We start from the raw sequence: 72,089 nt of genomic DNA on the forward strand, positions 1-72,089 counted from the left end.
GGATTCCTTGATACAGCCCGAAAGGGCGAAACGTAGTCTACGTCGGAGTGCGTACCCCCACCCGCGTAGCTAAAAGATAAGTTATATGCTTTCTAATAGAATATAAATTTAAAACAAAATTACTTTAAAAATGACTAAAATTACATAGGACCAATGACGATCAGGGGTCCTACATGCTTAAAGTATAATAGCATGCAGTGGCACTACTGAGGTCCATGAGATAAGAACTAATGTTTAGCTGAAGAAGCCTATATTGAAAAGTTTGGTGACCTTCTGCATTTGTTGTTTGCTGTATGTGAATTTGGAAGGTTCTAAGAATACTGTAGCCACAGCAAATTTGGGTTTTTGAAAAGCCATCCGGAACCCTGGACATGTCCCGAAAAGGAGGACATGTCCGTGAAAATCCGGACATCTTGGTAACCCTAGTAAAAGGGCCCCATCAATAAAGACTAAGAAGCTGACATGGCCTGAACTGATCCCTGCTGAGATTTTGCACATCTGTGATTTGCAAAGCTGAACATGTTGAAAGGAAGAGAGCAGGAAGCATATGGCAATGACAAAGCCAGGGCTGAGATGTGGTTGCAATTAAAAAGGCATAGTGATATGTCTAGACAATGGAGCAAAGTGAATTTTCTATTGGTTTTAGACACGCGAGCAACCCTTGAGAGACTGCCATAACTGCACAGCAGGTAAATATCACAATTGTTACTGAGTGAGCTTGTGTGAGTTTAGTGGTTAGAGCAGTGTGTCGCAAACTTTCCGGCCAGCGGCACACTAACGGCCTTTTTTACAAAGAGATTTAAAGGGCTTCGGGGCTGTTGCCGCGTGGCAGCCACCAGCGCAGCTTTGTAAAAGAGGCTGTAAATGCAGTACCTTGCGCGGAGGCCCATCTGGCCGCTTCGGTGGAGGGATCTGGGAGGAGGGGAGGCTGCGAGAGGCACGTCCTGAAGGCAGTCAGCCGGCGCGGATGACTCTCCTCCTCACCAGTGTGTCACGGCACGCCTGAAATCTCAGGAGGTACACTGGTGTGCCACGGCACACAATTTCGATTCACTGGCTTAGAGGGAGCAGTGGTCACTTATGAAGATAGCACGGGTGCTCTTGTCACCTTCTCAAGGCATCTGCACTAATTACAAACAGGCATAATGCACAGTAAAGACTATTTCAGTATGGTAGCTGCAGAAGACATGTTGGGAATGCCCCCAAATGTTAGTGTACAGTTTTTGCACTTACCATGCATTAATTTTTGTTGTTAAAGCAGAATTAGTGCAAACACTTAACTGCACTTTAGTGAAAAGGCCCTTCAGGCCAAGAATGGTTCATACTAATGACATATCAAAAAAAAAAACCACAATAATATCATTATTGTAAATCATTTCCATAATTTAGATCTACAGTTTCATCAGTTTCTTGTCCAAAACTCTTTCACAGAGGAGGCCCCTGGAACATTTGATCACTTGGAGCAAATTCTTTGAGCAATGGCTTTGGACAGTTTCGGTAATGTTATATCAAAGTGTCACAGACCTATGGTAATTAAAATATTCCTTCCCTCATCTGTCAGTGGAATTTAGAGCTGTAGCTGAAACTGGCCCTGAGAATTGGACACCAACCTGGAAGTTGGCCCATAAAATATCTTTACCTAGTCAGAGAAGGGAATTATGTTTAGACTATTACACTGTACCTGCAGTTCCCTTTATTATTTGGTAGTTTTGTTATTTGAACCGTTTGTATGGGGGGATGGACATAAAAACACAAGACTTGCCATAATGGGACAGATGGAAGGTCCATCAACCCCAGCATCCTGTTTCCAGCAGTGGCCAATCCAGGTCACAAATACCTGGCAAGATCCCAGACAGATCTTTTATTCAGACAAAACTGTATATATATAAAGGATTTTTGGTCCTATTGAAGGCTATTCATCCATATTCTTATTTTAAATCTTTATTATATCAGCAAAGTCTTGTCGAGCTCTCTAGCAGCCCATTTGTGGGGGCCCAGGGGGAGGAGGGAGACACACCCTCACCCTGTAGGAGAACTCAGGATTCAATTCCCACTTCACTGCAGTAAGGGGCTCATTTTCAAAAACAGAAAAAAATGTCCAAATGTGGCATAAAGGTGCAGATGGGACATTTTTTCTTGCCAAACCCTTGCAATTTGCTATTTTGAAGACAGATTTCTATGGTGAAGGGTAAAGGGGATGGAACTCCGTACAGTGGGAATGGAACTCACAACCTCAGAGGGCTGAGGCAGTTGCTCTAACCTCTAGGCCACTCCTTCACTCTTACCTGTTATGTGTCTAAATTTCAAGGGGGTACGGTGTGAGGGATGAAGGCATGACTCCCACACACTCCTCCAATGGTCAACGACCCCCTCCTACCTCCCAAAGATGTGAATGAAAGAGTACATACTTGCCTATATGATAGTTTCAGATGTCCTAGCAGAGCAGCAAACAGGTTCTTAGAGTAGCCTAGTGGATGATGTTGTCAGCCATAGAGATGGGGGCAAGCCAAGATCCCACTCTTACACTTATGTGGAAATATGTGAGCCTTCCAAAATCCACCCAAATCCTACTATACCTAAATATAGGTGGCACCTGCAGGCATAAGGGCTATTAGTGTGTTATACATTTGGGTATAGTAAGTTTTGGGTGGGTTTTGGAGGGCTCACCATACTCTATAAGGGGATTATGGTGAGATGTATACCTGGGCATTTTTATGTGATATTCACTACAGTGGATCCTAAAGTTCTCCACTGCTCTGTTATGTGGTCAGTCTATTGTGTGGTCAATCTACTAAAAAGGCTGACACCCTCCCCCTTCTACATCCCCATGGCTTGTTTTGTGCGTTTTTGTGTTGGACGTGTGCTTTTTGAAAATGGTTCAAAAAGATCTGTAGACACTGAGGACAAGTATATCTGAGAAATTATCTTTTTTTTTTTAAACAAAAATATAGACTTTTTTCTGTTTCAAAAATAGTCATGTTTGCTACTGAATTTTTGTGCGTGTTTCACCAAACATCCAAACTTGGATTCGGATGTCATATCGAAAATACCCCCTACACATCAACTGCCCTCTCCCATCTGTTCCTCCTCTCCCTTTGCATGTAAAATCTTACCTTTGCTGGTGGGGATGCTCAAGCCCTGCTAGATGAAGAGATTTGCTGTCCAAAACACACCTCCCCCCCCCCCCAACACACACATCCAGTGCTACCTCAGCAATGAGGAAGTTGGAGGCATGTTTTCCAGCAACCAACCACCTGCATTCCCCAAGCATGCTCAATTGATGCCGAAAGAGTGCTGGTGAAGGCAGCTCAGAGCACACTACTGATTATTGTAACTGGTAGGTTAAAAATAACTAAGATTTACAGGGAGTGAGTTGTAGAGTTTGGCTGGAGTGGTGTGGTTTAATGTTAAGATAAGTAAGATTTACAGGGAGTAAGTTGTAGAGTTTGGCTGGGCTGGTGTGGTTTAATGTTAAGATAAGTGTAGAGAGGGCTCATTCAAAAGTAAAGGTTCTAGACTTTTAAAAAACTAACTTTGTTTAGATGAGGGATTACATCAAAGAATTGTTGTCTGGATGGAACCATCTGCAAGAAGTAGGAAAACAGTGGACAAAACTAAAATGAGCTATTGTAAGGGCAATAGGAAAAGGAAAAGAAGGCTGCTTTGCTTCTCAAAAGTAGTTGTAAAGATAATGAAAAAGAGGCTAGCTTTCATAAACTAGAAAAGATCACAGGATAGGAAGACTGACTAGAATATCTGGAAAAGTTAAGAGAGGCTAGTTGAGTAGTCAGGAAAGCAAAGATGTACATGGAAGAATAAATAGCCAACACAGTAAAACAGAGGGCCAAGACATTTAGATATATTAGTGATAGGAAGAAGTGTATAAGTGGCATTGTGAAATTCAAAGATAAAGGGGAGAAATATGTAGAAGCAGATAAAGATAAGGCTGAATTGCTTAACAAATATCTCTGTTCTGTGTTCACAGCTGAAGCACCAGGAGTGGGACTGCAGAAGAAAAATGCAAGTAGGGAAGGAGGTGGGGGTGGACCATGATCGACTGTCAGTGAATTGTGTTCGTAAGGGGCTAGCTAAACTAAAGGTGGAAAAAGTGATGGGGCTGGATGGTGTACATCCAAGGGTAATGAAGGAACTTAGGGAATTTCTGGAAGCTCCAACTGACATTTTCAATGCTTCTCTAGAATCGGGAGTGATACCGGAGGACTGGAGAAGGGCAGATGTGGTCCCTCTCCACAAAAGTGGAAGTAAGAAAGAAGTAGGGAACTACAGGCCAGTAAATTTGACTTCTGTGGTAAGTAAATTAATGGAAACACTTTTAAAAAACAAAGAATAGTGACGTTTCTGGAATCCTGTAGATTACGGGACCCAAGGCAACATGGATTCACTAGAGGCAATTTCTTTGACTGGGTGGCGAGAGAATTGGATAAAGGGAGTGCACTAGATGTGGTGCATTTAGATTTTAGCAACGCCTTTGACCATGTTCCATACAGGCATCTAATAAATAAACTGAGTGCCCTCGGGATGGGCTCCAAAGTGACGGACTGGGTCAGGAACTGGTTGAGTGGAACGCAACTGAGGGTAGTGAATATTGGAGGTTTCGAGTCTGAAGAAAAGGATGTTACCAATGGTGTACCTCAAGGTTCAGTTCTTGGGCCTGTTTTTTGTACATTTTTATAAGTAATAATGCTGAAGGACCGTCAGGTAATTTTTGCCTCTTTGCAGATGATACAAAAATCTGTTGGAGAATAGACACCCCCTGGTGATATAAATAATATGAGGAAGGATGTAGCGAAGCTTGGTCTGAAATTTGGCAGCTGAGATTTAATGCTGAGAAATACAAAGTCATGAATTTGGGCTACAAAAAACCAAGAGAATGGTACAGTTTAGGAGGTGAAGAACTTTTGAGCACAAAAGAGGAGCGGTACATGGGTGTGAGTATATGATGATCTAAAGGTGGCAAAATAAGTTGGAAAGGTGATGGCGAAAGTTAGAAGGATTCTAGGGTGCATTGGGAGAGATATGGCCAATAGGAAAAAAGAGATTGATGCCCCTGTTTAAGACTGGTGAGACCTTATTTAGAATATTGTATACCATTCTGGAGACCGCACCTCAAACAGGATAGAGTTGGTTCAGAGGAAGGCTATTAAAATGGTCGGTGGTCTTCATCATAAGACATATGGGAACAGACTTAAAGATCTCAATATGTATACTTTGGAGGAAAGGCGGAAGACGGGAGATATGATGGAGATGTTTAAATACCTACGTAGTACGCATGAGGCGAGTCTCTTTCATTTGAAAGAAAGCTCTGGAATGAGAGGGCATAGGATGAAGTTAAGAGGTGATAGGCTCAGGAGTAATCTAACTAAGGAAATTCTTTTTTACGGTAGAGGTAGTGGAAACAAAGACTGTGTTTGAGTTCAAGGAATTGGGGATAGGCACATGGGATGTCATAGGGAAAGAGGAGATAGCTGATGCTGTGGATGGGCAGACTGGATGGGCCATTTGGCCTTTATTTGCCTTCGTGTTTATATGCTAAATTGCAAATGAACTGATTTATCATAAATTTACTGAACAGCTTTGAAAATGAAAAGTAAAGCTTACAAAAACCGCAGACAGCATGTGCTTGTTTGCATTCACAGTTTAGCACTATGACCTCATAGACTTTTAGAAGAAATTCTAGCCCTGGAGTCAATGTTCAATGCCTTTTGTCCGTGATTCATAATGGTACATTGAAAATTAGCCAGGTCAAATATATACGCCAGCTTCCGCATATCATACTTTCAAACAGTCTGATGTGAGGCATTTGGCAAGATATTGAGATGGGGTGGGGTTACTAGCTGTCCAGATTTCCTCAGACATGGCCTCCTTTTTGAGGACATGTCCAGGGGTCTGGATGGCTTTTCCAAAACCTTCTCATCAAAATCGCATCGGGAAGGGGCATTGTATCGCGTCTGTGTCATTGTGTCGCGTCCGCGGATGCCATCTGGGGAGTGGGGCTGGGGCAGAATGGGGTGTGACACAGGTGGAATGGGGCAGAACGGAGCGGGCCTGGGGATGTGGCCATGGGTCCGGATTTTTTCCTTCGGGAAAATCTGGTAACCCTAGGACAAGGGGGAGGGCAGAGGAACATAGTGGAGGGGTCCTTTCCTGCTATGTTCAGAAATGCTGACTTAGGTATTGCCACCCCAAGGACTGAAACTTGCCGTGCTACACTCTATCCCACCCTGCCCTAGCCCCTCCTCAGCCTCGCCCCACATTAGGTTCCCCAGATATCCGAGTCAATGACCTCCTATGCTCAGAGGGCTTTAGCTCAAGAACAACATAAGCATCAGAGATGGCTGAAAATTGTATTTAAGTGTAGTCAAACATATGTTAATGTCATACCCCCAATTTTATGAAGCCGCGCTAGGCTTTTTTATTGCCAGCCACGACAGTATCAGCTCCGACACTCATAGAATTCCTAATACTGCCACGACTGGCGATAAAGAGCCTAACGCGGCTTCATAAAAGGGTGTGGGGGACAGTTTGTTCTATCTTACCAGTGCTCGAAGAACAGCGCACAAACAAACCCTGCTCTTACTGCTTGAGAAATAACGCCAGCTTGGAGCTGATGGTGGAAGGTTTGAGGAGAGGATTTCTTTTGATTTCCAGTTTAAAATCTGATGGTTTTGATTTCTTTCAGAAGCAAAAAAGAAAGGCCCTCTAAGCCTGTAGGCTCCGGTACTGACAAATAAATGTGCACAAGTCCAAGCAAATCCGAAAGGGAAATCACACATTGACCCCTATTTTCTGTGCTTCAACAAAAGCCTTTCAAGTACAAAAAAAAAAATGGAAAAGCTTATATTTAAAGGCACATAGAAAAGGCGCCGATGTGTGCTTCTTGTTGGGTTTGCTTGGCTTATGTGCCCAAAAGCTGCTCTTAACGTGAAACTCTTCTGTGTATGCACCAAGCACATTCCTCTGCCTTGCTTTCAATTTTACAAGCACATGTATAATTTAAAAATCTTTTTTCTTTTGAGCACTGGAGAGCTATTTTTCTGCATGGTTCTGGTAGTATGGGATCCGCACTGTTGTCTTTATTGCGGGAGTTCTGCTAATAAGGAGTTCTGCTAATAAGGAGTCTGCTAATAAGGCAGGCAATCATTAATCTTCTTTCAAAGCGATCCCCCCCTTCATGTACTATCTTGTCCCCTTCTCCCAGTTTAATGTTGTTGTTTTTTTTAATCTCGATGCATTTTTCACTACCTAATGTTCTTTCCCTTCTGTCCAGTTAAATCCCCCTACTATAGCAAATCTTAATTATCTGCATGTGGATTTTATTACATGTTTTTATTCATTAATGATTGTAAACCGTCTAGATAACTGTTCTTCAACCGCCGGTCCGCGGACCGGTACCAGTCCGCAGGAAATTTCTGCTGGTCTGCGGAGGGCCAGCAAGATTGCTGCTGCTGCTGCTAAACCCGACAGGAAATCTTCTTTGCGACGTCAATTCTGACGTCGGAGAGGACGTTCTGTGCCAGCCGATCGCTTCCTGGCTGGCCCAGAACGTCCTCTCCGACACCAGAATTGACGTCGGAAAGAAGATTTCCTGTCGGGTTTAGAAGCAGAAGCAGCAGCAGGGCAGTAAGAGCAGGGGAAAGGAAGGAGGGAGACTTTTTTTTTGCCGGCAAGGAGGGAAGGAGGTAGTCAGGCAAGCAGGCTGGCTTTGGCCAGGGAGGGAGAGAGAGAGGTAGACAGGCAGGCAGGCAGGCTGGCTTCGGGGGTGGGGGTAGGACAAAGTGTGGAAGGCAGTGAGAGGGACATATGAAGGAGGCACTGGGGACACTAAAGACAGGAAGGGACACTAAGGACATGGGAAGGAGGCACTGGGGGCACTAAGGACATGGGAATGAGGCACTGGGGGCACTAAGGACATGGGAAGGAGGCACTGGGGGCACTAAAGGCATGGGAAGGAGGCACTGGGGGCACTAAAGACATAGGAAGGGTCACTAAGAACATGGGAATGAGGCACAGGGGCACTAAGGACATGGGAATGAGGCACTGGGGACACTAAGGACATGGGAAGGAGGCACTGGGGACACTAAGGACTTGGGAAGGAGGCACTGGGGGCACTTAAGACATAGGAAGGAAAGAGGGAGGGAATAGAAAGGGACAATTGTTGGGCCTGAGTGCAGAAAGAAAGAAATGAAAAGATACACAGACAGAAGGAAATGTAACCAGAGACTCATGAAATCACCAGACAGCAAAGGTAGGGAAAATTATTTTATTTTCAATTTAGTGATCAAAACGTGTCAGTTTAGAGAATTTATATCTGCTGTCTATATTTTGCACTATATTTGTCTATTTTTCTATAGTTACTGAGGTGACCGAGCTCGCGGAGATGGGGCGGAAAAAGGGCTTTTTAAATTTTAGTCCTAGTAGTGTGCCGATCCACAAAATAATTATTTTATTTCTTCCGGTCCACCGGTGTAAAAAGGTTGAAAAACACTGGTCTAGATAATTATTGATAGACGGCATATCAAATGCAAAATATACTTGGGAACTTGGATTAATCTGCTACCTTACAAAAGAGGCCTAAGCAGACAGAAGACAGGAGACCAGACCTTTCTCTCCTGGGCAAACTATATTGGAGCAGCAGCATCAGTTGATTTAACCTGCTCATTTTGTTTTAACTAGAGTTACCAGATTTTCCGTTTGGAAAATCTGGACCCCCCCTAGGCCCGCCCACTTCCTCCCATCCCCACTGCCTGCTCTCATCTGGCAGGAGGGCATCCATGCATGCGCAGATGCCCTCCTGCCTGACAGTGATTTCTCCCAAGCTATTCAAAACCCGGACAAAGTGCCGGGTTTTGAATGGATTTTTTTGACTTGATTAAAGGGGTACACTTTTCAAAAGCCAGTCAGAAAAGCATTCAGTCTAATATGAGGGTGGTTTGAAAAGTTTGGTGGGGAAAAAAAAGCAAGTTAAACAGCGTAGCCTCCATCAGTTCAGCCAGTTTGTAGTTTATTCGTATTGTAGGAAAAATAGCCTATGAAAAAATTGGAAACTCACTGGACTAAGTGTATAGCCCTCGATGGAGACTACCTTGTTTAACTTGCTTTTTTACCAAACTTTGCAAGGCATATCATCTAAAGATTGTTTATTTTTATGTGTTCAGACTACTACTAATGTTCTTACATGCCCTGGCCAGCTGGCTAAATGATATAAGCTCTGCACTGTACAACCCAATCCAAAGTACAGGTTAGTTTTTCGGGTTTTCCTGTTAGGAATGTTGCTTCAGATTCAACCCCTTTTAGCATTAATGTGGGTCTAATTTCCTTAGATCACGAAGAAGCTTTTAACTGGGTAGACCGTGTGTTCCTGGTTTTAATACTTTGTCATTGGGGAACATGTGCCTCTGTGAAATTTAGATATATAATACCTTCAGTGTTCATGGAGTTATATGGTGCAGTTTTTCAGTTAGACAGGGTTACACCCTGTCTGATGCATGTCTCACTCCTGAAACCCAGCTTTACATCCTTGGGGAACATTTAGATGTGTAACTTTTCCCAGCTTTCCACCCTCGGTCTTAGGTTCAGGTGTGTTTACTGCAGCGCCATGGGAGATGAAAGTGAACAAGAGCTTTTCTGAAAGCTTCTGTATCTGTGCTAGAGAAATTAATAGCAGCCATTTTGACTGAAAGGATTATTTTAGAGCTGCTGGGGCTTTGTTTGAGGACTAAAAGGATGTAGAAGATGAAAGAGTGAGGCAAACTGGAAACAACCACAGCAACCACACACCTCACTGCTTCAGGTTCAATTACATAAATGTCCAGCTTTGGCTCGTCTAATTGCCTCCTGGTTAAAGGTATGGAGAACTTGGAATACGAGGAACGACATAAGAGACTGGGATTGTTCTCCCTTGGGAAGAGGAGGCTACGAGGGGATATGATCATGACTTTCAAAATACTGAAAGGAATCGACAAAATAAAGCAGGAAAATAAGTTATTTACAATGTCCAATGTGACACGGACAAGAGGACATGGACTGAAGCTGGGGAGGGACAAATTCAGGACAAATAACAGGAAGTTCTGCTTCACGCAACGAGTGGTGGACACCTGGAATGCTTTCCCAGAGGAGGTTATTGCGGAATCCACCGTCCTAGGATTCAAAAGCAAACTAGATGAACTTCTCCTTACGAGAGGCATAGAGGGATACGGGTGACTAAAATTACGCCAGGTGTCCACCTGGCTGGGTCTCCGCGTGGGCGGATCGCCGGACTTGATGGACCGAAGGTCTGATCCGGAGATGGCGGTTCTTATGTTCTCCTTTTTAAATGTAGCTTGTTTGCTTACTGCTGTGTTTCTTTCTGTTATTATTCAAGAATAAAGACTAAACAGCACATGTTTCATTTTTACTTATCCTTTTAATGCAGTATCTCTAGCATGCCCCGACGGGACCCGTTTCACCCTTGAAAAAGCCCTTTTGGGCGAAACGGGTCCCATCGGGGCATGCTGATTCATCCTGCTCTGTATGCAGTAGAGTGTAATACAATATTACTTCAGTTGGACCTTGAACATATATAAGTCTCAGTACTCCTCAGAATGTGAGGTGCCATAACTGATGCTTATTCTAAAACATTTGGGGGAAAATTCATAGTCTGCATTTGAGGCAGACATGGGAAAACCTATTGCAGTCCCTGGGATTGGTACCATGGAATCTGGCTATTTTTATGGATTCTACCAGGTACTTGTGACCTGGATTGGCCACTGTTGGAAACACGATAGACCATTAGTCCGATCCAATATGGCTGTTCTTATATAAATGATAGATTCAGAGCCATTGTTTAGAAAATATCTTAAAGGATACTGATTTGCCCAAGCATTTGCACCTGTTACGTAGAGTATTTAAAAAGGATTCCTACCTCATATGGTTTAAAGCTTTGATCTTTGGATGCACAGCTATTTGTTTATGAATTTTCAGTATGGTTTGTTTTTTTCCCCCTTTTATTTTTGTTATTTGCTGATTGTGTGCATTTAATTGTCAATTTTTGTCATCCTGCAGAATTTAAGAAAATTTATTACCTCCTCCCCCTTTTTTTACAAAACCGCGCAAGAGGTTTTTAACGCTAGGTGGCACACTGAATGCTCCGTGCTGCTCTGACGGTCAAAGAGTTCCTATGAGCTTCAGAGCAGCGCAGAGCATTCAGCACCCCGGCTGAGATATGCAACATCCACGTGAGTGAGAGCATCAAAGAAGTCTGGTCATGACAATATACAGTATTTCATACCATTGAAACAAAAAGTGTCAAAATTGTGGAATGGCTTGTAAGTTTCATGGCTCCACATCATTCTCTTCTTGGTAGGGCTGAGAACTTTTCAGTAGCCCCTTGTATATACAGATATATCCTCTATAATAAAACCCTAAGTGCGCATGCGCACTTAGGGTTTTGTGATCGCTGCACTGTGCTGTGTCCCTCCATACCGGATTCCATTTTGGAACACGGAGGCAGAGAACACGCCGGCGACTCCCCCCCTCCCGCCCTCACTCACCAATCGCTGCCACCGCTGCTGCTCCTCTTCATAGCAGCCTGCTGAGGTTCGCCGGAACCTCGCAGGCTGCTCTCCACTTCGGTAGCACGTTCCCTCTGATTCGATCGCGTCAGAGGGAACATGCTACCGAGGTGGAGAGCGGCCTGCGAGGTTCGCTACAGCCAGCCGGAGAACCTCAACAGGCTGCTATGTTGAAGAGGAGCAGCAGCGGCAGCAGTGGTTTGTGCCAGTGGGCCAGAAGACACCAGGAACCATGGATGGAGGGAGGGTAATAACGTGAGGGGGGGAAACAGAAGGGGGCCATGGAGCAGGCAGGCATGGCACAACAGGGGACCAGGGGAGAGGGAAAGGGGGCTGCTTTGGGGGGAGGGGTGTGCTGGGGGCAGACAGCAATCATGCTTTGCTCTTGGAGGAGGGAACAGAAAGGGGCCATGGAGCAAGCAGGCATGGCACAAGAGGGGGCAGGGGGAGAGGGAAAGGGGGCTGCTTTGGGGGGAGGGGTATGCTGGGGGCAGACAGCAATCATGTGTCCCATGCTGGTAAGAAGTGGAGGGGGAAAGGGAAAGGGGGCTACTTTGGGGGGAGGGGTGTGCTGGGGGGGCAGACAGCAATCATGCTTTGCTCTGGGAGGGGGGAAACAGAAGGGGGCCACGGAGAGACAGGCAGGCATGGCACGGCAGGGGGCCAGGGAGATAGAAAGACAAACAGACAAGGGGGCCAGGGAGAGACACAGACAGAAAGAATGACAGACAGACAGACAGCATCCAAGGAGAGAGAGACAAAGAAAAAAAAACCCAGACAGACATCTACTCTAGCATCCATTAATGTAACGGGCTTAAACACTAGGATATATATATTAGGGCTGCACATTTAGAGTATTTTTAAACACAATTAACTCATGTTAATAATTTTAACATGTTAATTACATTCTCTCTCCCCCAGCGGCCCTATGAACTTGCCTGGAAACCCCTACCCTGCTGTTGTCACAACCCCCACCCCCTCACGAATCCAACACCTTTTCCTTCATCCTCCTCAGCCTCTTTCATCTCACCTCCAGCTTTGAAAACCCTGTTCGTTGCTAGTAACAACAGCGGTAGTGTTAACTAGCTGCCCAGACCGATCCGGAGCCTTTCTTCAGCCAGGCCCCTTCCCTTTGATACAACTTCCTGTTTATTGCAGGAGGGGAATATAGCAAACTACAGAAGGGGAGAGAGAGCTGCTAGATTGTGAGGGATGCAGGGAAGATAATTTAATTAATTTTTAATGATTGAAATATGTCAGTTTTGAGAATTTACTTCTGTTATCTATATATTGCACTGTACAGAAGGAAATGTAAGGGGGCATTTTATGTGATTAATTGTGCAATTAAATTTTTTAGTTGCAATTAATGTGATTAAAATTTTTAATCAATGTACAGTCCTAACACACCCACACACACATAAAACGAACATATACAAATATGTATTGCAGATGGATTATTTGATCTAGTAGAATGAAGTATAATATCTCAAGTGACATTATTTATAAGTAGTAAGGGTCTGATTCTGTATAGGCCACCAATCATGTGTCAATCATGCATTGGCGTCCGATTCAGGATCATGTTTACACTCCTCGACAGACACCTTAAATGTAGGCCAGCATTTTGCAGGCCTACATTTAAGGCATCTGTCTTGCATCTACGGAGACACGTACCAACACCTAAGCCCACCCAAGGCTACATCCGGGCGAAACCAAGCCCACACGCCACCTTGGGCGTGCTTAAGCATGTGTATGCATCTCCGTAGATGCACTACAGAGGCCTACAATGTATGTGTCCTGCCTCGGACACCTTTTTCTTTTTTTTTTAAACGTGCATCCCGATTGGCTGCCACCTACCACTGCCTGCAATTGGGATGCACGTTTCAAGAATCAGGTCCTAAGTGTCCTGCAGTTGTGCCTGAAGGTGATCTTCCAGAGACTCAAACCATGTATGCTGTTTTAGTAGCCTGCCTTTGATTAATGTTGAGCTTTGAGTTCAGTCAAATCATTGCAATTTTCTTGTTTTCCTTTTTATTTTATCCTTAAATGCTTTCCTAAGTTTGGTTCACCCACTTCAAATTGTGGACTTTAAAATTAGTACGTTTGGGTTACTGATTTACTGATAATATTTTTATAATCTTATTTCTATTTTATTATTTTGATTGCTTTATTTCCAATGAAATATTATGTGTTTGGAGTTGCATAAATATAAAATTTTAAATATATACAAATCGGAGCAAAAACTGGTGACCTACATTTTTACTGCAGCACGTATGGCCGTGGCTGCGAGGTGGAAATATCATTCGCTGCCAGAGCTGACATTTTTTTTGCACTAAATTGGATTACCTACAAATCATGTTCAAACTGACTGTGTTGTGGCATAATACCTTGACAGCATATCACAAAGTATGGGACATATATATTAATTGTAGAGCAGGGAAGTAAATGAGGGTTAGACTTTTAGCTCTTAAATTGTGTAGCTTATTCAAGATCTCTGGGGCAGTGGGTTGGGATGGGGGCATTGGAGTCACTTGTTTTGTAGGGCTGAGATATTTGGTTTATTGTTCTGCTTTTCTGTATTATCACCATTGTGACTATTGTGTATGTTTTCTTTTTTATCTCTGTGAAATCTACAATAAAAAAGGTATAAATATATATACAAAGAGATATAAATAATCACAAGCTGAGCTTCTCTGACTCAGGAATGCAACAGTGTCTTCCTTTTTCCCTAAATGAACCAGGATGCTGATGTATTTGCATACTTTACAAAATTAGATAAATGCTTTACCATGGGCTTCTAATTAGAGAATGACACGGTGACAAAATTCATCACCGTTCCCGTCCCTGCGGATAACCGCAGGAAACCATCTTCATGTCATTCTTTAAGGAGAGAGGGAAGAATCAGAGTATGAATGGCCACAACCACTGACCCGCAAGCTTTGCTTTGAAGAATGCTGATGTAGAAGGACTGAGGTTGAGATAGACACTACAGAATGACAGTCTCTGGTATCCAGAGCAGATATTGTGATGTCATAATGCCTCATTCCACCAGTGCCTAAGAGCCAATCACATCAGTGATGTCACAATGGCTTCATTATCCTTGGCTCACATAAGAATCAGAGTATGAATGGCCTCAACCACTGACCCGCAAGCTTTGCTTTGAAGAATGCTGGTGTAGAAGGACCGAGGTTGAGATAGACACTAAAGAATGACAGTCTCTGGTATCCAGAGCAGATATTGTGATGTCATAATGCCTCATTCTACCAGTGCCTAAGAGCCAATCACATCAGTGATGTCACAATGGCTTCATTATCCTTGGCTCACATAAGAATCAGAGTATGAATGGCCTCAACCACTGACCCGCAAGCTTTGCTTTGAAGAATGCTGGTGTAGAAGGACCGAGGTTGAGATAGACACTAAAGAATGACAGTCTCTGGTATCCAGAGCAGATACTGTGATGTCATAATGCCTCATTCTACCAGTGCCTAAGAGCCAATCACATCAGTGATGTCACAATGGCTTCATTATCCTTGGCTCACATAAGAATCAGAGTATGAATGGCCACAACCACTGACCCACAAGCTTTGCTTTGAAGAATGCTGGTGTAGAAGGACTGAGGTTGAAATAGACACTACAGAATGACAGTCTCTGGTAGCCAGAGCAGATATTGTGATGTCATAATGCCTCATTCCACCAGTGCCTAAGAGCCAATCACATCAGTGATGTCACAATGGCTTCATTATCCTTGGCTCACATAAGAATCAGAGTATGAATGGCCACAACAACTGACCCGCAAGCTTTGCTTTGAAGAATGCTGATGTAGAAGGACTGAGGTTGAGATAGACACTACAGAATGACAGTCTCTGGTAGCCAGAGCAGATATTGTGATGTCATAATGCCTCAGAGCCAATCACATCAGTGATGTCACAATGGCTTCATTATCCTTGGCTCACATAAGAATCAGAGTATGAATGGCCACAACAACTGATCCGCAAGCTTTGCTTTGAAGAATGCTGATGTACAAGGACTGAGATTGAAATAGACACTAGAAAATGACATGGGATTATTTCCCGCGGTTATCCGCGGGGACGGGAACAGTGATGATTTTTGTCACCGTTTCATTCTCTAGTTCTAATCTAACTTTCACAGTTAACATACAGCAATTTAAACAGGCAACAAAGTTCCCACATTCAGCTGATCTGATCCTCCATAGTACCGACCATAGCCTATGGGTTTTAATTTGCCGTTCTGTTAGCTTTCCAGTCACTGACTCAGGTCTTGGCTTGAATGCAAGAAAATTCCCAGCCTGTCTAACTTTCCGTAGTTGACACTTCCTGCCCACATATTTCAATTTATTAAGTGGATGCTTTACCATTCTTTCTAATTGGGACTTTCCACTGCCAAGTCAAAGCCTTCTGCCCAATTGCATCCAGGGTACATTTACACCAAACAGCAAAGTTCTCTCTCTCAGCTGATCTGAACAAACACTATCAGAACCAGCTGTGGTTCTATGCATCCCTCCAACAGGCCCAATGCATGTGGATTATTACCTGTATCTGAAACTGTGAAATCTTAAAAACAAACAAACAAAAAAAAACAACAATCTAAAAACTGCCTTGTGAAGCTCAGCACAGTTTTGCAAAAGAACACAAAACTATAATACATACAATTTTTGCATATTTAATCAAAGTATATCAGTCATATGGCAATACTTATGTATTCCAATGTATATTTGTTTTAATTTTTCATAATTTTTGTTTAGAAGTCATATCAAAATATATTAAGAAATGCTGATTACTGATGTAATTATAAGAAAATATCTTGATAATGTGGACCCCCTGGTAGTGGAGTGGTGCAATTACCTCTAAATATGGATATAAACTGGTGAACGTGTCACGATACCTAGTAGGATTCCCAAATAACTCCACACAACCAAGGGATTCAACAAGAAAAAGAATTATAAAATTTATTAAATAGAGGTAGAAGAAGAGCATCAGGTAAGCTCTTCAAATAGGTACCTTGAGGAGAGTGTGGTGCAGTGGTTAAAGCTACAGCCTCAGCACCCCGGGGTTGTGGTTTCAAACCCACGCTGCTCCTTGTGACCCTGGGCAAGTCACTTAATCCCTCCATTGCCCCAGTACATTAGATAGATTGTGAGCCTGCCAGGACAGACAGAGAAAAATGCATGAGTATCTAAATAAACTCATGTAAACCATTCTGAGCTCTCCTGGGAGAACGGTATAGAAAATTGAATAAACATTTTGTACCACTAGATAGCACTAAGCAGGAGTTACAATAAGCTGATACATTAGGGCAGGGGTGCCCAAAAGGTCGATTGTGATCAACCAGTAGATCGCAAGGGCAACGCGAGTCAATCGTAGAGCCCATCCCGATCTCCACAATAGACTCTGGTTGCCTTTGCGTTCTCCCTGCTTCCCCGACACTGCAAAAGCCAGGCCCGCACCGGGCCCACAAGCCCACCCACCCCACCCCCCGACGTCAATTCTGATGTCGGAGAGGAAGTTCCAGGCCAGCCATTCGCTGGCTGGCTGGCCTGTAACTTCCTCTCTGAAGTCAGAATTGACATTGGGGGGGAAGGCTTGTGGGCCTGGCGCAGCCCTGGGTTTTGCGGTGTCGAGGAAGCAGGGAAAAATCAGTAGCAGTGGCTTGGGGGGATAGGGAGAGAGAAAGAAAGGGACAGGGAGAGAGAAAGAAAGACAGAAAGAAATAACGGGGGCAGGAAGAGAAAGAAAGAAAGACAGAAAGGGGGTAGGGAGAAAGAAAGAAAGAAAGGGAGGCAGGGAGAGAGAAAGAAAGAAAATCAGAAAGAAAAGGTGCAGGGAGAAAGAAAGAAAAAAAGAAAGGGGGTAGGGGGAGAGAGAGAAAGAAAGAAAGAAAGAAAAAAGGGGAAGTGGCAGGGAGAGAGGAAGAAAAAAGTTGGATTCAGGAGGGACAGAGAGAGAGAGATGTTGGTTGGGGAATGGAATGATGTCTGGAGGATAGGAAGCATGCAGGAGGGAGGAAGGAAGAAAGAAAGAAATATTGGATGCACAGTCAGAAGGAAGTGCAACCATAGACTAATGAAATCACCAAACAAAGGTAGGAGAATTGATTTTATTTTCAATTTAGTGATCAAAATGTGTCCATTTTGAGAATTTATATTTGCTGTCTATATTTTGCACTATGGTCCCCTTTTACAAAAATAGACAAATATACCCCCTCCCCTTTTACTAAACTGCAATAGCGGTTTTTAGCGCAGGGAGCCTATGAGCGTCGGGAGCAGCGCAGGGTATGTAGCGCAGCTCCCTGCACTAAAAACCACTGTTGCAGTTTAGTAAAAGGGGAGGGGGTATATTTGTCTATTTTTGTATAGTTGTTACTGACCTCTTTGAAAAAAACCCGAATATAAATGATAATTAACATTTTCTCTGTGTACAGTGTGCTTTGTGTTTTTTAAAATTTTATTGTTGGTAGATCATTTTGACTTGGTCATTTTAAAAGTAGCTCGCAAGCCCAAAAAGTGTGAGTACCCCTGATTTAGGATATTACAAATGAAATAGGATGTTATAATTTCCCTCCTAAAGTTGGCAAAGGTTCAATATTCAATTCAGATTCTATAATCTACAGCATGATATGTTTACACCCAAAACTTGGTTATGTTTCCATTATCCTCAGTAATTGAGCAACCAGAACTCAACTCTGCTACTACTAACTTTATAGAACATAACATCAGATGAGCACAAAACTATTCCTCTTCACTTATATAATTTCAATTTTCTCCACTATGATTTTTTTTGTCCTTAAATTTTTCTATGTTTTCCTTATGGGTGTCAACAGATTCACATTTAACCAGGATCCCTTCAGGTAAGTATACTACAATACGCATGTACCAATAATTTAAATACTCAAATCTGAGGTGTGATTCATTGGAATTAATCTGGCCTATTATCAGTCTAAGAAAATCTTTGTAAAAGTTGCAGTTGTCTGGGTCCAGGACTCCACAGGCTGTTGGAATCAGCTCGCCAACTCAGGAACTCCGGGGTACCTAATAACCTAACTGACATCAGCCATTCAGGAAGTGGTGCAGGGCCAGGCTGGAGTGCGAAAAGCTTGCTCCTGCCTTGTGCGCCAATGGCTGAGATAATGATGAGGCAGCCGTCCAGCAAGGGAGGGGCAGGAGCACAGAAAGCTCACTTCTGCAGATACACTGCTGGACCACCAGAATTTAAAGGTACTGTGGAAGGGGGATTAAATTTGTTCCAAGTGTGTCTTATGGAGCAAAAAATACAGTATATAATCCTTGCTGAGTATTAGAGGTTGTTTCTTCAAATCTGCTCTTGGTTGAATATTTTTTGAGCCAGGGGGTCTTAGAGAGAAGACGTAACAACGGCTATTAGATCAAACCTGGACGGGAGGATGGCTTTGGTACTTGCATGCTTTATTTTCATCACAATATCACAATTTATACATGTATTGCTAAAGGAACACATGGGCAAGGCAAATCTCAATATTATATCTACAGGTAAAACAGAGTTTTACCCACAGAAATGGGAGCAACAAAAACCACTCATTCTGGATAAAATCCCCAAAATGTCAACAACACAGCTTTTCAACAAAGAAAAATAGGAAGAAGTTGCATTGCATAGGAGGAGCTAGGGTTTGAACCAGCTCCAGCCTAGGACCCTGGGGACTACAGGGCAGGTGCTCTGACTGCTGAGCCATGACAGGGGTTGGATTTTTAAAGAACAAAACAAAAACTGCAGACAAATATGTACAAGATGCAAACAATGTTTATTATACTAATATTTGAATGCAGTAAAAATACCACCTTATTATCAACCAAGGGACCCGACACGGTCTGTATTTCGGATAACACGCCTTCCTCAGGGGTCCACGGTCCATTGTCATTGCGACGCATACTCGGTTTAAAGATTTGGCTTACACAGGCGCTTGTTTTATACCTTTTTACTGCGGTTTGTTTCATACCTTATCCACCATGGACCCCTGAAGAAGGCGTGTTATCCGAAACACGGACCGTGGTTGGTAATAAGGTGGTATTTTTACTGCATTCAAATATTGGTTTTAATAGACATTGACTGCATCTTATATATATTTGTCTGCAGTTTTTGTTTTGTTGTTTGCTTGCTGTTTGCTGTCTGCAGACTTTGTTGGACTTTTCTTTTTTGCATTGTCCTAGGGTTTGGATTTTTACCACTGTATTTTTTATCATTGTACTTTTTTCATTGAATTTTCATGTTTTTATATGTCAGTATATAATAAATTATCCCCAGAACATCTGTATCCACAGTTTTTTGTTTTCAACAACACAGCTTATTTCATCTGACTTTAAAGAGGTGCTAGGTATGCACAGGGCATTAGCTGCTTAGGCATTTGTGCCTGCTCTGAAGGCGGACCACACGAATAGGAAAGAAAAATTTTTTTGAAAAGTCCCCCTCAAAGAGCTGCATAACATCCAAAAGAAGAAGAGACACAAAATTGTCTTGAAGCTATATTAAGCAAAGCATATTATGAATGCCAAACAGTGCTCAGAAACTGGTATTATTTCAGACCAGAAAACGCTGGGAAAACCCAGTTGTTTTGGAAGCTGTCATGCAAGGTTTCTATCATTGCACTGGTATTCATTTTGTGTTTGGAGTGCTCCATCTGCATTTTTGAAAATGTTCAGCATAAGAGAGACAGGTACGTCCCGCTGCTGCTGCTGCGAGCATGTGTTTAATGTTTGTCGCTGTAATGATTTAGAGCAGGGGGTCTCCAAAGTCCCTCCTGGAGGGCCGAATCCAGTCAGGTTTTCGGGATTTCCCCAATGAATATGCATGAGATCTATGTGCATGTACTGCTTTCAATGTATATTCATTGGGGAAATCCCAAAAACCTGACTGGATTCGGCCCTCGAGGAGGGACTTTGGAGACCCCTGATTTAGTGTCAGATTGTAATTACCCGTTTTTTTGTTTTTGTTATGTTTTGTAGACCTTTTTTTTAGACTAAGCCTAAGGGTCTTCAGCAGCGGCTATCGCGAAACGCGTCAGGACCCAGAGTCTATACAAATCTTTTCAAGCAAATAAGATAGGTCTTGCTATTATATTCTTTGGAGCTGTTGCCTAAAATGAATACCAGTGCAATGATAGAAACCTTGCATGATAGCTTCTAAAACAACCAGGTTTTCCCGGCGTTTTTTGGTCTGAAATAATACCAGTTTCTGAGCACTGTTTGGTATTCATAATATGCTTTGCTTAATATAGCTTTAAGACAATTTTGTGCCTCTTCTGCTTTTGGATGTTATGTATGCTCTGAAGGAGGTACATATTACATCTGGCCAGATTTCTTAGGAAAACCTGACAGCTTTTTAAAACAAATATTGTTCCCTGAGGGCCTGATTCACCAAGGCTATTCTCCTGTTCTGTTTTTAGGGTAAAAGGCCCTGATGCAGTGGGGCTCTAAGCAGTAGAATGAAAGAATTAACCAAAAAGTGAAGAGAAAGAATATCTGTCTTCCTCTCCCTCTCTTGCGCTCCCTCTGTCTTCCTAAACAAAAGATTCTGCGTATGAGAGCAGCTGTTTGTGTAGGTGAAGCAGGATTTGAGGAGGCACAGTGGATTAGAAACATGTGCTTTGGTGGTGAGTTTTTATGTATGTATTGTGTGCATGTTTATGTGAAACAGGATGTTCAGACTACCAAAGGTTGCAAGGAGCAAAAAGAGAGAGAGGGAGAGAAAAGAAACATGGAAAATAAAACTACAAAACTGTGCTTGTGTATAGAGGCCCTAAACCCTGTAAACTTCCAGATTTGAACCAAACGCATTCCATAAACAAATAACTTGCACTTATGATAAGCCCTGTAGCTCTGACTTTCACAATGAATAGGCCTAAAACATTATTTGCATACACTTGAGATTTAATACAGGCAAGTATCTTCAAACATAAACTGAAAACCAAACTGGGTGGAGAGCTCTTGAGTGCTGGGTTGAGAAACAATAAACAAGATATGCAGAAATAGTATAAGCATCTATTCCATGAATGGCACACTCTTGCACCAACCTGCCATGATCTTAAAACCCTAAGAAAAGCCAAAAGTCGAATGCACTCAAGAAGGAGAAAGACTGGCGAGATCTGAAACCTAGTAAAGACTAGGAGAAACGGACCACTTTGTAAATGTTAAGCTTCAAGAGGCAGAGATCTGGCATGTAGAGTAAAGTGAAATCCAAACTGTGGAACAGCAAGTCTGAATGCAGAATCTCTACTGAGCTCCACCCACTCAGTTCTTCCTGAGGAGCAAGCTGGGACTAATAACATGCTTTATTTTGAGATGGGGGAAAATGAAATTAAAGGCACTACAGCTGGTCCAAAATGTGGCAGCCATTATGATCATGCTTCCCCATAGTTGAGACAGCGTCACAGGCTGACAATGGATTTTCATCTAATATAATAAAACGCTAGGCCGCGCATGTGCACTCCCATCGCGTGCGTCCGTTTTCCGTGAGCTGTAGTGACCTGCAGGTAGGACTGCACATGTGCGGCTTACGGTTCAGTTTTTCTGTCTGCCCTGCTCCCTGCTGCTCCTTGCCGTATTGTATTTTTTAGTTGAAAGACGCAGCGGTGGCTCCTCTCACGATCCCCGCCTGCGTCGGACTTGTCATCAGGGACGCAGCAGAGGAAATTAGGCCAGTAGAAGACCCGAAGCAGCGTTTAGTGTGCCTGGGACGCAGCTGCTCCTGCCGGGTTTGTCAGCCTTGTAGCGGGAGAGGGTCAACGGGGGTTTCAGTTGTGTCGGGTAAGGTCGTCGGGGGGAGGAGTCGGGCAGGGGGAGTCAGGCAGGCATCGGAGGGGGGGGAGGTTCAGTGGAAGGGGAATGGGAGGCAGGCAGGCTGGCATCGGAGGAGGGGTGGGGGGGTTCAATGGAAGGCAGACAGGCAAGATGGCATGGGGGGGTTCCATGAAAACATGCTGCTCAGGGGGATGGGAGGCAAGCAAGCAGGCAGGCATGGGGGTGGGGGGGTTCAGTGGAAGGGGAATGGGAGGCAGGCAGGCTGGCATCGGAAGGGGGGTTGGGGGGTTCAATGGAAGGCAGACAGCCAGGATGGCATCAGGGGGAGGGGTTCCATGGAAACATGCTACTCAGGGGGATGGGAGGCAGGCAGGCAGACTGGCTTGGGGGGGGTTTCGCTGAAAGGGGGATGGGAGGCAGGCAGGCTGGCATTGGAGGGGGGTGGGGGGTTCAATGGAAGGCAGGCACGCAGGATGGCATCGGGAGGGGGTTCCATGAAAATATGCTGCTCAGGGGGATGGGAGGCAGGCAGGCTGGCATGGGGGTTTCAATGGAAGGGGGATGGGAGGCAACGGAGGGGGTGGGGGGTTTTCAATGGAAGGCAGGCTGGCATTGGAGGGGGGGAGGAAGGAAGCACTGGGGGCACTAAGAACATAGAAAGGGGCACTATGGACATAGGAAGGGGCACTAAGGACATAGGAAGGAGGCACAGGGACATTCACAGACAGAAAAAATGACAGACAGGCAGCATGCAAGGAGAGAGAGACAAATAAAAAAAATACCCAGACAGATATGAAGGGAAGGGGGGGCCGACAAAGAAGAGGACTCGAGCCGCATGGAAGAAGCTGGGCCTGCCTGCCTGTGGGGAACGCTATAAGGGAAGGGGGGGGGGCCATGGAGCAGGCTAAACCACTGGAAGGGAAGGGAGAGGAGCCGAACGGAGCAGCCAGATCGCAGCAGGACACAACGCGGGGGAGGGGCCGAACGAAGCAGGCCAGATCGCGGTAAGAGAAGGGAAGGGGTGGGGGAAATGCTGCAACTGCTGCACAGGTACCTGGAGGGGAAGCCAAATACCGCTACTGCTGTACAGGGAAGTCGGGGGGGGGGGGGGGAAATGCTGTTGCTGTTGCTGCTCCACAGGGAAGTGGGATGGAAATGCTGCTGCACAGGGAAATGGAGGCAAAGAATGACTGACAGACAGCAGGAGGGAGGAAGACAGACAGAAAGGAAGAAAGACACAGGGGCAGGGAGAGGGACAGAAAGACAGACAGAAAAAGGGAGCCAAGGAGAGAGAGAGAGAGAGACAGCGGGAGAGAGAGAGAGAAAGAAAGACAGATGGACATATATTCTAGCACCCGTTAATGAAACGGGCTTAAAGACTAGTAGACAATATAAAGTTCTTGTTCAAATTTATCAATGCCTATTTGTGTCGGCCCCTGACTCTTTGTGATATCTAATCCAGGTTCATAGGCCAGTGTGTATTTGATCAGCGGCACCAGACCTCTGTAGGGTGCATTATGTGGAGACAGCATCCTGTGCTTTTTCAATTGCAGGCCTGCATTTGTGGAATAGTCTGTCAGGGTACATACATTTTAATGCATCCTTGCAGCAATTTAAGAAAGTACTAAAGACTTATGCTTTCCCTTGTGCCCTCGTACTTTGATCTGGGCTTCCAGGATGGTAATTTTGGATACCATCCATGCCTGATGTAAATTTTTGACCTTTGTAGCTGCTCTTCTCTAAGTTTCTTTTTAACCATTCTCCTCATATTATCAAAGTCTCCTTTTTTAAGTTAAATATTATTGGATAGGATTTCCTGTGTGAACTTATTTGAGGGATTATATCAAAACTGATCATGCTATGATCACTGTTATCAAGTGGCCTCCTGCACCAAGTAAAAAGGAGCCCAAGCTATAGCTACGTGATGCATGGGTTTCACATTAGGAGTCATTGCCCAGGAAAAGTATGTAAGTACTAAGGATACATTGAAACCCTCAGCTCAATGTGTGACGGCAGTTAAAGAATGCAAATAAAATGGAAAGCAAAGATGAAAATGTTATAATGCTCTTGTATCACTCCATGGTACGGCCACACCTCAAATACTATGTGCAATTATGGTCACAGTATCTCAAAAAAGATATAGCAGAATTAGAAAAGGTACAGAGAAGGACAACAAAAATGATAAAAGGGATGGGATGACTTCCCTATGAGGAAAGGCTAAAGCGGCTGGGGCTCTTCAGCTTGGAGAAGAGATGGCTCAGGGGTGATATGATAGAGGTCTATAAAATACTGAGTGACGTGGAAAGGGTAGATGTGAATTGCTGTTTCTTTTTTCTTTTTTAATCTTTATTAAATTTTCAAACTACAATTTAGCCAATGGCTCCCAAACATCCAGAAATTTCCTGTAACTTCCCTGCTGTATAGCCAAATGTTCAATTTTAAAAAGTATAACAAAGAGATTCCCAACAGAAAGTGTAATTTAACCTATCCCAGTTCTTCCAATTCTTCAATATAAGTTGTATGGCAACCCCTGCCATTATAAAGAGGTTTGTTATTCCTAGCAGATATTTGGGGCTCTTTTTATCAAGCCGCGCTAGCGGGGTTAACGCGCGTGACTTTTCATCACGTGTTAACCCCTGCGTTGGCCAAAAACTACCGCCTGCTCAAGAGGAGGCGGTAGCAGCTAGCGCGGCCGGCGGTTTAGCGCGCGTTAAACCGCTAGCATGGCTTGATAAAAGGAGCCCTTGGCTTTTAGCTCTCATTAACATACCAAATAGGATGGTATCGTACGTCAATGCCACTGGATTGTCCAATATTTTGTTCACCTGATCCCATATGGATCTCCAAAATTTAAGTATCAAGGGACATTGCTGTTTCCAAAAATACTAGGACTAGGGGGCATGCAATGAAGCCACTAAGTAGTAGATTTAAAACAAACCGAAGAAAATATTTCTTCACGCAATCTGGAATTTGTTGCACATAATGGCTCATCACAGTCTTTTTCCTTGCTTCATAGCAGCCTCCGACTCAGCTAGGCAAATTTAGTTTAATGAGGTCATTAATATTAAAATGAGCACTCTGGGTGATGCTCTGACATCGCCTGCTGATGCACAAACTGAAGCACTGACTTTGAATACTCTAAAATTATGTGCTGGTTCGGGGGTGCTGGTACTGTTACACATCTCAGTCACATGTGTCTGGAGCTGAAGCCGATGAATGCATGACATAGAAATTTGAAAAATAAAAAAATTCCAAAACCTGGCAGATGTCACCATCATTATTTCAGATACAAATTGTAATACTAATGGGGGGAAAAAAATATCTCAAAAATAGCAAATGTAAAAGCAAGCAAACTATGTCTGGAGTCATGTATTGATGCATTCATTGGGGTTGGGGTGCCATATACGTATATGCGTGTGTTAAAACCGCATCTCGAGCATGTATATTAAAGGTGCATTTTAGGCAAATCCGTTGAAAGCTGACAATTGTACGGTTTGTTGGTAGTTCTTCTTCTTCCCACCTCCCTTCCCCTCCATCCAATAGCATCAATAATAAGGCATGCCTATGATGTGTGCGTAAAATGTAGCATTTCCTGGCGCATGCGCACATTTATGCCGTTATCCATGGACTATTCTGCGCATGTGTCAGTTGCTTTCTCCAAGAACTGATCGGATGGGATTTCCGTGGACCTCCAGGAACCTCATTTGCATGCAGGATTCTTTAGGCATCATTCTCCATTTTGAAATCATTAAATTTACCAGCACTGCAGTGATCTACGGGATTTTAACAGTGATTTTAGAGCATCAGGGCCTAGATCATACAATCGATGTTTGAGCAAAAGTAGTGGGTTTTTTTAGGTGCTTTGAAGCAGTTTGTTCTACTAATTGACTTCCTACCAATTTTCATCCTATCAATTGTTTTTCTTCAGTAATCATTCTGCCAATTGTCATAGATCCTCAGGCTGGGGCCCGCTTGAGCTTTCTCACTAAATGTGAGCCTCCCCCAAGTCCCTGGACACATCGCCCTCTCTCCCTCCCCTTTCCCCCAGCCTGAGGCCAAAAGGCAATTACCCCCCCCCCAAACACCCCCACCTCTCAGTAGTTCAAGTACGCTCCCTAGTGTTGGTCACTGGGGGCAAGAGAAGATCTTCACTCCTGCCCTTCGTGGTTGCCAGCCTAAAATGGCTGCTGTAACATCTCATGGCAGCTTGAGGCTCTGCTACTGCCCACAACGATAACCACTGGACCACCAGAGATCAAAGTAAGCATGGGGGAGGCCTACCTGGGTAGAGGAGCATTTCAGGGGGAGGGGAGGAGCAGGGGACGTGGAACTGCTTGTAACTTTTTCAGAAGCGATTTCTGACAGCCCAGATAGACTTTATTGCAGTAGTCTAATTGAGACACTAAGGGCTCCTTTTACGAAGGTGCGCTAGGGTTTTTAGCGCACGCACAAAATTACCGCGCGCTATAGTGTGTGGTAGCTGAAAATCTAACGCCTCCTAAAAAGGAGGCGGTAGTGGCTAGCGTGCTTGGGAATTTAACGCACGCTATTGAGCGCATTAAGACCCTAGCGCACCTTTGTAAAAGGAGCCCTAAAAGACTTTGAATGCAGCATGCATTCTCCAGCGCCAGTAGCATAATGCTCTCGCATACACAGTACTCTGAATGCTTTCCTGCATACTAAGTTTTGTGGTTTCATCACATAGGACCCCAGAAGAAGATCTTTTCTGACCGAAACACAGACCGTATTGGGCCCACGCCACGGCATCCTTACTGTGTGTTATTGGATTGTTTTATTGATCTGCACCCTTTGTTGTGAAAACTTTTTAATAAACTACCGTTTCAAGATCATCAATTCCACAGTTTTTGTCCTTTGTGTTGGTTTTCCCCGTCTTCCTGTGGAATGTTTGGTGAATTTCTTTGTCTTGCTTCATACCTTTATCTGCAGCAATAAGGAGCTTGCATATGAGCTGAAGGAATGCAAAAGTGGCTGTTCTCTCTGGCCCTACATAATGCCCAGACCAGATGGGCACCATTAATGTCCAATGTATTCTGCGCAAGTTGGTCTCTTTTTTATTGCTTTGTACATTTGCTTTTTACCGTCATTTATGTCATTTCTCTTTTTAATATATGAGGGAATGTCCATTGTTATCTGGAAGGGCTTTGATCCCAGCTAATCGGCATAAAAGATGTTCCATGGCATACAAATAGGAATATGCATGACATATATGCATAATATGAGTCATTGAGCCTGATTGATTTGCATGGTTTGCTTATCCAAAAAATCAAACCTCTGTTGGGCACCTGAGAATAGGAGCTGGGAACACCCACATTTGGGCCCTAAAACTTTAGGTTTATTTTGCTTTACTTGCGTCCTGTTGCATTGTAAAAAAAAAAAAAAAAAAAAAGAAGGGGAGAGTGTGGCATAGTGTTTAAAGCTACAGCCTCAGCACCCTGAGGTTGTGGGTTCAAATCCATGCTGCTCCTTGTGACTCTAGGTAAGTCACTTAATCCCCCAGTGCCCCAGGTACATTAGATAGATTGTAAGCCCACTTGGGCAAAGAAATAACTCATGCACCTGAATATGCAACACGCCTTGAGCTTGGATTTGAAAGAGAGGGAGAAATATACTGAGTAAATGCTGGGAATAAAATTTGTGCTCTAAACTATGAATATACCTGTTGCTTTTCCCTGATTCTCTTAGGATATGGAGAAGCCAGAAGTAAAGGATTTTTATGCTGTAGTGAAAGACCTCAAACACTTACCATTTGGAATAACTACCAGCTCGCAGGTTCTGAAACATTTCAGCATCAAAGACAACACTATTTCCCTCTTCCGGCAGGTAGGAGAGTGATTGCCCTGGCATTGAAGGGCTCCCGCTAGGGGTGTTTTATACCTGTTTCATTAAGAAAAAACATTTGCAGGGCATACAGTATATCACAAGTGATGCTCAGGGAGGTTCTGATTTGCTGAGAGTTACACTGATTGCTCAGACCACATTAAGTGTGAGGGTGACCTAGTGGTTAGAGCTCCAGCCTCAGCACCCTGAGTTTGTGGGTTCAAACCCCATGCTGCTCCTTGTGATCCTGGACAAGTCACTTAATCCTCCACTGCCCCAGGTACATTAGATAGAGTGTGAACCCACCGGGACAGATAGAGAAAATGCCTAAGTACCTGATTGTATCCTGTTCTGAGCTCCTTTGCACACAAGTTAATTCCATGTGTACTTATAAGAACATAAGAATTGCCGCTGCTGGGTCAGACCATTGGTCCAGCAGTCCGCTCATGCGGCGGCCCCTAGGTCAAAGACCAGTGCTTCAACCGAGACCATCCCTACTTGACTTGCTATCAGCAGTTTACCCAATAAGATCACACTGAATTAAATAATAACAGTTTATAATAATAATAACAGTTTATATACCGCAATACCGTTAAGTTCTATGCGGTTTACAATAGATTAAGGGAGGTACAAATTGATTGAATTTAAGAGGGGGGAAGAGGAGAGTTAATAGGACTGGAAATGCGTTGTTGAGGAGAAAGAGATTAATAGGACAGAGGAATCACTATGGAGGAGAAAGAAGATTACCAGTGAACCTAAGCACACTGATCTAGCACTACATACAAATCACTGCTTGGTGGAATACAGAAAAAAGGGTGCAGTGGCTTGATAATATCAACATACCCTGATTTTTTAAGGCTAAAATTATTCTGCCTTTTTTTTTTTTTTTTAAATTCAACACGTGTGTCAAGTTAGCTTCCTTTTTAATGTGTTGACTCTTTTACCAGGTGGATAAGAGGCGAGAAGATTTGGAGATCAAAGATTTAGATGCAGGCAAACTCAGTCGGTTTCTACAGATAAAAGAGCTACACCTTGTCACAGAATACAACCCCTTGGTAAGGAAATAATTTCACCTTGACCCTTTCTTTCCATAACAGAGGCAAAGTATGTACATTGTTTGTTATTGCAGAATGTGTTTGGATTATGGGGCATGATGGGGTAATTTACCACTAGCTCATGCTATTTTAGGACAGGTTCCATTTTATGCAATGAGACCTAGTTATTAATAACTAGGGTAACAGTATAATAAACTATCTTAGACCACGTTGATAACTTCTCCCTTATATGTCATTCAACTTTTGTAACATGCTCCGAACGTCTGCAGTAAGATGTGTAAAAAGAGATTTATTATTATCATTATTATTCTCCGAGGACAAGCAGGTATAATCCACAGAACCTGGTACAGACAGATATCAAGTGCATTATCACTTTAAATTTTAAGGCACTGCCTGTACCATACTAGTCCTGGTGCCTTCCCGCCCAGCGTTGGCTCACGGGACCTACAGTTCTTCGTTTTCCACAGAGCTGAGAAGCCCTATGCTTTCACATGCAGAAGAGGTCGCTGAAAGCCTGTAAAATTCAATTCAAGAAGTACTTCGGTCCTGCATCAGCAACATCGAGCATGGCTGGGGATTTCGAACACGATGCCCCTTATATCGACACAGTGTTTACTCCTTCTATGTCTACATCAGCATCACATATGGGTCATAGAGCATCAGAGTCGACTCGGTGCAGAGGTTCTACCTCTTCATCATTGATACATGTCTCCCCAGCTAAGCATGCCTTGGGTCCTCCCTGGCCTCTTCATCATCAATGTAGTCTAAGCATCAATGTGGGGATGACTTCTCACCTTCGTTCCAACTGGTGTCTCTGCACAGGCATACTTAAACGCCTCGACAGCTGGTACTGCAGATTGCTTTGACACCTTTACCTCTATTGGTACTGGCTCTGATGCTCCAAGAACAGATTATACACTGCTCCAACAAAAGCTTAGAGGGCTACTGCAGATGCAGCCTACCCAGGCTCCTGGAGCCTATGCACCAGCCTCAGACCAGCTGGAGGATAAGTCGGCGTGTTATTCCAGACCACACTCCAGGACTCCCACTAGAAGTTGAGCATCAGCAACCAGGAGACGCTCGACACATGTGTCATCCTTGATGGAAAATGATTCACCTGTTTCACCTTGATGCTCCTCGACATACTCTCAACGCTCACCTAGACATTCTTTTTCTGAGATTTCCAAAAGGGAGTACTTCGATGAATCCAACTTGGACTTCTCTATACACTCCAGTGAGGACCTGCCAGACTATGCAAATCAATCAGGCTTAATGACTTATACATATTCCTATTTGTATGCTATGGTACATCTTTTATGCCGAATAGTTGGGATCAAGGCTTTTCCAGATAACAATGGACATTCCCTCACTCGTATTAAAAAAAGAAATGACAAAAATTACAGTAAAAAGCATACCTCTTTATTAAGAACAAAGCAATAAAAAAGGGATCAACATGTACAAAATTCCATGGGCATTAAGAGGAGGTGTTAAAAAGTTCTCAGCCCAATCAAGAAGAAAATGACGTGGCTGTGGTTCAATCAATGATCTCAAACAATGTCAAAACATGGAATTTTGTTGCTGCAAATTGGCAGGTAACGAAATAAGATAACACTCTTTTCAGCTACAGTGGCAAAATAATGCTCAGAATTTAGGAGGTTGGTTGGGCTGAGAACTTTTCATCACCCCATTGTAATGGTGCCCATCTGGTGTGGGCATTATGTAGGATCAGAGAAAACAGCCAATTTGAATTCCTTCAGTATAGAAAACCTAAAAAATAAAAATCTCAATGTAACAAATGAATTTCATCTTTCAGAGCATCCTTTTGTGTTAAACAACCTCAGCAAATGGGAAAAGCAAGACTTTAATGTGTCCATTTCCAGAAGGATTTGCATGGCTATTTCATCTATATGTATTGGCTGTGGTAAACAGCCACCAATTTCCTTGAAGGTGCATTCCACCAGAGGCATGACCTCATTATGAGCAGAATCCTGGGCAGTTCTACAGAGTGGAGATGGTGACACAATTGGACACCATCTTTGGGTCCTCAGTGCTCATAGCCGGCTCATCTGCCCACCCTAGACTCAGAGGACTGCTTTGGTTTATCCCACTTGTCAAGCCCTTTGCACTAGAAGGGAAGATTAGGTTCTTACCTCAATAATCTTTCTTCCAGTAGAAGGGTACATTAGGCTTCATGGCCCACCCTGTCGGATGTTAAGTTAACTTGCTTTCTACCTCAGACACATATGGGTGTCTCCAGATGTTTGTCTGTAAACGATCAGGAAAGAAGGAAGATACATAATGTACTTCCATTAAACAAGTACGAAGACGTATCTATTAGCTCTATAGAGAAACCTTTGGGAGAGACTATAGGGGCTATAGTAGCTACATAAATGTTAGTTCTTCTTGCACTCAGGTAAGTGGCTTGTTTGGTTCCACCTTATTTATGCTATGTTTTCATTGTTTCAAGTATTGGTTTTGTTACAGAGCAGAAAAGATTTGAATTGTCTAGAAGTTCTCGTGCCCTCCTTAGGGCCTAAATTCTGTAGCAATAACTCATTCATTTATGTCTGCCATGGAAAAAGGACAGAACTTCTTGACTTCCACTCTGAGGGAAGGAGTATAAGTGAAAGAGAAAGCCTCTCCAAGCCTTCAGTTGGGGTGCAAGATGGGGTGTTGAGGAAAGAGAATGGAAAGGGTTAAGAAGAAAATTCATTCTTACCCTCTAGTTTGAAAAGAGTGGTGGAGATATAAAAGGGGCCTCAAGTAAGAAAATGCAGGTGAGCTATGGTGGGGGTATGGACTCCTCTGACTTGCAAGATTAAAAAAAAAAGTTTTATATTTAATGTTAGTGGATTTCTGGGCGGGGGGCTCTACACTCTACACCAGGGATTTCAAAGTCAAGTTTTGGTTGGGATTTATGCTTCTTTCCAAAGTTGGAAGAATTTAAAAACAGTGTTAAAAGAAAAGCCATTTCAAAATTCTAAAAATCTATATACGACACCCAAATTTGAGCACGCTGCCAAGAAGTGCATGCAAATTAATTGGGTAACAAGCTCCTATTGGTGTTAATTAACACTCATTAGAATTTTCATGCTATTCTATAAGGGAAGGTGCCTGACTCCCATAGTGCATATCCCAAAAGCGCCTCAGGTCAGTAACTACTCGGACAATTCCCACTGGACATTTCCCACCTGAACCATCTAGGGCAGGCCATTTCTCACATGTGAATTTTCCTTCCCAGACTGTTCCCCTCCCCATACCCCTGGTATTACCATTTTTTAAAAAAAACTCCTGTCTGCTCCATACTGCTTCTGTGCTTCTTCTGGATACATCAGGAAATTCTTGGCATGTGATCATGCTGTTCCGTACACATACGTGTGCATCCCCATAGGGTTAGGGGGAGACCCTGAATATGTGCAGCCCTGTTAGATCCCTAAGGGAGAGAAAGGGATAGTAGATGGCATGGTTAGGCAGTTTAGATAGGCCACATGGTCTTTATTTGCCTTCATTTTTCTAGGTTTCTATGTTAACCCTGAGTCAGCTTTGGAAAGCACCTAAGAATCTCTCATTGATTCCTGTGTATGTGTTATTCTTGGGCAGAGTGCAGTGGGCCTCCTTGACAGCACCATCAAAGTCCATCTGCTCCTGTTCCTGGACAAGACATCAGAGGGACACCAAGAAACACTAAAAATATTTCGGGAAGCTGCAAATCAGCTGCTTGGCCAGGTCTGTTTGGAGAAACTGCCTTGTCCTGCTGTTGTTCTTTTGTCTTTCTTCCACCCTTCCATCTGGCCCATCTCTCATGTTCTTCCTTTCCAATGGTCACTGGTTCTCACTCATTTAATTTTCACATTTGTTCATTTATGTATTTTAAAAATTTATATGCCGCCTTCCTAGGGTTACCAGACATTAGGATTTCCCGGAACATGTCCTCCTTTTCGAGGACATGTCCAGGGTCCGGACGGCTTTTCAAAACCTGGCGGATGCAACGTGGTGACGATGAGCAAACAGGTTGAGGGGCAGGGCTGGGGGGCCGGAATGGGGTCTCACTCGGGCAGAGTGTAGCATGGCCGGGCAGAACGAAGCGGGGCCGGGCAGAATGGGGCAGGGCTTACCAAACTAAGCAGTTTACAATCAACATACAAAATTATTTAAAAGACAGTACATTTTATATCTATCAAAAACTACTACTATCCACATTGCTGACTAAAATCATATTTACCATGTGATACCATCATTAACAGAATAATTCCGCTGATCTTAACCCGTATCACTGCTCCTGTATAGCTAACAGTCGTACAAAGACTTTTCACATCAACAAATAATTAAGTTTGCAAAAACCTTTTGAAAATATCTCTAGATCTACACAGTCACAACTGACTTGGCAATTTGTTCCACAAGTTCACACCTGCAACAGAAAACATTATAAATCTCTTTCTTCCTTAGTTGTGTCTTCTTTTTTTGCTTCTTTGTATGTACTATAGTATAGAGGTAATTTTACAACTGAGCACATCCATGTTGGTACCACAATGTCTCACAGTGAGATCCTATTCTCTAATGGCACCTGGGCACCCAGGTTTTGTTATAAAATACCTGTCAGAGGAAGTAGATGGTAAAGGGAGGATCACCTTCTCAAAGAGTGCAGTTTAGCTGCCACAGCAAGCCTAAAGTCAGAGGAGTGAGGCTCAGATGGAATGAAGCTTAAATGCCCTGAGGGTATAGAACCAGTAAGACCCAGAGGCAAGCGGTATCTGGAAAGGGAGGTCCTGAGGGTAAAGATCCTCCCAGTATGTCTTGTTGGCTGCAGTACCTGGGGAAGTGGAGTGGCCTTTCATAGACATTGCTACAGTTTGTGTGTGAAGAAGTTCCAGGAAGGTGGAAGTTCCTTGAAACCTAAGTTAAGAGACTCTGAGAAGTGACTGTTTAATCTGTAAAAGCTGTGTCTGGGACAAGCCACAAGGATCCCTGCCTGATTCACGAGGGAAAAGTAGCATAGAATGAAGTGTGGAACCTGTCGGGGACAGAGTACAAAGAACTGGGAAACTTTATTGAGAGGGCAGAATATGTGAAGAAACAAGTCTGTTTATGTTCCCTTTGTGCAGAAATAAAAAAGCTTTTCTTGTGACCTTTTCTTTTCGGTCATTCACATGATCACAATCAGGTATTGGCATGCCTACATACTCACCTGGAGTAACTGCAATCAGTGGCGTAGTAAGGAAGGGGGCGGGGCAATGGACCGCCCCCAGGTGCTGTCTTGGTGGGGACACCAGAGAATTCAGACCTTAGAATACATCTTACCTGACACAAAAACTGTAGAGAAAAATAGGTAACAAAATGTTCAAAATTTAGCTTTTATGGCAAAACTTAAAAAAATTTCTTCTGAGTGCTGAAACCAGCTACTGCATTCTAAACAAAATCTTTCAAAACTAATAAACCCTTTTGTTTCAATTATGTGAAGTTTCCATCACAAAATACCACTTAATATTGGAGATGAGCATATCGTAACATACTGAATGATCTGATCAAAGGACCTCCTATGATCTATACAATGGAACCTCGGTTTGCGAATAACCCGGTTTGCGAGTGTTTTGCAAGACGAGCAAAACACTCAGCAAACTTTTGACTCGCAAACCGAGCACTGCCCCGATAAACGAGCACTTACAGCCTAGGACGCACCGCTTTGGGGGATTCCTCTTCCGTCTTCAAGCCAGCCTTCCACGTCGGGTGCCTTCCGCAGGTTGGAGGACCTCTGTCTGGGCCTGCGCGGCCTGGTGCTGTCCTGCCTGTGTGTTACGTGTGACGCGCACAGCGTCAATCATCGGCGTTGTGCGTGTCATGCGCGGCGTGCGGGTGGGGCGGCGCTCGGCCGCATAGGCTCGGGTGGGGTCTCTCCAGCATGCGGGGGGCATCTGATGTGGAGGGCTGGCCGGCGGATGGAGGAGGCATCCCTCTGAAGTGGCACTGCGAGGTTCTCCGGCGGCTGGCGGACATTAGAGGCATCCCTCCGAAGCAGCACTGTGGGGTTCTTCTTCAGATGACAGACGAGGAGGCGGACGGAGAAGAAGGCGCTGCAGCACCCGGCACCCGACAGGTACAGACCCCAGGTTCTGCAACGAATCGTCGGTGTTGACATTATTTTCTATGGGAAACTTTGCTTTGATAAACGAACATTTTGGATTACGAGCATGCTCCTGGAATGGATTATGCTCGTAATCCAAGGTACCACTGTATATCATTCCAGGTTCACATTCTGAATGAAATATTATAATCATTTATGCTCAAACCCTCCTACCATCCTCTCAAATAAATTATCCACAAGTGTTGAAACTTATTACCAAAAAATTGGTGGGGCGCCGGCACCTCCCCCCCCCCAACACCACGCTCGTGCCCTCCCTTCCCCCCATACCTCTTAAAATCATCACCAGCATGAGCAACTGCTCTGATATGCTGCTCAAGCCGAAATGGCTCTCTCTGAAATCACTTCCGGGTTGCAGGGCCTGAAAGTGACATCAGAGAGAAAGCCAATGCTGGCACGAGCAACATGCCAGAGAAGCTTCTCACCCTAATGAAGATTTAAAGAGGTATGGGAGGCATGGAAGGAGGGGGGGGGGGGCGGAGGCACCACCTGGGTGCCTCCTGCCCTCATTACACCACTGACTGTAGTCATCTAAATGCATTAGGAGCATGTCTAATTTACTGTATTCTGTAAGTTACATGCAGGGGTGGACTGACAGAGATCTGTGGCCCCCGGGCACTAAGGGTCATGGGCCCCTAACCACCAATTAAATATGATTAAACTAAACAGAATATAAGGGAGCAAGGCCCCCTTACTGCTATGGGCCTTTGGCACTGCCCTATTGTCTCTGTGATCAGTCTGTCCCTGGTTATGTGCATAACTGGGAACCCCACCCATTTCCCGTTGGCCTCCCTAAATGCTGTGCCACGTACAGAGTACTGCTTAGGCCTCCTGCTGGCAGATTCATAGGTGTGTACATAAGTGTTATTGTAAGGGGTGTGTAAATACAGGCACCCAGTTATAAAATTGCCCTTCACGGGACTATTTTCTCTGTCTTTCAGTGTTTAATTTCCTACTGACAGCTGGATTCATCGAGATAATTTTCCATAGACCCAGGTCATCTGATTCATAAGAATAGTCATACTGGGTCAGACCAGTGGGCCATTTAACCCAGTATCCTGTTCCCAACAGTGGCAAATTGAGGTGACAAGTACCGATCCCGAGGCAAGTAGTGTCTTCCCCAAGTCTGTCTCAATAGCAGACCACGGTCTTTGGTTCCAGGAGTTTGTCCAAACCTTTTTAAACCCAGCTACGCTAACCGCTGTTACCACATCCTTTGGCAACGAGTTACAGAGTTTAACTATTTAGCGAATGAAAAAACATTTCTTCCTGTTTGTTTTAAAGGTATTTCCTTGTAACTTCATTGAGTGTCCCCTAGTCTTTGTAATCTTTGAAAGAGTAAAACATCGATTCACTTTCACCCATTCTGCACCACTCAGGATTTTATAGCCTTCGGTCATAATCCCCATCACCCAGCCGTCTCTTTTACAAGCTGAGGAGCCCTAACCTCTTTACCCGTTCCTCATATGAGAGGAGTTCCTTCCCTTTTATCATTTTGGTCGCTCTTCTTTGAATCTTTTCTAATTCCGCTATATCTTTTTTGAGACACGACGACCAGAATTGTACACAATACTCAAGATGAGGTCACACCATGGAGCAATACAGAGGCATTATAATATTCATGATCTTATTTATCATCCCATTCCTAATAATCTATCTAATCTAATGTATCAGATTTATCCAGTACAGGTTTCAAAGCGATGTATAAGTAAAGAGGCCCATACAATATTATGGGGAATTGGATCTCTATGGGAGAGGAAGAGATAGTAGATGGCATGATTAGGCAGACTAGATAGGCCATATGGTCTTTATCTGCCTTCATTTTTCTAGGTTTCTGCAGCCATTTTGATGATGGCTCTGCACAGGGCAGGAGCATAGGACGATCGATCCTGCCCCGTGTCGCCGCTAGACCACCAGGTAAAGTCTGGGGAAGGTCAGGGAAGCAGGAGGGAGCCAGGGGTGGGTCAGAGCCAACCCTGAAAGTTATCCGCGATATTTCAATATTCGTGGGCCGGCTTCCCCTAACCCCCGCGAACATTGAGGGTCTGCTGTAATTATTTTCTTTTCACCCCTCATCCTTCTTTATTTTGCAGGTTCTGTTTGTCCTGGTGGACACCAGTTTGAAGACCAGTGATCAGGTGAGATCGTTCTTCCAACTGAAGAGAAGCGATCTCCCTGCCATTACCATTTACAACACAGAGAATGACAAAAACAACAGAATGCCTCCTGGAGAAATCTCCACACAACACATACAGAATTTCTGCAATAACTTTTTACTGGGCAAACAAACTGTGAGTTCATTATACCAGAAAACAAAGATAACTCTGTTCCTCCCCACCCACCATACCCTATTCCCCTTGTTGTCTGCAGCCAAGATGCAGCCAGGCTTTCTGTTGCTGTTTGTTTGTTTGTATGTAAGCTATACCCCAAATTCTATAAAAAGCACTAAAAATTGTGCGCACAAATATGGATGTGCAATTTAATAGAATAACAAGCCAATTATTGCCAATACTTGGGATTTTAATGAGCAATTATTGGCGCTAATTGTTTTAAACTAAAATTTACGCACAACGCGGCTAGAACTAATGCCAGCTCAATGCTGGCGTTAGTGTCTAGCGTGCGCTATTCCACATGTTAATGCCCTAACGCAGCTTAGTAAAAGGAGTAATTTCATTGAGTTAAAGACTTGACTCAATGGAAATTACATTGAAATATTTTTTAAACAAATAAGAAGAAATATTATTTTTACTCAAAGAATGGTTAAGCTCTAGAACTTATTTCCAGAGGATGTGATTACAAGTTAGCATAGCTGGATTAAAAAAAAAAAAAAAAAGGTTTGAACACGTTCCTGGAGGAAAAGTGCTTAGTTTGCTATTAAGCTATGGGGGAAGCCACTGCTTGCCCTGGATAAGTAACATGGAATGTTGCTACTATTTGGGTTTCTGCCAGGCATTGTGACCTATTAGATTGGCTGCTGTTGAAAACAGGAGGCTGGGCTACAATACATGGACCATTGGTCTGATCCCATATGGCTATTCTTATGTTTTTAAATTATTTCAAATTGAAAACAAACCTAATAATTAGAGGAGCTGGCTACTTTGAGGAATATGGTCTCTGGAGCATCTAATATCAGACAGTAAAGTGTGATCTTTCATAGACCTACAGAATGTGTGTAATTTGCCAACAGCTCTGTTTTTCAGATGGCTTCAACTCAAACATTTGATCATGCATAGCAGTCTTCTGCTAACAGACAAATTAGATAATAAATGGGATTTGGAAACTGCTCTCTGTAAACTCGTAGTTTCATTGCCAAGAGTAGGTTTCAGATTTTATTTAAAAAAAAAAACATTCATGCAAGTACAATTAAGTGAATCATAGGGATGGAAAAAATATGGGCGCATGAATTAGGGAGTCCTTTAGATACGGTATACTGGACTAAACTCTGGCATTCAGTTTTTAAGGCATCTCTGTTCATTTCTATGACTCGAGATACATTTTCCTAATTCATAGGGCACATTGGCTCCCACGCACCAATGAGATGGCTTTCTGGGTGTATAAAGTTTATACTGGACATGCAAAACTGAGATAGGCACTCTATCCCATGTAATTTATGAATGCTGTTATTGGCAAGCGTTCCAGTGGAATGTTTCTGCTCAAATTCCAGTGCTGTTAGATGTATATAAATCCCTTCACTTATAAAATACTATACATTATGAATGGAAAATGCACATCTCATAAACTTCCTATTAAAATTGTTATATCTACGAGCTTCTTAGCATTTAGTGCATGTTAATTTTTGGTAAAAAGGCCCCATTGTTACTAACTGGAAGAACATTTTAGTGGTATCATTGGAAGTGACGTCAGAGGGCAAGCTTCAGGAACAGGGAAGAAACCCTGCTCACATGTGCTGCCCGATTAAAGGAAAAAAATGTTCGATTTGATTTGGCCTATTGAATCAATTTTTCAATTCGATTAGCTTTTCCTGCCTAAAAAGGTAGGGTTTTTTTATCAAATGGCCAGGCGGGTTAATTTTGTAGCCTTTCCATCCACCCCACCCCCTTTGTCCTCTCCAACCCCACACCAGCGCTGTGGTGTAAACAAAATAAACAAAAAAGACTTCCTTTCTCTGTTAAGTCCTAGCTCATGCTCGCTGTCTAACACCATCTTTGGCAGGATATACATTTCAAATCTGACATATTGTAATCACAAAATAGAAAATAAAATTATTTTTTCTACCTTCCACTGCCATATCCAACATTTGTTTCGGTCCCTCTGTCTGTCATCTCTCTCTCTCCCTGCCTTGTGCCCTGGGTCAAACCTCTCAATTCTCCTCCGTGTTGCATCTTTCTCTTCTTCCCCTCTATTATCATGTGCAACATTTCTTTCTCTCTCTTCATGTGCCATCTCTCCCTACCCTCCACCCGAGGTCCAACATTTCTCCCTCTCTCTTCTCCATGCATGTTGCCCTCCCCTCCACCATAAGCAGAATTTCTCCCTCTCAACCCTTTCCACTTCTTTGTTTCATCTCTCCCTTCCTTCCTCTCCTCCCCCCAAACAATTCTTCCTCTTTCCTCCATGTACTGCATCTTTCTTCCTTTTCCATCCCCCAGAGCAGCAGCTTTCCTCCCCTCCCACCCATTCCCCTGTGCAGCAACACCCTACCGACCTTCCCACTGTGAGACCTGACATACCTCCAGGCCTCCCAAAGCAGCAGCAGCAGCAGTGGCCGGCCTTGAAGAGGCAGCGCTGTGGCTGATTGCGCCTTGCCCTGCCAGGCCTTCCCTCTGCAGGATCATCAGTGATGTCGCTGATGATGCAGCAGAGAGAAGGCCCCAGCGGGGTAGGCCGCGATGAGCCTGTTCACAGCGCTGCCTATTCAAGGCCGGCCACTGCCACCGCTGCTGCTGCTTTGGGAGGCCCAGAGGTGTGTCGGGTCTCACCAGGAGAGGGTTGGTCGCTGAATCAGTGATCCACTGGATTCCAGAAACGTCACTATTTTCTGTTTTAAAAGCGTTTCCATTCATTTACTTACCAGAGACAACAAAGGTATTAACTTTTTTTTTAATGCATTCTATTTTTAGTTTGTGGTTACGTATGATATTCTGAGTGAGGGTGTATCTGTGAAAAAGACATGGTTTTCTGTTGGCATTGACTCTGCAGGATTGATCTATATTAGTAATATGTCTGGTATAGTTTTACAATTGTTGTATTGGTGTTCTACTGCTCACTGTTGTTTTTCTGACCATTTGTTTCATTTCATGGTTATTACTAAAAATAATTTTTTTTATATAGAGGAAGGGGTGGAGGTGTTAAAAATGATCGGCCCCGGGTAACAAATGCACTAGATATGCCACTGAATTTAGGTGCCCTGCTGGCACTTATATGAGTAAGGGGCAGTATTTTGTACATTTAGGCCCACAAGGGACATGTAAAACATAGGCACCCAGTTATAGAATTGCTTTTCACATGTGCAACCTAACTTGTTTTGCATAAACCCCACAATAACATAATGAAGGCTCATTCCAAATTTTAAAAAAAATTCTAACATACTAAACATATCCACTTTTTTGTTTTCAGTTCACACTGCCAGATTTCGTACCACTTTTATTATTATTTATATACAGTATAGTTTATTATTATTTGTAGTTTTTACTCAGTCTTCAAATAATATGGTTTTCCCCAGTGGAAGGAGATTTTTGTGCATTCACAAATGTAAAGGTTACGATGCAAACCTGACAGAAGTATGGAATACTTGTTTTTCATGCTTGGTCCTCTATTCATTTCTATGACTTGAGACAAATTTTCTTAATTCATAGGGCACAGTGGTCAAACCAGCTTTTTTATGCTTTTATGTATGTTCTTTTTTAGAGAGAAGATTCAATCCCAGAACATCCAAAGGCTGAGGAAAAGACCTTGAAAACTGAACTATGACTCGCAATCATCCTGTGCTCTCCTGACCCACCCCACCTCCCCTTCCCACAGATTTACAACTTAGGGCTATAAGATTCTACCTGTTTTCACTTTATGAGGTTATTTGTTTTGTTTTGTTTTTTTAGTTCATATAGTTTATTGAATTTTATATTAATAATCAGTACCAACATTGACGGTGCTTCCAAAAGGAGGCGCAAAAGGATAACAAGTATAAACACAAGTCTAGTACAATTGATTGCGAGGAATTGTATGAGATACATATGCATCAAGAAACTGTAAATACAATAAAATAAAGAGAAACTTTACGTACAGCGAATTGAAGAGTATAGCAGTGAATATCTCGTACAACGAATTAAAGAGTATAGCAGTGTACATCTGATAACATTAAATATGGACTGTAGAGGTCATCTTAGAAAACTTGTATTTCTTTTCTAGATGTAAATAGTGGCATTTAATACATATAAATGACCAATGTGTAAAGAGCTTTAGAAAGCCACTATTGTTACATGAACAGTAATGTGAAAAGGTTTTTACTCCCCCTCCGGATTTCCCCTGAATGCTTTCTGATCTCTAAAGAAAATGTGTTATTAGACAAAGGGAACAGGAGTGAACCCATAACAGTGTTTAAATATTCATTTATTTAAGGAACAAAGTAATTCAACACCCATCTTACTATTTGAAAAAGTAAATGCCCCCTTAGTTAATCAACTAACTGACCGCTTTTAATTGATATTTAGATTCAGTTGAATGAACACAGTCAAGCTCAATTACAGCCAGCTCTACTGAATCTAATCTATTGGGCCCCCGGTTTCACATAAATGCTGCCTTAGGGGAACTTGTACAACTTTCACAATCAGGAGATTGTGGGAAGATTCAAGTCAAAATGTTGAAGGTGATTGTTATAAGAAGCTAAGTATTTTCTGGTTGATATTCAAAGCATTTTTACCAGGAAGAGAAGCCTCCATTTAAATCACGCAGGCCTTACTACTATTGCTATTGTGTTTCCTCGAAAATAAGACCTACCCTGAAAATAAGCCCTAGTCCCAGGATTCGCCGGCAGTTTCCTTTCCCTCCCTCCCATCCCTTGTGCAACAGAATCCTTGAACAAACACCTCCCCCCGAGAACCCGCCCTCGCCACGCAGCTGAACCCCTATCATTCCCTCCCTCCCATCCAAACCCTGCCGACCGCGAGCAAGCTCTACATGCGGTACCTCCCTAAGCAGCGTCAGGCCAGCAGCACTCTAAACATAAGAACATAAGAATTGCTGCTGCTGGGTCAGACCAGTGGTCCATCGTGCCCAGCAGTCCGCTCCTATGGCAGCCCCTTGGTCAAAGACAAGTGCCCTAACCGAGACCAGCCCTACCTGCGTACGTTCTGTTTCAGCAGGAACTTGTCTAACTTTGTCTTGAATCCCTGGAAGGTGTTTTCTCCTATGATAGCCTCTGGAAGAGCATTCCAGTTTTCCACCACTCTCTGGGTGAAGAAGAACTTCCTTGCATTTGTATGGAATCTATCTCCTTTTAATATATTCTATAACCCTCCTTTCTTTTCCTTTTCAAGCTGGAATAGAGAAAGGAAAGTAGTCAGCTGGTAGGGCTCAAAGAAAACATATTTTTGCGAATTATAATGCAAAGCTAACGAAGATAAAAGATTGCTCCAAGAGCTATAATTCCTGGTTTTAACATAAGAAATTCTTTTCTTCGCCTCTGTGTATCCCTAGCCAAGTCGGGGAACATTTGTATCTTAAACCCTAAGATTTCTTTAACTCTATTTTTAAAGAAAAGTCTCAAAATCTAGTTTTTATCCAACGTTAAGGTTAAAGTTGCCACCAATGTTGCCGAAGTAGCCATTTCTCTATCTGATAATGCCAATAAAGCTGATACATCTATTGGTCTTTAGCTTTTTTCCTGTTGATTTTGATTTTTCTTGGGTAAATAATAAACCTGTGTAAATGGAGGTAATGAATCTTCAGGCACTTCCAAAATTTCCATCAGATATCGTTTTAACATTTCACGAGGAGTAATTGTTGTAATTCGTAGGAAGTTCATCAGTCTGATATTGTTACTTCTTGAAAAATTTTCAGATGTCTCAATCTTCCTTCTTAAATTCACATTATCTTTCATTAAAGTTTCTTGAAATTGTTTGGAAGAGTTTAATTCATTTTTGATACTGTCTAAAGATATCTTACAGTCACCAATATCTTGTTTTATCTGAATAATTTCCTTTTCTTGATCTTTTATTTTCCCCTCCACTTGCACTTGTTGGATATTTACTGTTTTCACTAAATTGGTCACCAGATCCCACAAAAAGTCTAAGGTAACTTCTTGGGGCTTAACTATGATAGGACATTGCAAGTGTATATGTAAAGAACTTTGCTCACCAGCCGACAACTCTCCTCCACTTCCATTAGCCTGGGTAGGTCCAAGTTCTGCTGTTACTGCAACCTCGTCCATACTCAGGCTCTCCTGCTGAGCCTGTGAGCCTGAGTTGGCTTTCTCCACACAGCTCCGTATAGCCTCCGAGGGAGAACACATCCCGACTTTCGGTAGGTTCTCAACCTCTGGGGAGCTGGTAGCTCAAGGATGCAAGGGAGGAGGTCTAACGTCGGGACTCGGCGTGGTCTCTAAACTTCGCTGAGACACCTCCATTGCCTGGGGTGTCTCAAACGACTGTGTCCCCGATGGCGTCATGATGCCCTGCATTCGCCTAAGCAGTTCTTCAATGTTGCGGGTGGTTGCTGTTCTGGAGCGCCGTGAAGCTCCAACGGCGCTCCTGCCCCTTCTTTTTGGCATATCAAGGTAAATAGGACCAAATAGTTGCTGCGATATGAATTGTCAGGAAGAATCTGCTCCAGCATCTGCTCAGTAGCACGCATCAGCGGCCATCTTGGATCTCTCCTTTTAACTGTAGAGAGTTCCCTCTCATTCTCCCTACCTTGGAGAGGGTGAACAACCTGTCTTCAGCCTTGTCCGCCCGTGAATTCACTCTGCCACATTAATGATGATGTCATCAGTAACATGACAGAGTGAATTCATGGGCAGACAAGGCCGAAGCAGCCTGTTTAGAGGGCTGCCGGCCCAACACTGCTTAGGGAGGTATGTAGGGCTCGCTCATGGTCGGCGAGGTTCGGATGGGAGTGACGGAAGGATGGGAGTTCAGCTGCATAGCAGGTGCAGGTGCAGGTACTCGGGGGAGTGCTCGCTCAAGGGTTCTGCTGCACAAGGGATGGGAGGGAGGGAAGCTGGGCGAGGTCCTGCTGCATGAGGGATAGGAGGGAGGAAAGGGAAGCTGGGCAAGGGTCCTGCTGCATGAGGGATGGGAGGGAGGGAAGGACAGAATCTGGGCAAGGGTCCTGCTGCATGAGGGAGGGGAGGAAAGATGCTGCACATGTGGGGGGAGAGAAAGGAAAGAAGAATTGGGGTGAAGGAGAGGAAGAGAGAGATGATCATGTATATACCCCGAAAATAAGACCTAGTTCATTTTTTGGGTCTAAAATTAATATGATACTGTCTTATTTTCGGGGAAACACGATAGTACTATAAGCCTACCACTAGAGGTTGCAGCAGCCATTATTGCTTAGGTGAAGCAGGAACAAGTGGGGTTCACTCTACTTTGAAGACTACTGGACCACTAGGGCAGTAAATATAGTAAATAGACCCAAAGGGGCCTTCTGGGACTCGAAAGGAGGGACAGGAACGGAGATTGGATAAAGGGCAGAAGAGAGGGTATGCTCTGAAAGGGGTGTGGTGGGGGGGGTCAGATATGTTCTGGGGTGTGGTTTTGGGTTACCATATGGCTCCAGAAAAAAGAAGACGGATTGAGATATCCATGTTTTACTTCCATTGAAAGCAATGGAAGTAAAACCCTTTTTCTGGTGCCCCTATGTGGTTTGGAAGTGCTTGGAGAGCAAAAGAGGGATCAGATGTGCTCTAGGAAGGGGGGAGGGAAGTAGGATGGGTGATCAGATGCACTCCAGGGGACAGGAAGGGATTTGAAACATGTGGGTCTTAGCTGATATTCAGCTGGGACCTATATACCGGTAAGTATCTTATGCAGGTCTCAGCTAAATATCAGCCAGGACCCACATATGTTTTGGAAGTCAGCAGCAGTCCTGTCAGGCCCAGAAATTCAATGCTGGTCCCTGCACATGTCCCATCATTGAATATCTGAGACTATTATAGTGACAGTCAGCATTTAAAAGAAATGCTGACCACTGCCAGCTGAATATTATCTGGTTTGTATTTTTTGAGAAAAGTATTGTGTATGTATATTTGTATTGAATAGTAAGAGAGAAGGATTTTCTCTCTCATGAATTTTGTTAATGAGGTCTTCCTATAAGTGATAAAGAGACAATTTTAATGGAGATAACAGCAGAATGCTTTTGACTAGTAATTGAGACATTACCAGCCCAGAATGGGAGACTGTTGGAGGACTTGATGGTAATTTTTTTTCCTAAAATATTTTCTCCTGTAGCCCTGATTGGCTCAAATGCCTAAGGCCCCTCCCTGGGTTTTTTTCGGTTGGTATTTGCAGTCCACTTATGGCACTGCAAATGTTAGATTAGATAATAATAAGTTTGCTAATGATGAGTTGCACTAAGGGATATATCGTGAAAATAATTATTATCAGATGGCAAGCCTCAAGACCAGAAAACAGGCTTCACAATAAATCACTATTGGGATCAGAAGCCCAGCTCATATCAATGGCTTCCTCTTAACAGTCGGAAAAACCAAGAGTTTTTTTACTGTTCTGTTTTTCCTGACTGTTAAGAGCAAGCCAGCAATATGAGCTGGGCTTCTGATCTCAATAGTGATCTATTTTGAAGCCTGTTTTCTGGTTTTGAGGTTTTCCATTTGATAATAATTACTTTCTCGGTTTATCCCTTAGTGCAACTCATCATTAGCAAACTTATTAGTAATTATCTAATGCAACTTTGTTGGAAGCATTAAGTTTGCTCCCTTATATATTATTACGTGAGTACTGTAAATGTTAGGCCATTGATCAGATTGCTCGTTTTAATATTAATGGACTCATTTTAATAGCAATGAGGTTGTTTGCATGCCAGAGTCAGACTTGTACGACCGCATGAAAATCCATGTAACATAGTAACATAGTAGATGACGGCAGATAAAGACCCAAATGGTCCATCCAGTCTGCCCAGCCTGATTCAATTTAAATTTTTTTTTTTTAAATTTAATTTAATTTTTTTTTATTTTTCTTCTTAGCTATTTCTGGGCAAGAATCCAAAGCTTTACCCGGTACTATGCTTGGGTTCCAACTGCCGAAATCTCTGTTAAGACTTACTCCAGCCCATCTACACCCTCCCAGCCATTGAAGCCCTCCCCTGCCCAACCTCCACCAAACGGCCATACATAGACACAGACCGTGCAAGTCTGCCCAGTAACTGGCCTAGTTCAATATTTAATATTATTTTCTGATTCTAAATCTTCTGTGTTCATCCCACACTTCTTTGAACTCAGTCACAGTTTTACTCTCCACCACCTCTCTCGGGAGCGCATTCCAGGCATCCACTACCCTCTCCGTAAAGTAGAATTTCCTAACATTGCCCCTGAATCTACCACCCCTCAACCTCAAATTATGTCCTCTGGTTTTACCATTTTCCTTTCTCTGGAAAATGTGGTGAGCCGTTTTCAACATCGGGTCAACAGATTCTGACAGTCGCTAAACCTGTTTAGTGCATTTAGCCCTTAATGGTGGAAGCTCTACAACACACATTTTTGAGCAGTTTCTGACTTGGTTTTGGGGGTAATTTCAATCACCAAATATGATAAACCAAGGACAAAGAAAAGGACTGCAGGGGGAGCAATCTAAGATGGCAGACGTCTCAGTGTGGTGATCCGACATCTCTCCCTAGATTCTTCTAAACTGCTTACTTCTGCTGTTTTGAGATGCTATTATTTCTTCTTCCTAATATGCCCCATTCTAAAAGGAAAGGAGCCGTGAGAGCATCGCAATCTGCAGCCTTCACCTCCTCGCTGATACAGCAGACGCTACAGTGTTTTTTTGAACCGCGACTTACCACTGACCCCCAGTCTTCCCAATGGCAGCTGACATGCGTGTTGTCTCAGAGTGAGGGAGCACTCGAGCCACTGGAGTTGTAGACATCCTTGTCGCCGCTCATGATCTCTGTCCAGCGGGCAGACAGAGCAGTGACTCTTTCTCCGGAGGAATGGAGGGAGTGACTTCAGAGCAAACAGCAGGTGGAGCTGCAATGTCGGCTGGAGAACAGGGGAGGAAGAATGCTGAGGGAGCTAAACCCTTATCAAAAACTCCTGTGAATACCCTGGATATTTCCTGGAGGCCACAAGGAGAATAGAGGAGAAGGTGGAAAAAACTGCTTTGGATGTGACGAAAGTAGACTCCTTTACTTCTAGTACTGAAAACATGAAACAAGAATGCTTAGATAAAATAGACTCTGAGACTATTCCTCTGAAAAATTCCATAATTACCATAATTAGAGAACCTATATATCACGTAAGATAGAAATAATAGAAGATTTCAACCATCGGCTGAACCTGTAAGTATGAACTGCCCTAAAATCTCAACTTTAAAAAAACTTCTGGTGGAGAACTTGTCTCTCCCACCAGAACAAATACCGCCTATAAATAAGGCTTACTACTTACCAACTGTTAAAAGAAATATCGGATTAGAAGATCTACCAATGGCTGAAAATTTACCAATTCCTGAGAGTTTACCAACTGATATTGATTTACAAAATTTAGCTGCAGTTTTGGATTATTCTTCAAAAAGGTCAATTCGCTTTTCTGTGGACATACCATGATGTTACAAAATCAACACAAGAAAGGCGTAAGCTGTTCTTGGCAATGCGAGAAGAGATGAACAAGTTGGGGGCTACTTTTACTTTAGCCTATCCTTGCAAATGCTTAATTAAATACATTGGTTTAAAATATGTTTTTTATGCACCTGATCATCTAAGATCCTTTTAGGGCCTTAGGGGGTTAATCAGAGGTGGAGATCTTAGCGCCAATAATTAAAACCTGGGAATAGTTGTAGATGTTTGAAGTCTTTTCTTAATTTTTTCATTATTACTTCGATAATATCTCTCTGTAATTTTTGATCGTTTCCCCCGCTAAATTGAGGTCTAAGCAAGAGTTATTTCCACTATGATTTTATTTGTTTTGATTAGTATTGTGATTGTCTTTTGCTTGGTGGATTATGACTGTATTACCTCAACAAGTTGTATTGCTTGTGAATAATGTGATGATCAATAAAAATTAATTTTTAAAAAAAATAAAGGACTGCAGACAGGTGTACAAGATGCAGGCAAAATTTATTATGAATAAATAAATTGTTGCGTACAAATAAACCACTTATAGTAATATGGGACCCAACACGCCCTTAGCTCTTTTTAGCTCGTTTGTGCACTACACCGTATACATATAAGGCATATTTGTTGCGTTTATTTGATACCACCTTTTTATGGGGCCCCTGAGGAAGACGTGTTGATCGAAACAGAGACCGTGTTGGATCTCATATTGCTGTAAGTGGTTTATTTGTATGCAACAATTTGTTTATTTGTTCATAATAAATTTTGCCTGCATCTTGTACACCTGTCTGCAGTCCTTTTCTTTGTCATTGGTTTATCGTTCTTCACTGCAGATCGGTAGGATCTTCTTCTTTGTCTTCGTTCAATCACCCAATATGAAACAGGAACTGTGCCATGAGAACAAATTTTGATTTATGTATTTTAAAGATTTCTTCCCTGCTTATTACAGGTTACAGTAGAAAACATACATATTCAAAACATACTCAGACATATTGGACTCCTTTTATTAAGCCGCGCTAGCGGTTTAAGGTGCGTAATACCGCACACTAAACTGCCAGCCGTGGTAGCCGCTAACGCCTCCCTTGAGCAGGCGGAAGTTTTTAGGCCAGCACGGGGGTTAACGCGTGATGATAAGTTGCACGATGCTTGATAAAAGGAGCCCATTATAACATAAACATCCTATCCTTTCCTTCCAAATAAAATCACTAAAACTAGCATAACGCTAATAAAAAGCTCACTCTATATGAATTGTAAAATACATTTATTTTCATAACTAGTAAAAAGATATGAATAGGGTTACCATGTTTTGAGTCACAAAAATCCCGCCCTGTTCTGCCTCCGGTCCCACCCCCAGCCCCACCCAGTTCTGCCCTTGGCTCCACCCCATTTGGCCTCAGTCTCTCCCAGTTCAGCCTCCAACCCCGCCCCACAAACCTCCTCTCTTCATTCTCTAACTAGCTCCGGCCACCTATGGTGGGCCTAAAGCAGGGTTACTCAACTCAATCCTGAAGTACCCCCTTGCCGGTCAGGTTTTCAGGATATCCACAATAAATATTCTTGAAAGACATTTGCATATAATGGAGGCAGTGTATGCAAATCGAGTTTATGCACAGCGAGGAATTAACCGGCCAGATATTAAGTTGATGGTTTAACCGGCCAGATATTAACTTGATGGTTGGTATATCAAAATTAATAAAACTTGAAACTTGAAACTTGAATTCTCCCTGTAATGATTCAAGGCAGAGTACAGGTGTAGTTTGCCATTGCCTTCTCCCACACAGCGCCTTCCAGTAGTCTACTAAAAAAAAAAAAAAAAGATGATACTGTGGTTGCAGAGTGATAACTAAGGGCTCCTTTTATCAAGTCACGCTAACGGTTTAACGCGCGTAATAGCGTGCGCTAAACCGCTGGCCGCGCTAGCCGCTACCGCCTCCTCTTGAGCAGGCGGTAGTTTTTGGCCAGTGTGGGGGTTAACGCGTGATGAAAAGTCACGTGCGTTAACCCCGCTAGCGCGGCTTGATAAAAGGAGCCCTAAAGTTTGGATTTGAGTTGGGAAATATCATAGATAATACTGTGATTAGGGCATGGAAAACTCATTTCTCAACTCAGAAACTATGGCAAAGATGAAATCTGAGCATGCAAGTGCCAGTTCCGCTGTGGCCCTTGAATTCTCACTTTATGCAAAATAAATCTGATCTAGCCCTTAGTATTAATAATAATTATTATTATTATTATTTTATTTTTATATACCGCCTAACCAAAAAATAGCTCTGAGCGGTTTACAATAATAATAACTATTTATACAATTTAAAAGGAAAATACAATTCTAAGCAATGTACAATAAATAGGAACTGATCCTACAGTGGAGAATATGATTTAAAAGAATGGTTCTAAGCGGTTTACAACAAATAAGAACCGATCGTACAGTAAAAATGCAATTTAAAAGGTGATACCTTACATAAAAGAAGCATAAAATTTTAAAAAGAGAAAACCAGTTAGGATACAAATTTTTCAAATAGTTGGGTCTTCAAGAATTTTCTAAAATCAAGATAAGAAGAATATCCTAACATAATTTTACTGAACCAACCATTCAGAAATCTTTAGTAACGACATAATTTAAAAAGAAGGAAATTTAAATAAACAAACTCTGCATGTGACTTTATTCTAAAACATTTAGGGAAATACACAGAAAGCAAACTTGTACTAAAAGCTGTAGTAGTAAATAGTCCAGTGGTGAAGTGCATTTTATCATATGCACAGGGCAGGATTAAGCAATAGGCCAAGTAGGCATGTGCCTAGGGCCCGAAATGGTCAGGGGGACCCGATGAAGGAGGGCATCAACATTGTTTTTTCCAAACGGCAATGGGCTCCTCCAGCATCGATCAGCAACGTGGACCCCATCCCAATCGGCAACGCAGCCCCACCCCATTGACGGAAAGTAAGACAAGCAAGCAACGCGGGTAAGAAAGGCAACGGGAACTGTAATTGTGCAAGCGGTGCTGCTTGCCCAAAGCTTCCCTCTGACGCAGCTTCCTGTTTCCGCCTGGGCGCATGGCGGGGTGGGGCGGGTCAAGGGACCCAGTGTACTTGTGTGCCTAGGGGCCCTCGACGAATTAATCCTGCCCTGCATATGTATCTTCTCATTTGCTGTCCCTTCTACAAAATTATTGACTTCTATTCCCGTTTACACATGGCACTGGTTGCTGTAATATGGAGGTAATCAATATGTGCCAAAGAATGGTTATATTTCCAAGAGTAGCAGTTCTGGCTTTAATTAGGAGACTTCTTTAATTAACTGGAGCTGAACAAAAATGGCTCATTGCAGTCTCATGTATTGTTCCCACAGATGGAGGCTGCCACAAATTTCCTATAAACATTAGTTACTTTGCACATGGGAGATGGGGTTTTCCTGACAAGCCGCGTTTTGGACAAACACACTGCATCTAAGTGTTCAGATGCTGCCAAACTAAAGCAGCGCCCATTGGCCAGGAAGAGGGAGGGCTTGCAATAAAGATACCCTTCGTCCCAGCGGAAGGGAAAGAAAACAAGAAGCCACAACATGGTTTCAGACAGAAACAGTTGCATCCCATGTTTGATGGTGGATGCTCAGTATGTTCCAGTCTGCATCTATCCCTTCCAGTGCCCCTCCCCCCACTGAGAAAAGTCACCATGTGAATATATGGGACTGAAGATGCCCACATGTTACTGTTCTAGATTTCTGACTCATGCCTCCTTAGTTTAGAAGATAGGAATTCAGTAAAACCTTGAATTGCAAGTAACTTGGTTTGCAAGTGTTTTGCAAGACAAGCAAAACATTTTATTAAATTTTAACTTGATATACAAGCAATGTCTTGCAATATAAGTACTTACAGTATACACACATCACAACTGAGCGCTGATGGTTCTTATCTCTCTGACGCTGCAAGAGTGTAGTGACTGTTCTAAACGAGCGAGGTCTTGCAAAACGAGTACATAGAGTGTTTTGTATTAAAGTTTGTAGGTTGTGGAACGAAACGTCTGAATTTCCATTATTTCCTTTGGGGAAATTTGCTTTGATCTGCAAGTGCTTTGGATTACAAGCATGCTTCCAGAACGAATTATGCTCGCCAATCAAGGTATGACTGTAATTTGTATATTCAGAGTCTGTCGCATCAGTGCAGTGAAGGGTGGGTGCTCTGCTAGCATGCACAGTGGTGGGTTCTGGCCTTTGTCTTCCAAACAACCAGAGACTTAGAACAACAAACCACCTGTGGCCTAGCTGGAGTCTTTCTTAGGATGAACAGCTTCTTGCCTAGGACTTTGTACAACACTATCATCTGTCAATAGGGGATGGAACTCCTCTCGTATGAGGAAAGACTAAAAAGGTTGGGGCTCTTCAGCTTGGAAAAGAGATGGCTGAGAGGAGATAGGATTGAATACCTGGAAAGTTTGTCACCCTTGGGATCATACACTGCATATAAAGACTACAGTATATACCAGAACTCTTTTGAAGACATTTCTTTTTGAGAAAGCTTTTTCTATTCAATTAGATGATTCTGGTGTTGTGAGGGTTTACTAGTGAGGCAGTCTGCAGAATGTTTTATATTTGTTTGGGGTTTTTTTTTTGTTTTTGTTTTTTAAATGACATGTTCCCCCCCATACTGTACTATCATTTGTTTCTTTTTTATATATGGAGTCCCTTTGTATTTTAATTCTAATTTTGTAAACCACTCTGTTATTAAAGGGTGGTATATTAAATAAAATTAAACCATAAACCATACCAGAACATGTATACTGGTGAAACAAGAATAACAAAATGAGTCATGCATCTTTAAAAGGTTTATAGTGAAGTAGATTGTGAAATATAACACCAGAAAAATGTCATACAGTTCAGCTTTTTCCCTCTGAGCACGAAGACAAGGGAGCGTCTTTAGGGGATGTGGCTGAGCAAGGTGAAATTCAGACTCCACATTAAGAACATAAGAATTGCCGCTGCTGGGTCAGACCAGTGGTCCATCGTACCCAGCAGTCCGCTCACACGGCGGCCCTTAGGTCAAAGACCAGCGCCCTAACGGAGACCAGCCTCACCTGCATACGTTCTGGTTCAGCAGGAAATTATCTAACCCTTTCTTGAATCCCTGAAGGGTGCTTTCCCCTATAACAGCCTCTGGAAGAGCATTCCAGATTTTGGTTTGGGTGAGCTAGAAGTTCCACCATATTGTGGTGGAAAGATGATACAATTCAAAGAAAGAAATGAAAACCAGACAGGCACATCTTTATATATAAACTATAGGGGCAATGCTATTTAACTTGTCACTTCAGTTAGACTTGCCAATATCACACTTTGAGCACCAATTTTGTAATGGCATCTGTGCACCATGATGCCTTTTGTAAACCCAAACTGGGCTGCCTATATATAGGCACAACTGTTTACGCCAAGTCAAAATGGCAGACATATCTGAGTTCTTGAATAAAATACCAAAAACTTGTCTTAGAGACATTTGGAACATTGAGACAAAGCAGCAGATTTCTGCATCTCAATGGTCACAAATTGGAGGATGGGGTGTACAGTAGAGAATGACACGGTGGCGGTTACCCGCAGCTAGCCGCGTTTAGCCGCGAGTAACCCGCCAAAACGGGGAAAGAAAAATAGCAGTCGCTGCGGGGATGGGGACAAGGCCATTCACCACCCCTTGGAGCGGTGAATAGTCTTGTCTCCGCAGTGAGGCATCAAGGATCGTGCGGTCCCCACAGCCCCTGCCCGCCCGATCGATTGTAGCGTTTAGCCAGCTCCCTCCCTTCACCTCACCTTATTTTGCAGGCTTTCTTTTTCGGCAAACAGCACGTGCGGCTGCTCAGTGTTCAATCTTCTGTTCTGACGCAACCGGAAACAGGAAGTTGCAGCAGAGCAGAAGATTGAACACTGAGCAGCCGCGCCTGCGCGGCTCTTTGAAAGTGTTCAGGTCGCCAAAAAAGAAAGCCTGTAAACTAAGGTGAGATGAAGGGAGGGAGCTGGCTAAACGCTACGATCGATCGGGCGGGTGGGTGGCGGCTGCGGGGACCGCGCAATTGCGTGTATTCCCGGCTCACACTGGAAGGAGGGAGTGAAAGGGAAAAGGATTCTGGGCCAAGGGGATGAAGAGTGAAAGAAAAACCCACAGGAGGAAAAAAAAGGGGAGGAAGGAGGGAAAGAAGCTAGATGGGGTTGAAAAGAAGAGACACACTGGTATGGAAGAGGAAGATAGGGGAAATCTAGACACAGGAAGGTAACAGAAAGAGGGGAAATTATGTGCATGGGGCATAGGGACAGAGACATAAAGGGGACATGCCATGAGGATGGTATATGGACACAGGGGGGGGGGCAATGGCAGATACATAGGGGAAATATTAGAAATGGGGATGATTTGGGGATGAAATGGGGTTTGTGGGGATGGGACAGGGACCGAGCTCGCAGGCTCCAGTGGCTTGCACAAATTACATTGTAACATGCCATGAAAATAAGAGGAAGGAAGATAGATAGATAGGCCACGTGAGAGGAGCTGAAGGGTGGTAGAAAGGAACAGATGGTAAAGGAGGGAGGGAAGGGTGGTGGTGGAAAGGTATAGGACAGACATTGAAGGAGGGTGGAGAGAAACAGACCCTGAAGGGAAATGTGGAAGGCAGAGTGGGGAGAAGATGCTGGAAGGGAAGAAGACAGATGCCAGACTATGGGGGAGCGGAGGGAAGAAGATGAGTGCTAGACCAATTGGGAGGGGGGTGAAGGGAGAGGCACAGTAACATCAAATAGAAGACGCAGAGAGAAGACACACAGTGGATGGAAGGAATTGAATGAGAAGATGTGGAAAGCAGAAACCAGACAACAAAGGTAGAAAAAAAAAATTCTATTTATTTATTTTTATTTTTTGCTTTAGGATAAAGTAGTATATTAGTTGTGTTGATAAAAATTTATAAACAAAGCCCTGCCAGCTGAACATCTCTTTCTCTAGTTCAGCAGCAGGAACTTTGATTTATAAGAAAGGAATAAGCTAAATATTACAGTACTAAGGCTTATATGGATGCTGCGGGGACGGTGACGGGGCGGTGAAAGGGATGGTGGTGACAGTGATGGGGCGGTGAAGGGACGGCGGTGATGGGGCGGTGCAGAGGATGGTGGGCCGGGGACGGGGCGGTGACAGGGACAGATTTTTTCCCCATGTCATTCTCTAGTGTACAGCATCAGCATCTATGAGATAGACTTGTTTTTTCTTATTACATAGATCTTTTTGGACCCTGGTTAGGTTGCAAAGGTTGGATAGTTCTAAATCTAATAAATGCTGGCATTGTCATCTTGATATAGGGACGTTGGATCATTTGCTTTACTATTGTCCTTTGATACTCAACTTCTGGAAATCTATTTGGGGTCAAATTATTACGATATTGGAAGTTCCTTTATCACTATCATATGATATAATATTATTTGGAACGATATTGTTAACCAAGAAACCTATAAATGCAAATCAGAACAAATTGCTCCTCATCATGACAGGAGTGGCCATGCAGATGATAATGAAAAACTGGAAAAATTGGGATAACTTGAATTATAGTTTTTGATGGGAGTCAGTATGTCAAATTTATAAGTTTGAAAACATTTATTCTATACAGAGGGGACACCATAGTAAATTTAAGGAAATTTGGGGACCATTAACAAGATATTGCAAGTTATGAAATTTTAGTACTATTTCCCTTTGATTTATGAAAGATTGTTATACAAGTCCAGGAGGGGGAGGGTGGGAGGTGGGATTTAAGAACTGTATATTATTTGTTGGAATAGAGTAAGGGTTGAGATATTACTTGCGTGTTCATATGTTTGCACTTTGTATTTGAATTAAAAATGAATGAAGAATTAAAAAAATAAAATAGACACCAATCACTCCCAAATGCTGAGGAACACACTTACACCTACTCTAAAAACTGGGTAAATGTGTGTACAATGTGAGACTCATAATTAAAACTTAAACACGTCTAAAAACCCGTCCAAGTCAGCTCTTGGATAACCTACCAGGCAGGTCGTCCAAGTGCCGATAATCAAACCAATTTTCTGGATGTGTTGAGGGACTTTTTATGCCTCTGAATGCCGCCATGTGCCCAGAGGCACATGTGAAAGGGGCTTATCTGGAGGTGTGGTTAGGGTGGGATGTGGGCCGACCTAGCCTTAGTTGTCCTGCAGGGATAATCAAATGTTTTACTAGACATCCTGGATGAAACTTAAACGTTGTGAGTTAGACAATGTAAAAACAGGTATAAGTGGCAAAAAGGTATCCAAAGTGACCAGAAAACCACTGTAGAGACAAAGTGAAGACCCCCACACTATCTTCTAGTGTTCACTAACCCCCTCATACCCCTACAGAATAAAAAAGTACATACCTGCTCTGTTGCCATGTCTAGGTAGCCATTCCATTACAAGGTTGGCCCCTCCCATGTCCAAATGGTCTTGTTCTGGGCGTTTGGGACTTGGATGAAATTTTGGTCAAAAATGTGGTATAAAGATAGACATCCTGGCAGTCTGGACGAACAATAGCTTGGACGTCCAGATAGATGATTTAAACAAACAAAAAATTCCACACATCTAGTGCCATACGCCCAAATTGGACTTAGACATATGTTTTGATTATGCCCCTCCACGTGTTCGTGGTTTTTTTAAATAAAATAGCTACCTAACTCTACCCTTGCTCTACCTAAGTCACCCAGTTATATAAAAGCTCTTTTCTGCATCTAAAAATAAGTTTTATACAAAGAGGAGCACTTCATAAAATTACCCCTAAAAGACTGAGGGCCAGAAACTTTGAGTAAAAACCGATGGACTGCATTGCAGCCATTGTTCAAGTCATTCTCAAAAACGTGCAGTCAAATGAGTTTGGCGGAGAGTAGTGAAGGCTTGTTAAATTTACATGAGATGAGTCACTGGTGATAGTGATCGGCATATGCACAGAACACACCACGAAAGAGGCGTAAATGTGCACATGTGCTGGGAAAAGCAACAACATAAGTGGTGTGTCAATCATAGATGTGCCAGAGCTATTGGAGGAAGGGAAGGAGAGGGGAGATGCAACGGCTTTCAACAAGCGTGCATAAGACATGCCTTTTCTACCCCCAAAACTGCTATAATTCATGTAAATCTTGTCATTCGTTTTTAATGTCAAATTTTATCATGAACCACAGCCAGAAACACATAAGACGCGGCTATAATACACGCACTCATGAAGCGTGCTTTTGTCCACCACCTCCCCCCCAAAAAAAGAAAAAAGACATAATTTATTTGAAGTATGTAATTTTTTTTTTTTTTTTCATGAGCTACAGTCAAAACACACCCCAGAGATGCGCTTTTTACAGTACCCCGGACCAGTCGCTGATTTTTGGTCACCAAAAGCCAATGTCACATTTGGAGAATCACTCAGCGATGATGAACAATCAACCGGAGTGCTCATTTAAATATAAGAACATAAGAAGTTGCCCCCGCTGAGTCAGACCAGAGGTCCATCTTGCTCAGCGGTCCGTTCCCGCGGCGGCCCATCAGGCCTAGTGCCTGAACAGTGATCCCTGATTAATTTTATAACTTACCTCTAATCCCATCCCTATAATCTACCTCTACTCTTATCTGTACCCCTCAATCCCTTTGTCTTCCAAGTACCTATCCAAAGCTTCTTTGAACCCCTGTAGCGTGCTCCTGTTTATCACATCCTCCGATAGCGCGTTCCATGTATCCACCACCCTCTGTGTGAAAAAGAACTTCCTAGCGTTTGTTCTAAACTTCTCCCCTTTCAATTTCTCTGAGTGCCCCCTTGTACTTGTTGATCCCCTTAATTTGAAAAATCTGTCCCTGTCTATTTTTTCTATGCCCTTCATGATCTTGAAGGTTTCTATCATGTCTCCTCTAAGTCTCCGCTTTTCCAGGGAGAAAAGCCCTAGCCTTTTCAGTCTGTCAGTATATGAGAGGTCTTCCATACCCTTTATTAGCTTAGTTGCTCTTCTTTGAACTCTCTCAAGTACCACCATGTCCTTTTTGAGGTACGGCGACCAGAATTGAACACAGTACTCCAGGTGCGGGCGCACCATAGCACGATACAGTGGCAGGATGACTTCCTCCTTTCTGGTCGTGATACCCTTCTTAATGATACCCAACATTTTGTTTGCTTTCCTTGAGGCTGTTGCACACTGCGCCGACGCCTTCAATGTTGTGTCTACCATCACTCCCAGGTCTCTTTCAAGGTCGCTCACCCCTAGCGCTGATCCCCCCATTTTGTTGATGAGCCAATTTGCATGGCAGAATCAGAGACTGCTAGGAAGCTCAGAAAAGACCATGTTAAGCCATTTCGATAATCCACTGCTAAAATACTTGCACGCTTAAACCAGCTGGTATTGGTTTAGCGACCGCATTAAAGGCAACCTTAAGTTTTGAGAATCTGGCTCTGAGTATGAACCAGCTCAGTGGATTTAAAAATCATGCTGGTAGCAAATGCATTACTGTTGATCGAAGTCTATGACTGTTCTTTAGGTTTTCTGAAAAAAGCTTCAGTGCATTTAACCTCCCCTCCCAAATCTTGAACATGGATTTCTTTGGTACAAATTTACATAACCAATTTCGAAATCCATTACTAGTTTGCATGAGGGAAGTTTAAGTGAGGACTGCAGCGTGCTGATCCCAGTTCAGTTCCAATGGGGCAGGTATGAATGCTGCTATGCTCCGGGATCAGCGATGAGAATCAACAGTCACAGTACAAAGACCCAAGGAAAAAACTTGCCGCCAACAATCACAACCTTGAACCACCACCAAAAGCAAGCACAAAACTACCAATTAAAAAGGGGGGAGGGGAAGCTTTTGTTTGAAATCCTTCTCAGTGACAATGGCATTCTACAAAGGATGCTTCTCTTTGGGGAAGGAGCAGAGATGCCAAAGCTCAAATGGACATGGAGTCCTCCTCTCTCTCATCCCCAGAGTCAGTCCTTTAAGAACATGTTTCAGTTGCAGTGACAGGGCTGCGACCCACACTGCACTCAGTAAACAAATAAAGGAACCCAGTGCCCCATGCTAGGAAACTGCACTGCTCACTAGCAAAGAACTTTCGCTAGAAAAAAAAAACAACTACCGAATAGACATGTTTCCACTTTAGTGGACACGACAGAATCAAAACAGGAACTGAGATGTCAACAGGGCTTGCAAACATCCCACAGAGTTAAACAAGCCTGTAAATCATGCCAGCCTCAGAGGGAGGGGTCCTGTCTGTTTTTAATTCTGGGTTTTCTCTATGCAAAAAACCTTGTATAGAGGAAAGGTACTAATGGAATATACAAAAATTCTTCACTGTATGATAAGTAAACACTGACTCTTATGAATACTGCTTTGACATTTATCACTTATGCTTGTATTCAAAATCTCATGAAAAATAATATTGCGAGTGCCAGTTCGCCATGCCTTGTGTAAATAAGACAAATCAAACAAACTGACCTCTAAAGGTAACCTGTCTATAGAGGGTGATCAAAAAATATATGTAAAATGCTCAGAGACATGAAACTCTGAAGGGAAGGCTGAAAAACCTCCCTATGATAAGAGTTCACCTTCCAGTCATTGCAACTTCATAAAATTTTTGATCACACTCAAAGACTATAATAAATAACTTAACTTAATTTTAAAGTCTTTTAATTGTTCAAAAATAAAAATAGTAGTAGTATCTTCTCTCTCTTCTTGTATCAATCATGCGATCATCACTGCACTTCTAAAGTGATAATACTTTCACTTAGCTTATGACAGGATTTATGGAGTCCCAAAGTAGCCCCGTTTCGATCCCTGCTTCAGGAGACCCGAGTTGAGCTTGTTCAAAAGAGTTCCTGAATGCTGTTCATGGTGATACTTATTAACTTTGTGACATGCGATCACATCTAAAAATAAAACAAATTTAGCATGTCAAGTGTGAGTAAAAAATTCCAATGCTCACACTAGAACTCATACCTTATAATCGTTCACCAGGCTGGCCATGAGTGGATAACGCAAAGTCCTCGATAAGACTACATACCGCTGCTGGGTGGTTAATAAAGTCGATTCTGAATGTTCCAACCGCCAGAGGGACGGGATCTACTAACGCATTTTTCATAATATACTACACTTTAAGATTGATATCTCTTCTTTGGAGACACCCCTCACACTGACGTCATTACGACGTTTCGTCATGATGTATTTTTTTGAAAAATTATTATAGTCTTTGAGTGTGATCAAAAAATTTATGAAGTTGCAATGACTGGAAGGTCAACTCTTATCATAGGGAGGTTTTTCAGCCTTCCCTTCAGAGTTTCATGTCTCTGAGCATTTTACATATATTTTTTAATCACCCTCTATAGACAGGTTACCTTTAGAAGTCAGTTTGTTTGATTTGTATTGAAACCTCTTTCTGACCTTGATCTTATATTTAGGGCCCCTGAGCTCTCTAAAGGAAACAAAATTGTGTAAATAAGAGGCAGACGCTCACTATTTGGAGCATTTATTCAGACTCTTCACAAAGGAATTTGGTCACTGAGAACATCAGTGGGCTTCTCCTCTATACCCTCCAACGTGTTCAAAACAAAGTTGTTGTGTTTTTTTTTTTTAATCTTTGTGATAGTGCAATAAATATTCATTCCATAGAAATGCTTTAAAAATCATCCAAAAGCCTTCACAAAAAAAGTATAGCAAATGCTCCAACGCCCATTAATTAAATCCCCATGAGCCCATAGAGCATTGAAACACCTCGCATCTGTATTGGCCCTGGGAAGGAGGTATGGATTCATTTTTAGCAAATCAAGTGCTGAAATGGAATGCCATGATCTTAGCATCAAAAGAGAGAGGCTTCTTTTTTGGGTCATCGGTAGGGAGGTTAGAGATTCAGCACTGACAAAGGGGATCATAATATTGAAAGCCACAGAACAGGCTCCTCAGGATCAGCCCCATTGCCTGAGCTACAATTAAAGTAGATTAAGAGCACTTCCTTCACGTTTTAAAACACATTTCATTTTGTGGACAGAAAGTGAGAGGGCTCCTAGAAGTGGTCTGTATTATACAGTGTAGGAGTAAAGTTTTTCTCTAGTACAATTTCATCAGAGGCAGCTTTATTTTTTGAAGTTGACATCTATCATAAGAACATAAAAATTGCCATACTGGGACAGACTAAAGGTCCTCCAAGCCCAGTATCCTGTTTCCAACAGTGGCCAACCCAGGCCCCAAGCACCTAGCTAGATCCCAAGTAGTAGAACAGATTGTATGCTGCTTATCCTAGGGCCTGGGTAGGCAATTCCGGTCCTCGAGAGCCAGAGCCAGGTCAGGTTTTCAGGATATCCACAATAAATATGCATGAGATTGTTTTGCATCTCAAGGAGGCAGTACATGCCAATCCATCTCATACATATTCATTGTGGATGTCCTGAAAACCTGACCTGGCTCCGGCTCTCGAGGACCAGAATTGCCTACCCCTGGACTAGGGAATAAGCAGTGGATTTCCCCAAGCCATCTCAATAATGGCCTATGGACTTCTCTTTTAGGAAATTATCCACACCTTTTAAAAAACCTGCTAAGCTAACTGATTTTGCTACATTCTCCAGCAACGAATTCCAGAGTTTAATTACACATTGTGTGATGAAATATTCTCTCCGGTTTGTTTTAAATCTACTACTTAGTAGCTCCATCGCATGCCCCCTAGTCCTAGTATTTTTAGAAAGAGTGAATAAGCGATTCCCATCTACCCTTTTCACGCCACTCAGTATTTTATAAACCTCTATCATATTACCCCTGAGCCGTCTCTTCTCCAAGCTGAAGAACCTAGCGGCTTTAGCCATTCATCCTGATCAGGGGGACAGCAGTACACTCCTATCACTATCCTTTTCCCCTGTAAGGTATGGCAGGATATAAATAAAGCTATTATTATTATTATTTACACTTGAAATTCCAATGTGTATTTCTGTTTAGAAATTTACAAATGCTCCACTTTGAAAGCTAAAAAAGAATATTTTGATGGCTGTATCTTCATCTGCAGAATTGTTTACAATTGTAAGGAAATTAAGTGCTATGCATCACTCCCAAGGTGCTTATGTCTTCTCTAGTCAGGCTTTGACGTCTTTGTTTTGGCTAAAACTCAGAATATTCTCAATGAATGTCAGAATACACCTCTGCCTGTAGTTTCTCTTCCTGAAGTCATTTGTTGGTCCCAGTTCCAGTCTGTTTCTGTAAGTATTATATTCCCGTAAGTATTACACAAGGTTTGAATAGATCATCGTGTTCCCTTGATTCTTGTTTCATCAATATTTGCCTTTCTTTGAAGAAGTTTTGCTGCCATTCTTATTGCGTGTTGTGACTAACTCGTTGCAGAAAGGCTCTGTTCCTAATAGGTTGAAGAGGGCAGTTGTTCATCCTTTGATTAAGAAGAAACAAGATGTGAATGTGAGCTCAGAATGGTTTACATCAGTGGTCTCAAACTCGCGGCCCGGGGACCCCATGCGGCCCGCCAGGTACTATTTTGAGGCCCTCGTTATGTTTATCATAATCACGAAAGTAAAATAAAACAGTTTCTTGATCATATGTCTCTTTAGCTATAAATTACAATATTATTATTAATACTTAGCCAAAAGGAAAGATTTATAAACTACAGAGTTTTACCTCATGCAAAATTGTAATTTCTTTAATAAGACATTAAGTAATACTTGAGAGGGTCCAGAGGAGAGCGACACGAATGATTAAGGGCATGGAAAACCTTTCATACACTGAAAGATTGGAGAAGCTGGAGCTCTTCTCCCTGGAAAAGCGGAGACTCAGAGGAGACATGATAGAGACCTACAAGATCATGAAGGGCATAGAGAAAGTGGAGAGAGACAGATTCTTCAAACTTTCAAAACATAAAAGAACAAGAGGGCATTCGGAAAAATTGGAAGGGGATAGATTCAAAACAAATGCTAGGAAGTTTTTCTTTACTCAGCGGGTGGTGGACACCTGGAATGCGCTTCCAGAGGATATAATAGGGCAGAGTACGGTACTGGGGTTTAAGAAAGGATTGGACAATTTCCTGTTGGAAAAGGGGATAGAGGGGTATAGATAGAGGATTATTACGCAGGTTCTGGACCTGTTGGGCCGCCGCGTGAGCGGACTGCTGGGCACGATGGACCTCAGGTCTGACCCGGCAGAGGCATTGCTTATGTGCTTATGTGCTTATAAGTATTTTTTTCTGCGGCCCTCCAAGTACCCACCAATACAAAATGTGGCCCTGCAAAGGGTTTGAGTTTGAGACCATTGGTTTACATGAATTTATTCAGGTACTCAAGCATTTTTCCCTGTCTGTCCCAGCGGGCTCCCTCTATCTAATGTACTTGGGGCAACAGGGGGGACTAAGTGACTTGTGCAGGGTCACAAGGAACAGCAGGGGTTTGAACCCCACAACCTTAGGGTGCTCAGGCTATATCTTTAGCCACTGCACCACACGAGTGACTGTTTACTTCTTCCTTGGGTTTTCTTGCTAAAATCTTGGGAAAAGTTGTCTTGTTCCAGCTTCAAGATTTCTTGGATAATTATAATGTTTTGGATAATTATATCAGCATCCCACTGAGCTTTTACTGTTATCTAGTCTTGAGCCAATAAGTGCCGGCGATGCTATTTAGCAGATGCGATTGTTCACAGCTTTTTGGGACTAGACACCACGTTGATTTGCAAGCTTTCATATATGAACGGAGAGATTTCATTAGCACACCCCTGACGAAGGCTTTCCAAGCCGAAACATGGACCATGTTGGAGTCCAGTATAGAAAAGGATAAAAGATTCTCTGATAGGCTTGCATTATTTGTATATGTTTTTTTAGTTGTTTATATGTCTTTAATAAATTGATTTTCCTTGAGGCTGATGTGCTGTGTCCCTTTCCAACTCTCATTTGTGTTTTGCATTGATCATGATGAATCATGTCTGATGACTTTCCTTGATATTTCTGCTGCTTTTGACACAATCACAAAATTTTGTTCTTGAGATGGAGGGGATTGGGGGTAAAGTATTAGATTGGTTTGGATCTTTTCTTTCTGACAGAAGCTTTTAAGTTCAACAATTTCATGACTTTTCTAACTGGTGTACCCCAATGTTCAGCTTTTTCTGCCATGCTATTCAATATTTATTTATCACCCCTCCCCCCCATAAGGTTAGGAGTGCAATATCAGCTTTATGCTGATGACATCCCGAATGTAATTCCTATACTGATACATTTTCTTTTTTTTTTTTTTATTCAATGTTTTAAAACATTATTATTTGTACATAATAATAAAGAAAGGAATTTACAACAAGAAATTAAGAAAAATTATTGAAACCAAAGGTTATCATAAGCTTCCTCAAGTCCACATAACTGAGAGATAGCAAACAAATATTACTTACATAACAAACTCAAAATAAACATGATCTAAAAGATCAACCATATTAGTGTTAATTATTTCAAAACTCCAACATATTAATTATATAGGGACAGATGAAATAATTTCATGATGTTGCAAAAATTGCTCCAATTGCATCGAATCCCAATAAACATATTCATTATCCTTAAATTTAATCAAGCATTTACAAGGAAATTTTAAATAGAATGTAGCCCCCAAAGCCAACACCCTAGATTTTAATGCCAAAAAGGATTTTCTTCTTAATTGTGTTGCTTGGGCTACATCTGGAAAAATCAAAACATTTTCCCCACAAAATTTAGTTTGCTTATTTTGAAAATAAGCTTTCATAATTAAGGATTTATCTATCTCTCTTGTACAAGTTATAAGAAGTGTAGACCTAGTTGGAATTATATCCTGTGAATCTTCCAGGAAACCAGTTAAATCAAATTCAATTTGTTCCAACTGGTCTACACCCGGTTCTATGGAAACCTTTTTCCTCTGAGGAATATAATATAAATTTGTTAAAGGCAAATTGTCTACATCAGCCATCCCCAAAACTTCTTTAAAATATTTTTTAACCAATATTTCTGGAGACAACAAATGAGTTTTGGGGAAATTAACTAGACGTAGATTTTTTGCTCTTTGCAAATTCTCCATTTTTTCAAATTTCATATGAGTGATATGAAAATCCTTAACTGCTGTTGAAGAAACTGCTTGTAATGTAACGACCTGAGATTCTGTTGTTCTAATCGATTTTTCAATGATTTTAAAGTTGGAATCAACATTCACAAACTTTTCAATAACTTCTTTGAAAATTTTTCATTTTGTGTCACTACAGATTTTAATAACCCCTCCATTCGAGTATTTATTTGCCAAAGATCCCTTAAAGTAACTTCCTGAGGTTCAGTCTGGGACTCTCTGACCAACAAAGCCTCATCTTGGAAAGACAAAGCTTTGGGCATCACCCCATAAACTAATAAGGGTGATGCCATTTGCTCAGATAGTCCCTCCGGCTGAAAATTGGAGCCATTCTTAGGCCCCAAGACTTCAGGATTACTTGGTGGAGGTGGTGGAGTTCTACCTGGAGGACTAAGAGATGCCCCTGACAGCGAATCCGCTCCTTGGCTGTGGCCTAAGGCACTGGATGACGTGAAATGCCTATCTATGGGGCCTAATAATATTGGTGTAGAAACCTTAGCTTTACCTTTTCTTTTCCCCATCTTTTTTTTAAAAAAATTTAATACATACAGTTTTCTCCCGTTCTCCCAGTGTCTCCAAGGGGCTCCCAAGGGGCAGAACGTGCCCCTTAGGGCACGCCCCTTTGGCCACGCCCTGCGGCCGCGCGCCGCAGTCGCGGCGTCCCTTTAACCCTCAGGCAAAGGACCCACGTGACGTCAGGACGTCTGACTCCTTGGGTGCCCGCAGGGAAACAGGTCCCGACTCTCCAGCTTCTGTTGTTAATGAAGCGCTGCAAACCAGGTCAGTTCAAAGTCCACCAAGATGGTAACACCCTCAATCGTTTGCCTCTCCAAACTAGTGCAGTCGCGGCGTCCCTTTAACCCTCAGGCAAAGGACCCACGTGACGTCAGGACGTCTGACTCCTTGGGTGCCCGCAGGGAAACAGGTCCCGACTCTCCAGCTTCTGTTGTTAATGAAGCGCTGCAAACCAGGTCAGTTCAAAGTCCACCAAGATGGTAACACCCTCAATCGTTTGCCTCTCCAAACTAGTGCAGTCGCGGCGTCCCTTTAACCCTCAGGCAAAGGACCCACGTGACGTCAGGACGTCTGACTCCTTGGGTGCCCGCAGGGAAACAGGTCCCGACTCTCCAGCTTCTGTTGTTAATGAAGCGCTGCAAACCAGGTCAGTTCAAAGTCCACCAAGATGGTAACACCCTCAATCGTTTGCCTCTCCCACTGATACATTTTCATAGACTTTAGTGCATTAGGAATTGGCTGTACAAAAATCATCTGAAGCTGAACATCAGCAAGCTGCAGATTCTCTGTTTAGGTCATAGAATACAAATCAATGAGCTCCCATCTGAAGTGATGTTTGATAGTGTTACAATCCCGATTCTTAGCCAATATAAGTATCTAGGTGTGACTCTTGATTCCAGCTTGTCTTTTAAGCCGCAAATCATAGCAGTGGTGTCTAAAGTCTTTTTCTTGAGGAGATTAAAAGATTACTTATCATATAATTTTCGTTTTGTTGTAGCCACAATGGTGTCACCGCTTCTTGATTATTGCAACTCCTTATATCTCGGTGTGCCTATCCTGTTGCTAGGGAGGTCACTAAAGTGGCTAAATTTGAACATATTACACCTGTCCTTCATGATTTGTACCGCTTGCCAGTTTCTATGCAAACTGAATTTAAAGTTTTGTGCTTAATCTATAAAGATACTTCCATTGGTCTCCTTATTTCAGCTATATCATCCCCCTCATTCTTTACGTTCTGAAGATAAATTGCTGCTAGTTGTTACGTCATTTCGGGGTCCTTTTATTAAGGTGCGCTAACCGATTTAGCGCACGCTAAAGATTAGCACATGCTAAATGCTAAGACGCCGACAGAATATAATGGGCATCTTAGCATTTAACGTGCCCTAAATTGGTTAGCGCGCCTTAATAAAAGGACCCCTTAAATTTGTAAGGCTTCTTATTAATGTTCAATGCTTACAATACAAGGTGCTTGTCTTTGGAATACCAGCAGGGCAGGATTAACCAATAGGCCAAGTAGACATGTGCCTAGGGCCTGAAATGGTCAGGGGGGCCCGATGAAGGAGGGCATCAACATTGTTTTTTCCAAACGGCGATGGGCCCCTCCAGCATCAATCGGCAACGCGGGCGCCATCCGGATCGGCAACACAGGCCCCACCCCAATCGGCAACGCGCCCCCCCCCCCCCTCCCATCGACGGAAAGTAAGACAATCATGCAATGCGGGGAAGAAAGGCAACGGGAACTGTAATTGTGCAAGCGGTGCTGCTTGCCCAAAGCTTCCCTCTGACGCAGCTTCCTGTTTCCGCCTGCGCATGGTGGGGTAGGGCGGGGCAGGGGGCTCAGTGTACTTGTGTGCCATAGGGGCCCTCGATGATTTAATCCTGCCCTGAATACCAGTAACTTACCTGTTGAAGTCAGATGTTCACCTGGAGTCCTGCAGTTTAAAAAGAGTTCGAAGACTATTGGCCACGTATCTATCAATGATTTCTTTTTTCTTTTCCTTTTTTTTAGATAGGTAACTTTCTTGTTGTTTTCTGTTTGTTTTATATTGTACCTTATGACTTAGCTGTATGTTTTGTTGGATGCTGCGGGTTATAAATTTTTAAATAAATAAACAGTAACTGAAAACATGTGCCGAGATTTTCATAGAAGAGAAGCTGGGCAAAGCTTGGGCCAAGAGACACGATGGAAAGAGTTCTCGGCCTCAAGACCATCACAAGTCAGAAATGCGCCCCATTCAACATGTCTCCTATCCCTCCCACTGCGTCACACCCAAGTAGGGAAGGCAGTGGACAGGAGCCCCTGCCTCCCTTGCAGCCGCACTGCCCATACATAGTTCACTACAGCCCTGCTCTGCCTAACCTATCCTCCAACAGAATCCTTACTTCTGAGCTTTCCTTTTCACTTATCTTTCATTCTCCCATTCTCTTTGTATACTTCTATCCCTCTTCTATGCACCCTTTTTCCCTCCATTTTCACTATGATGTTGTGACAAAGATTTAAAGCCTTGACTAAGATGCCACAATGGGGTGTACTTAATATCAGTTCCCTAATGACTGGGGTCACCAGACGTCCCTGAAAATCTGGACATGTCCTCTGGAGCTCTCCCCTCTTCTGAGCTGTCTTAATCCCTGGGCCATCAGCATAGATATTTCAAGCCTACAGCACCATCTGCTTCCTCCTGCATGCTCAGTTCAACTAGCATCCCCCCACCCAACCCCTCATGCATACATGCATACAATATTAAATATTGAACTAAGGCCAGTAATGTAATGTAATGTAATTTATTTCTTATATACCGCTACATCCGTTAGGTTCTAAGCGGTTTACAGAAAATATACATTAAGATTAGAAATAAGAAAGGTACTTGAAAAATTCCCTTACTGTCCCGAAGGCTCACAATCTGGGCAGACTTGCACGGTCTGTGTCTATGTATGGCCATTTGGTGGGGGATGGGCTGGGGAGGGCTTCGGTGGCTGGGAGGGTAGGATGGGCTGGAGTGGGTTTTGGCGGAGATTTCGGCAGTTGGAGCTCAGGCACAGTGCCGGGTAGAGCTTTGGATTCTTGCCCAGAAATAGCTAAGAAAAAAAATTAAAAAATTTAAATTGAATCGGGTTGGGCAGACTGGATGGACCATTCGGGTTTTTATCTGCTGTCATCTACTATGTTACTATGTTACTTTATTAGGGTGCAAGTTGAACTGAGCATGCACAACAGGGGCTGCCAGCATTATCGGCTGGAAATATACCGCTGATTGCCCCAGGGTTGAGATAGCTCAAGTGACGGGTGGTATCTCTGAAGAGGACTGTTCAGTTGGCATAAGGTTACCAGATTTTAGATGACTAATATCTGGACCCATAGCCCCGCCCCCAGGCCCACCCAGTTCTGCCCAGCCTTGCCCCATTAAGCCCACATCACGCCCCCAGCCCCACCCCTTGACCTATTCTTGTCGGGAGGGCATCCGCGTGATATCACTGCGTTGCATCCAGGCATGCACGGATACCCTCCCGATGCAGTCCCAAAGAAGAAGCTTTTCAAAACCTGGACAAAGTGCTGGGTTTTGAAAAGCCATCTGGACATGCCCTCTAAAAAGAGGACATGTCCGAGTAAATCCGGACATAAGAACATAAGCATCGCCTCTGCCGAGTCAGACCATAGGTTCATCATGCCCAGCAGTCCACTCCCGCGGCGGCCCCCCAGGTCAATGACCTGTAAGTGATCCTTTACTAAGACATTTTATCCTGTATAGAACCCCTCTAATTATACCCTTCAATCCCCTTTTTCTTCAGGAACTCGTCCAATCCCTTTTTGAAACCCAAAATCGTACTCTGCTCTACCAACTCCTCTGGAAGCGCATTCCAGGTATCCACCACCCTCTGAGTGAAGAAGAACTTCCTAGCATTTGTTCTGAATCTGTCTTCCTTCAATTTTTTTGAGTGCCCTCTTGTTCTTGTTGCCCCCGCCAGTCTGAAGAATCTGTCCCTCTCTACCTTCTCTATACCCTTCATGATCTTGTAAGTTTCTATCATGTCTCCTCTAAGTCTCTGCTTTTCCAGAGAAAAGAGCCCCAGCTTCTCCAGCCTTTCAGCATATGAAAGGCTTTCCATGCCCTTTATCATTCTTGTTGCTCTTTTCTGGACCCTCTCGAGTATCGCCATATCCTTCTTAAGGTACGGCGACCAGTACTGAATGCAGTATTCCAGATGCGGGCGCACCATCGCCCGATATAGTGGCAGGATAACCTATTTGGTTCTGGTAGTGATTCCATTTTTGATAATGCCCAACATTCTGTTCGCCTTCTTTGAGGCCGCTGCGCATTGTGCCTCCGGCTTCATTGTTTTGCCCACCAAATCCCCCAAGTCCTTTTCTAGGTTGCTTATCCCCAATATCATCCCTCCCATCTTGTAGTTGTACATCGGATTTCCTTTCCCTATGTGCAAGACTTTGCATTTCTCTACATTGAAGCTCCTTTGCCATTTATTTGCCCATTCACTCAGTTTGTTCAGGTCCCTTTGTAGTTCTTTACATTCATCAACAGTTCTAACCCTATTGGAGAGTTTTGTGTCGTCCGCGAATTTTATAACTTCGCACTTCGTCCCTACTTCCAGGTCCAATTTATGAATATATTGAACAGCAGTGGTCCCAGCACTGACCCCTGCGGGACACCACTCGTGACTCCTTTCCAGTCAGAGTAGTATCCTTTCACTCCTACCCTCTGTTTCCTGTCCGCCAGCCAATTTCTGATCCATCTGTGCACGTCCCCTTCCACCCCATGGTTCCACAGTTTCCTTAGTAGGCGCTTGTGAGGTACCTTGTCGAAGGCTTTTTGGAAGTCCAGATATATGATGTCTATGGTGTCACCTTTGTCCAATTGTTTGTTTATCCCCTCAAAGAAGTGCAGTAGGTTCGTTTGGCAAGATCTTCCTTTACAGAAACCGTGCTGGCTAGTTCTCAACAGATTATTTCTTTCTATATGCTCATTGATGCTGTCCTTGATTAATGATTCGGCCATCTTCCCCGGAACTGAAGTTAAGCTCACCAGTCTGTAGTTCCCCGGGTCGCCTCTGGATCCCTTTTTGAAGATAGGTGTAACATTCGCTATCCTCCAGTCCTCCGGGATTACCCCTGTTTTCAAGGATAGATTGCAAATCTGCTGTAGTAACTCCGCTATTTCGTCTCTGAGCTCTTTCAGTATTCTCGGGTGGATTCCGTCTGGTCCCGGAGATTTGTCATTTTTTAATCTATCTATCTGTTTGAGTATGTCTTTGAGGCGCACCTCCATTGACAATAGTTTTTCCTCTTGATCCCCCTTGAAGATTTTTTCCGGTTTCAGCACGTTGGATGTGTCCTCTTTTGTGAAGACCGACGAGAAGAACGTGTTTAATCTGTCTGCCACCTCCTTTACCACTCCTTTCTTGTCTCCCTCATCTAGGGGTCCCACCTCCTCCCTCGCCAGTTGTTTTCCTTTCACATATCGAAAGAATGGTTTAAAATTCCATGCCTCCTTGGCAAGTCTCTCTTCATACTCTTTTCTCGCTGTTCTGACCACACAGTGACATTCTTTTTTATGTTTCCTGTGCTCTTTCCAATTTTCCTCGGTGTTATCCTTTTTCCATTTCCTGAATGATTTTTTCTTGTCTCCTATCGCCTTTTTAACTTGTTTGGTTATCCATGCCGGGTCTTTTGCACCCTTTTCTAAATCTGGGTATATACAGGTTTTGCGCCTCGTTTACCATGTCCTTGAATAAGGTTCAGGCTTGCTCCACCGTCTGTGTTTTCCTGGAGCTGTTCCTGAGTTTTCTCTTTACCATTAGTCTCATGGCGTCATAGTTCCCTTTCTTGAAGTTAAACGTTGTTGCAATGGTTCTCTTCCTCTTTGGCATTCCTATTTCCATTTTGAATTGGATCATGTTGTGATCACTGTTTCCTAATGGTCCTACTACTTCAACCTCTTGGGCAGGTCCTTTCAGCCCGCTGAGGATTAAATCCAGTATAGCTGTCCCTCTTGTTGGTTCCTTGACAAGCTGTTCCAAGAAGCAGTCCCGTACAGCCTCCAGGAACTCCGTTTCCTTTGAACACTTTGAAGCTTCATGGCTCCAGTCTATCCCGGGGTAATTGAAATCTCCCATAACTATGGTGTTTGCGTTTTTACATTCTCGCCTCAATTTGGCTCTCAGTTCTTCATCCTTTGCTTCTCTTTGTCCAGGTGGGCGGTAGTACAGTCCCATCGTTATCTCGGTTCCCTTTCTTCCTGGTATTTTAACCCATATCGATTCCAGTTGGTCATTTGTCGCTGCTGCGTCCACTCCGGTCGAGTGAATGGTATCCTTTATGTAAAGTGCTACTCCTCCTCCTTTCTGATGTGTCCTGTCTCTTCGGTAGA

At 43.0% G+C, this 72,089-nt stretch overlaps 1 protein-coding gene across 1 annotated transcript; it reads left to right on the forward strand.

Moving 5' to 3' along the window:
* The first annotated feature begins 21,154 nt into the window (after positions 1 to 21,154).
* On the forward strand, positions 21,155 to 42,585 carry ERP27 (endoplasmic reticulum protein 27). Its single transcript, XM_033934708.1, has 6 exons — positions 21,155 to 21,203; positions 28,054 to 28,191; positions 29,136 to 29,243; positions 32,844 to 32,969; positions 37,473 to 37,670; positions 41,248 to 42,585. Exons 2-6 carry the CDS (start codon positions 28,057 to 28,059, stop codon positions 41,308 to 41,310), a joined length of 630 nt encoding a protein of 209 aa, XP_033790599.1. The 5' UTR covers positions 21,155 to 21,203; positions 28,054 to 28,056; the 3' UTR covers positions 41,311 to 42,585.
* The last annotated feature ends 29,504 nt before the right edge of the window (positions 42,586 to 72,089 follow it).

The sequence above is a fragment of the Geotrypetes seraphini genome, chromosome 2 (genome assembly GCF_902459505.1).
Source record: "Geotrypetes seraphini chromosome 2, aGeoSer1.1, whole genome shotgun sequence".
NCBI classification, from domain to species: Eukaryota; Metazoa; Chordata; class Amphibia; order Gymnophiona; family Dermophiidae; genus Geotrypetes; species Geotrypetes seraphini.

Excerpts from the sequence above, each read along its gene's own strand:
- ERP27 (XM_033934708.1), top strand. The coding sequence starts at position 28,057 with ATGGAGAAGCCAGAAGTAAAGGATTTTTATGCTGTAGTGAAAGACCTC. Across the intron at positions 28,192-29,135 it reads CTATTTCCCTCTTCCGGCAG|GTGGATAAGAGGCGAGAAGA; the intron begins GTAGGAGAGTGA and ends CTCTTTTACCAG. Across the intron at positions 37,671-41,247 it reads TTTTACTGGGCAAACAAACT|AGAGAAGATTCAATCCCAGA; the intron begins GTGAGTTCATTA and ends GTTCTTTTTTAG.